This window comes from Cololabis saira, chromosome 22 (genome assembly GCF_033807715.1).
Source record: "Cololabis saira isolate AMF1-May2022 chromosome 22, fColSai1.1, whole genome shotgun sequence".
In the NCBI taxonomy this organism is placed as follows: domain Eukaryota; kingdom Metazoa; phylum Chordata; class Actinopteri; order Beloniformes; family Belonidae; genus Cololabis; species Cololabis saira.
This window is the reverse complement of record NC_084608.1, coordinates 2,972,146-3,044,234: the sequence shown is the minus strand read 5'-3', so window position 1 is coordinate 3,044,234 and position 72,089 is coordinate 2,972,146. Positions and strand designations below refer to the sequence as shown.

General features: G+C 44.1%; 2 protein-coding genes across 3 annotated transcripts in view; both read right to left on the bottom strand.

Moving 5' to 3' along the window:
* acvr2ba (activin A receptor type 2Ba) overlaps positions 1-10,981 on the bottom strand; it is a 38,586-nt gene extending 27,605 nt beyond the window's left edge. For both annotated transcript variants that reach the window (XM_061713690.1, XM_061713691.1), the window contains exon 1: positions 10,793-10,981. In XM_061713690.1, coding sequence (XP_061569674.1) covers positions 10,793-10,865 — 73 coding nt within the window. In that variant the 5' untranslated portion in view covers positions 10,866-10,981. The remainder of the gene's footprint in view (positions 1-10,792) is intronic.
* Positions 10,982-42,959: 31,978 nt separating this feature from the next.
* On the bottom strand, positions 42,960-69,892 carry xylb (xylulokinase homolog (H. influenzae)). Its single transcript, XM_061713210.1, has 19 exons — positions 69,802-69,892; positions 68,592-68,674; positions 68,439-68,508; positions 68,270-68,350; positions 68,014-68,100; positions 63,899-64,027; positions 63,755-63,820; positions 62,397-62,469; positions 62,199-62,317; positions 59,720-59,801; positions 57,897-57,937; positions 57,073-57,188; positions 51,204-51,319; positions 51,048-51,121; positions 50,579-50,675; positions 49,936-49,994; positions 47,881-47,968; positions 45,034-45,128; positions 42,960-43,537 (listed from the first exon to the last, which is right to left on the bottom strand). The coding sequence occupies exons 1-19, from the start codon at positions 69,856-69,858 to the stop codon at positions 43,469-43,471; spliced, it is 1,602 nt and encodes a 533-aa protein (XP_061569194.1). The 5' UTR covers positions 69,859-69,892; the 3' UTR covers positions 42,960-43,468.
* Positions 69,893-72,089: the final 2,197 nt, after the last annotated feature.

Here is a 72,089-nt window from a genome sequence, read left to right as displayed (position 1 = left end):
GCACGGACACGACGAGCCAGTACACGACGAGCCAGTACACGACGAGCCAGTACACGACGAGCGCAGGACACGACGAGCACGGACACGACGAGCGCGGACACGACGAGCCAGTACACGACGAGCCAGGACAAGACGAGCACGGACGCGACGAGCACTGACACGCCGAGCGTGGACGCGACGAGCGCGGACACGACGAGCACTGACACGCCGAGCGTGGACGCGACGAGCGCGGACACGACGAGCACTGACACGCCGAGCGCGGACACGACGAGCCAGTACACGACGAGCCAGTACACGACGAGCACGGACACGACGAGCACGGACGCGACGAGCGCGGACACGACGAGCGTGGACGCGACGAGCACTGACACGACGAGCGCGGACACGACGAGCACTGACACGACGAGCGTGGACGCGACGAGCGTGGACACGACGAGCACTGACACGACGAGCGTGGACACGACGAGCACTGACGCGCCGAGCGCGGACACGACGAGCACTGACACGACGAGCCAGGACACAACGAGCGCGGACATAACGAGCACAGGGACCTGGACCACTGACCATTATTTTGGTTTGTTGGGAAAGGGGGGTGGGCGGACGGATGGGATGGACTATGTTTTCGCGGTTAAGCACTTTGTGCTGCATTTTATTGTATGAAAAGTGCTATATAAATAAAGTTAGATTAGATTTAATTTGATTTGAGCTGGACACCTGTGATCTCTGATCCCTGAGAAGACACCCCATTAAGAACCTCCATCATCAACAGGTGACAGAACCACACGGACAAGGGTTACCACGGAAACCCTTAGATCCACTAATGACACTTTAAACTTCACCGTACCAATAGAAACCTTATGTTAACCTTGTGCAGAGCGTCAACATCTCGGGATGCACCGTCATGCACTGGAAACATGTTTTATGGTTAGAAGAATCAGTATTCTAGAGATCTGTGGGAAGAAATGGACCACACGTCCTGCAGATCAAACCTTCAAATCCAACTGTTCAGGACAAGAGCAGACTGTTATCAACGACCAGTCCAGAATCCAGACTCTTGATGGTCTGAGGTTGCATCTCTCTGGATATACTACATACTGGATTTTCTTTGTAGAACAGTCCCACCTTTTCTGGTCTCGGGGCAAGTATGCTCTTGTCAAAGCTAATCTCCACTTCTGTGATGGCAGCACTAATGCGTAAAATAACTGAGATTTCCGAGCAACATCGGCTGCTTTCCACACCACATCTGTTCCAAGGATGCTGCATCCTTCAATAGGACAATAAAAAAAACTATCTGGACAAGTTACAAAGACACAGCTGAGGAAGAAAAAGGTTCTGGCACTGGAGTGGACACCTGCAGTCCTGACTGGTCCACTGCAGAGAAAACTGGAGAACAATGATGACCCTGCACCGTAACACACCTTAATACGTGTTTGCAGGAAGATCCTCAACACCTGGAGGGTTTTTCAGCATCGTGAGAAGGAACAACATCACAAGGTGGTAAAAACTCTACTCTACCAAAGTCTCTGTGTTGCTGATCTGGAATTCAAAAGTCATGTTGATGAGAAAACACAGAGAAATATGTTGGGTTCAGGGCTGGGGATCAATTTAAATGTCAAGAATCGATTCGATTCTGATTCTTAAGATTCAGATGAATCGATTTGATTCTGATATTGATTTGGGTTAGTGTTATTAAAACTGTTTTTTGAGCTGTTGCATGAATGATATGACTGTAGTTCTGCAACATATGAATACTAGTATTATATTGAGATTCAACAGCAAGTATTGGCAGCTAATGATGCTGTAAGGACCAATCACCTCCCAGAACGCTGATAGAACTGCTTTCAGAAACATCGTGGGTCAGAATTATCAAACAGAGCAGAACAGAGGTATGAAATCGGTTTTATTTTTCCCGCATTCCGAACCATATTTCGTTTTTTAATCCATCCATTATCTATACCCGCTTTATCCTTTGCAGGGTCACGGGGGTCTGCTGGAGTTTATCCCAGCTATTTTCAGGCGAGAGGCAGGGGTTACACCCTGGACAGGTCGCCAGTCCATCTCAGGGCCACATATACAGACAAACAACCAGACACACTCACACTCACACCTACGGGCAATTTAGAATCACCAATTAACCTAGCATGCATGTTTTTGGACTGGAGGAAACTGGAGTACCCGGAGGAAACCCACGCAAGCACGGGGAGAACATGCAAACTTTTCGGTTTTTAATTTTTAAGAATTTGGTTTTTAGCATTTTATGCAAATGTAACCCCAAGACAGTATATAAAGTAATGAAATATAGACAATTTATGCAATTATAACTGAAAACTTTAATGTTTTCATACCTTTGAACATATTTAAAGGCAAAAACATGGCACCAGTTATTCTTGTGTCCAACAAAATATCCTTTTTTGGGCATAAACACAAAGATACCAAAAGTTGTAATGTAATGATGAAAATGTTTTGTTTTTTTTAAATCGATCTTTAGACATACGAATCGATTTTTAGTAATTAATATGAGAATCGATTTAGAATTGGAAAATCGATTTTTTAACACAGGCCTAGTTGGGTCCATGCTGCCCCTGCAGACCAACACACTCCAGTGCACGAGCACCAGGGCACGTCAAAGTAGACGTGGTTGGGCCGCTGGGTGGCACAGGGGTTAGAGCAAGAGGCCCATGTATCGAGTAGGGATGGGCGGTATGGACTAAAAAATTTATCACGATCATAATTTCTGGCATTTATCCCGATAACGGCGTAGAGTACTCTACGTAGGCTCTACGTAGGCTCTGCGTCGATTTAGCGCAGAACCATAAATCAGCTTTACACAAAAACGTCATCAATGGGAATATATCGTTTTTACCGCCAGATGACAAATTCTTACCGTGGGGAATTTTTTTGACGGTACATCGTGAACGGTAAAATATCACCCATTCCTAGTACCGAGGCTACAGTCCTCCTGCAGCGGGTGCAGGTTTGAGTCCCGGCCTGCAGCCCTTTGCTGCATGTTGTTCCCACTCTCTCTCTCTCTACCTCCTTCCTGTCTACACTTCAAATAAAGGCTACTAGAGCCACAAAATCTTAAAAAAAAAACAACAAAAGAAAGTACACACATCCAGAGGAAGCAGGTACCACCACCAACACCAGCGTGTCGTGTTGTTGTTGTCCTGACAACACGTAGCACCCCTCCCCCCGTTTCCCACCCAGTCGTCTCTGAGAGCAGACGGAACACACTCTCTCACCCCCCACACACGCAGCACAGATTCATTCCTCCACTGCTTCAGGGTGAGAGGAAACAAATGACCAGGGGAGGCCTTGGGGCCTTCGGGCCCCTGGGACCCGTCACTTTGTCAATACAGGCCTGACCCCCCCAGCCCCATCTGTCACAGCGGGCTGCTAACTCCACTGCCACGCAGACACAATGAGCCCAACACTCGGCCTTTTACTGCCGCTCGTCTGCAGCTCCGGAGGGAGGCCTGCCATTGGACGAGCCGGAGGGAGCGGGACACACCCCCGCAGCTCGCATTTGTGAGCGGTGATAAAGCGTTGTGATAAAGTGCACTGTGTTGTGGTCCAAACGGCAGGAGACTGATAACATTATCAGTGCAGCAGCCTCACAAACATGAACTCTGCAGGCAGAGCTCGTCACGTGACGGCTCAGTCAGCTCTCAGCAGCACCACACCTGCCTCCACTCCACCAGAAACACAGTGACATCAGACTAGGGATGGGCGGTATGGACTAAAAAATGTATCACGATAATTTCTGGCATTTATCCCAATAATGATAAAAATGACGATAAAAAAAATACCAATTCAACTCCACCTTTTTAACTATAAATCTATCACCACATTCAGTCTTTGGAGCCCCCAAATCACTGCTCTAAAAGAATAGTAAATGCTACTAAACTACACCAATTAAATTGATTTAATAAAAACCAATTAAATTAGTACATCTGTACTGCAAAACTGTAATGACTCGAATGAAACAAGTTTGAAATGTAAGAACAGATTCAACATTTATTCTAACTGTATGGCTCAAACAGTGGGATAACAGTGAAACAGCAAAAGTACCTTGTCCTTCAAATTTTCTTAGCTTATAAAATCACAAAGTAGAAAAAAATACAACCTGATAAATAAAGAAACAGGACAAATAAATAAAAGTTCACTGAAAATAAAATCCAATCAGTGATGACCTCTTATAATATAAATAAAATGTGCAAATTAACCTGTGGTTGGAACATGCCATTTTTCGTAATAGTCAAACGTTATATCAAAATGTAACAACTATTTCCTCCTGTTGGGTAACAAAATAGTGCAAAAGACAACATGATGAAGAACAAAAATATAAAGCCACCCTGTGCACTCACTGTTTTTTTGCAGACTCTGCATATCTTTGCTCCTCGTCATTCTTTTTAAATCCAAAGCAGTTCCAGATAACGGAGCTGGAGTTTAACAACGAGCTCCTCACTCTAGGGGCTCTGCATCGATTTAACGCAGAACCATAAATCAGCTTTACACAAACACATCATCAACAGGAATTTATCGTTTTTACCGCGAGATGACAAATTCTTACCGTGGGGAATTTTTTTGACGGTATATCGTGAACGGTAAAATATCGCCCATTCCTACATCAGACTTAAAGGGAAAGTTCCGTTTTTTACAACCTGGACCTTCTTTCTGACATTTTTTATGGTCGTATACTCACCCAGAAAAGTTTGGTGTTATTTGGAGTCCTTCGGAAGATATTAGGAGTTTTGTGCGAGCCGCTTCTCCATATAACGGTAGTGAACGGGGCACAGCGGGACACAGACGATGCAGCGTCTAAATAACACATTATTGCCGCGAAACTCGTTCATTTCTTTTATGAATCACTAGATCTGCTTCCAGGACCTGTTGTCTACATCCGGGGCTGTGTGTGTAACAAATAAATCAGTTTGTAAACAAGACCTCTGAACTCATGACGTCATCTCTGTTCGCGCATCCCAGACACAGCTCTGTGTACAGCTGGAGTTCGCTACTGTTAGTTTACTGTTAGTTATTTGAAACATGTCTGAATATTTGTCAAATTCTGAGGTTGTGGACGACGACTTTGAATATGATGGACGTCCTTACCGTTTTGAGCCAGAGTATACGTTAGCAAAGTCTAGCTGTGCCCCCATTCGCTACCATTATATGGAGAAGCGGCTCGCAAAAAACCTCCTAGTATCTTCCGAGGGACTCCAAATGACACCAAACTTTTCTGGGTGAGTATACGACCATAAAAAATGCCAGAAATAAGGTCCAGGTTGTAAAAAACGGAACTTTCCCTTTAAACCTGATTTAAGGTTCTGCGTTAAACCAAACGCAGAGCATACGCCAATAGGGATGGGAATTGATAAGATTTTTCCAATTCCGATTACATTTTCGATTCTGTTTAACGATTCGATTCTTTATCGATTCTCATTTGTAAAAAAGGAGAACAAACAGGTTGATTAGCATCAACTTTGTTTTATATCTTTGAACAAAGAAATACAAGTGAGGTCAACAGTGAGGTCTCAAGACGCCCCCAGCCTTGGGCTCCTCGTTGTTGTGCCAGGGGCTCCCCAGAAAAGATTACTTGTTTTGAAAATAAATATAAAATAATAATAATTAAATAAATATTCTTCTCTAGAAGTTAACTAAATACAACAAATTATTCTGTGGCAATTACACAAGAATGTCCAGTAACATGTTCAAAATGTTTCTAATAGAAATTAAAATTCTCCTTTTTAAAAGGACCGATTTTGAAAAGGATATCTGAGCTGAGCACTCGAAAATAAAACTACGTCAGTCAGTGAGAAATACAATCAACTCAAGTCCAATGGAACTGTGCATTGTGCAATTCTGCAACTATCAACTATGAAGAGTTAACTTTTCTTTTGCAGAAAAATAAGCATATCTGCTTTTTCAGGAAGGATACGCGATCTTTCTGGACTTATGGAGTCTCCATCTGTGGAGAACCCCCTCTCAGATGGGGTGGAGGACGCCTGCACACACAGGAAGCTTTCAGCTAGTCCTGAGTCTTTCTCTTGCTCCACCACCATAGGGTGGCGAGTATTGCAAGTCACCCTGTTGTCATCCTTTTTGGTAAAATGTAACCAAACTTTCGAGCGTTTATGCCGCTTTGTTACGCAACGTGTTTGGTGACATCATTCGCGCCCACTGGAATCGATAAGGGAATCGTTTGCAAAAAAGGCAAATCGTTTGCAAAAAAGGCAAACAATTCCAAGGAATTGAAATACTGGGAATCGGTTCTCAACAAGAACCGGTTTTCGATTCCCATCCCTATACGCCGTCACCGTGACGCCGTCGTGAACCTTCAGACTTCTCCATCACTCCATTTCTCCGCGGTGCAGTACCCCCCCAGAGCACTAGTTAACTTTGTTTAACTTCCGGTTTTTCCAGTCACAGTGAATCAAAGAGATAAGGACAACTATTGTGCAAAAAAACAAAACAACCCCCCCAAAAAAAAGAAATCGCACACACGAAGAAAAAAGCGCTGAAAGTTCACGACTGCTTCACGAACCGGAACCGGAAATGTGTTGCTACCAAGCGAACCAATCACAGCCCTCTCGGTCTGCGTCGCCTCAACACGTAGTTCCATTTTTTGGGAGGTGCAGGTCAGGCTACGGCGTACGCTGCAGAGAGACTCCCGCGTACCCTACGGCGTAGGTGTAAGCCGGAACCATCATTCAGCCTTTAGTTGTCCACTATTTCGAGATACATGTGTAGGTTACATTTCAGAGATTTATTGATAGTAATTTTAGCCTAAATTTGCAAGGTTCCTCCTTTACCCAGCTATTCCACGGATGACACGGCCGTCATCTCCAGACACATCAAATGATGAAGACCCGGATGAGGAAGATGACTACATCCTGGGCTAGGACCCTGTAATTAAGGGTGCTTTCAGACCTGTGGCCCGTTTGTTCTGTTCTGATTCAGGGGCTAAATCGATACAGTTGTTTCGTTTTTCGTTTGTGTTCACAAGGCAACCGTCTGTAGCGGTTCAAAGCTGTTAACAAATGCTTGCGCAAACCAACTGTTCTCTCATTGGTCAGAAATGAACGCGGAAGGAGTTTCCTCTTCCCGGGAAAAACAACAATGGTTATGAGTGAGTCGTGTCGGTTGCTGTGTCGATTATGTTCTCACTGCAAACGATCCGCTCCAGGTCTGGAATGGAATCGGGCCGAGACCACCTCTCCTAGGAGGTCTCGGCTTGCTCCAAACGGGACAGGTGTGAAAGCCCCCCTTAGTCTCAGAGGGTCTGTCTGAATGATTTCTTTGTTACCGCAGTAATAAAACAACAAATTACGGCAGATTGGCAGTAATGCTGTAGTTTGTAGAAGCTGCAGCCTCATCACATGGGAGACATTTCTGCTTGGGAGGAGACATGTGTCCGCATTCTTTATGAAGGAGGAGTCCACTATTTAATGCATCATCCCGCCTCCAAATATCCAATCTTCACGTTTACCAGCAGGTTTTAAAGGTCCGGAGTCACTGAGAGGTCTTGGAGATATAGAGGACGGTCAGATGTTATTCTGCCCCTCAAACACCAGCCGGCTCTCACCACAAAACTGGAGAACTAGTCGTGGAGATAAGCGTTGTCGTCAACACCAGCAGCCAGCACTGCCACCATTTCCTCCTCATCCCCTTTTCCAGCCAGCTGTTGTTCCAGATGTGCTGCGCTCTTGTGGACTGGTTAGCTCGACGGGTCAGTGATGCATTCTGAATCAAAAATCTCAAGACAACAGAAGGCAGACGTGGTCCACCAGCAGAGGTCCTTCTGCGGTGAAGAATAAAGCAGGAACCGGCGGCACCGGGACCAGCTACGACTACACCAGGAAAACACCAGCACTAAATCCTCTTATGGTGCTTTTCCACCAGCACCTACCCGGCTCCACTCAACTCCACTTTGCGTTTTTCCAGTAGGGGTCTAACGTGCCGAGTAGATACTTTTCTGTAACTATTCTGCCGAGGTTCTAAGCTGCTGAGTCGGCTGTATCTGACATCATCACACTACAGGCCACCGATTGGTCGGGGGGTTGGAGTCAGACGTCTGAGTCAGGAGGAGGAAATCAGAGAAAGAGACTCTGACGGATTCTGGTTCATTTTATTCAACCAGCAACGACAGCAAAAGTCTGTTTCTGATCCAACTCTGAGGGTCAGATGTTCATAAACCTGGTGCTGAGGAGAGAATTAAAAAGGATCTAGACGGAGATAAAGAACGACCAGATCTACCAGGAGCTCTGTCACTTCATAGCTGCTCACGGCTCCAGCTGACTTTTCAGCAGCACAGAGACAAACTAAAAAAATTAAAAAGCGTCGCCGCTTGAAGCTTCTCTCACTCTCATTTTTTAACTTGGTATCAAACACAAGCCACAGATCCAGCAGCACATCTATCATCTCCTCCAGGTTCTACATCTTTAGTGTTGTTGTCTTCTTAGTTTAGATACACAATCAAATACGTCACAGCAGCTTCACTCCAACCTCCTACTTCTGATCTGGGTATCGAAAAGAAACGAGGGCGAGGTGAGTCACGTCGGGCTGAGTAGGTACTAGTGGAAAAGTGCCATTAGTTACACTTTTATTATTACTCATTTTTATCCAAAGCAATGTACATCTGAGAGAACTAGCAATTAGGGTTAAGGGCCTTGCTCAGACCCATGGTGGTTCATCTTTGTTGCCATTCTGGGGCTTGAACCTGGACTACCACTCCCCCATTGTATTGCTCAGACAGGAGAAAATAGTAAAAGAGCAGCAGTAAAAAGACTTCCCTTCAAATGTTTTCAGTGACAAGTTAAAGGTCATAAAAGTGATGAAGTACAAAGTGTTCTCCTCTTGCGCCTGCCGCCTCATCCCCCTCCTCCGTCTCTCCTCCGTCTCTCCTCCGTCTCTCCTCCGTCTCTCCCCTCTCTGCTCGTAAAGTCCTGGTGACCACCCTGATCCCAGAACCCTGATCCCAGAACCCTGATCCCAGAACCCTGATCCCAGAACCCTGATCCCAGAAGTACATATAAATATCAGGAAAGTGGAGTCCAACTGCCTTTAATTTAAGCCTATAATCGGCTGTTATCCCTTCATTTCCACATTTTCCCCTACTAGTTGCAGCCATTTTTGCCAGTTGGATGTTTTGCCACTGAGTGCGAGTAGTGGTCCAGTGGGGAAGTGACGTCAATGCAGACCCTCTAGTGTGGCCTCTACTAGACGCTGAGTCAGTTGTCCACATGGATGTTAAAATCTGGAACATCTGGAAGTATCAGAACAACATCTGGCTGCACATGAACATCTGGAAGCATCAGAACAACATCTGGCTGCACATGAACATCTGGAAGCATCAGAGCAACATCTGGCTGCACATGAACATCTGTAAGCATCAGAGCAACATCTGGCTGCACATGAACATCTGGAAGCATCAGAACAACATCTGGCTGCATATGAACATCTGGAAGCATCAGACCAACATCTGGCTGCATATGAACATCTGGAAGCATCGGATCAACATCTGGCTGCACATGAACATCTGGAAGCATCAGAGCAACATCTGGCTGCACATGAACATCTGTAAGCATCAGAGCAACATCTGGCTGCACATGAACATCTGGAAGCATCAGAACAACATCTGGCTGCATATGAACATCTGGAAGCATCAGACCAACATCTGGCTGCATATGAACATCTGGAAGCATCGGATCAACATCTGGCTGCACATGAACATCTGGAAGCATCAGAGCAACATCTGGCTGCACATGAACATCTGGAAGCATCGGATCAACATCTGGCTGCACATGAACATCTGGAAGCATCAGAGCAACATCTGGCTGCACATGAACATCTGGAAGCATCGGATCAACATCTGGCTGCACATGAACATCTGGAAGCATCGGATCAACATCATGGCTGCACATGAACATCTGGAAGCATCGGATCAACATCTGGCTGCACATGAACATCTGGAAGCATCAGAGCAACATCTGGCTGCACATGAACATCTGGAAGCATCAGAGCAACATCTGGCTGCACATGAACACCAGGGAGGATCACCGACAGCAGACGATGCTCATCATGCTCAGGTTGAACCTGAACATCAGTTCCTTGTGTTGTTATTCTGATGACAGGATGAGGAAGGTTTGTACCTGCCACTGTCTCTGTCATGTTCATGTAATAATTGTTCGGGGGTTCATGTTCTGGGTCTCTGGAAAGATCCTAGAGACAACTTTTGTTGTATTAGACGCTATATAAATAAAATGTAATTGAGAATTTGAACAAAACTTGTGTCGGGGGAAATCTCGGGCATGCGCAGCCCCTTAGTGACGTCACTGTGGTTAAACGTCTTCATAGCACGTGCATCATCTCTAGTGTTTCCCTGCACGCGCGTGGTGCTCCATCCATCACCAGCCTGAAGAACTAACGCGCGTGCACAAACATTGGACGTGATTGATTTCTGAGCTGTGGCTCTGCTGATCGATTACCGACGCGGCCGCGCGCCCGGCCAGACAATGGAGCAGCAGCCCTCCACGTGCACGCGCATCATCGCGCACGCGCCCCCTCGCGCACGGCTGCAGTCAAACAGGGTGGACTCGGGTGCCACGTGCACGCGCCGACCCCCGTGCACGGCGGGGACGCGCGGGACCGCGAGTCCACCTGGACTCTCTCCGTGACGTCACTCACACCTCCAGCCCCGGGAACTTTCTGGGGACTTAGACACGCAGGTAGGAGCCCCGCGTGATCCAGCCAGCCCCGGGACCCCCAGACACACACACACACACACCCTCACCTGTGCACGGAGCTCCCAGCACCAGCACCAGCACCAGCAGCAGCAGCGGCGGGGGCGCGCAGCGCGCCCACATCCTCGCGGCTCCACCAGCCAGCGTGACTCGTGGGTTCCCCCGGATCCTCCAGCATTTACCAGCCCGGGGCGCGCAGGAGCTCCGCTGCGGGGACCCTAACCCCGGGTCCGGGTCCGGGTCCGGGTCCGGGTCCGGGTCCGCGGGCTCTGTGTGCACTCCCGTGCAGCGTGCGTGAGAGACAGATAATCCAGCAGCTGCTTCCACCTGCCCTCCGACTCACACGCTCCCTCCGGCGGCTCAGTCCGGGCTCCGGGGTCCGGTCCTGCTCCTCTCTGCTCCTCTCTCTCCGCTAGTCTCTCCTCTCTCCCCGCTAGTCTCTCCTCTCTCCCCGCTAGTCTCTCCTCTCTCCCCGCTAGTCTCTCCTCTCTCCCCGTCTCCTCCCAGGGCTGCCGGGGACTAACAGGAGGGGGAGTCAAGCTGCTCCCAACCCCCCTCCGCATCAGCTGCTTCCTCTTTCAAAATAAAGTGTCTGTGCGCTGCAGCCATGCAGCACCAGTGGAGCCCTCAGTGGAAACAAACCAAACCAACACGAGCGTTGTTAGTGAGGGGCAGAGGTAGTGAAGACCCTGATCTATAGGTTATAGGTTATATAGGTTATAGATATAGGTCCTGGGATCCTTCAGGTTCCTGGGATCCACAATCTCCCGGGACCTGAAGTGGACCACCCACATTAACATTGTCAGAAAGAAGCTCAGTAGAGGTAGAGGTTGTACTTCCTGCGTCAGCTCAGGAAGTTTAACCTCCACAGCAGCTGCTGATCACCTTCTACACTGCCATCATCCAGTCTGTTCTCTGCACTTCCATCACTGTCTGGTTAGGATCAGCCACCAAACTGAACAGGCACAGACTGCAACGGACAATCAGGTCTGCAGAGAGGAGAACTGGGACTAACCTCCCATCTATCCAGGACCTGGACCGGTCCAGGACCAGGAAACGGGCAGGTAGCATCTCTGCAGACCCCTCACACCCAGGACCAGGACCAGGACCAGACCCCTCACACCCAGGACCAGGACCAGACCCCTCACACCCAGGACCAGGACCAGACCCCTCACACCCAGGACCAGACCCCTCACACCCAGGACCAGACCCCTCACACCCAGGACCAGGACCAGACCCCTCACACCCAGGACCAGGACCAGACCCCTCACACCCAGGACCAGGACCAGACCCCTCACACCCAGGACCAGACCCCTCACACCCAGGACCAGATCCCTCACACCCAGGACCAGGACCAGACCCCTCACACCCAGGACCAGGACCAGGACCAGGACCAGACCCCTCACACCCAGGACACAGTCTGTTTGAACTCCTCCTCTGGACGGATCTACAGAGCTCTGTACGCTAAAACCTCCTGACTCAGAGAGAGTTTCTTCCCCCGAGCTGTTGCTCTGATGAACTCTCATCACTCATAGAGTCTAAAGAGTAATCAATCACTGTGCAATAATAATAATAATTAAAGCTGCAAGCAACGATGAACAGGCCCTCGGGTGTGCAATTTTCCCCAATAAAGGTCAAGGACTCGAAACCGAGTGACTCTTTATGTCAAACCATTGAAAAGTTATGGCAGAAAGTAGGAACTATCGACCAATCAGATGAAGGGGCGGGGCTAATTTGCACCAATTATGGTCAAGGACTCAAAACCATGTCCGATGACACCACCCACGAATCTTTATGTCAAACCATTCAAAAGTTATGGCAGAAAATAGGTACTATCAAATATGGACCAATCAGATGAAGGGGGGGTGCACTTTTTGGCGTCTATCGTCATAATGCGCGTCGTTGCAGGATCGAGACGCACATTTTGATGTATAACACAACTGGGTGCACGTTATGGTTCAGGCGAAGAAACGGCCGAAGAAATGGCATAAATTGCGCCAAAATGACACAATTAATTCAAAATGGCCGACTTCCTGTTCGTTTCGGCCATGGCACCAAGAAACTTTTCTTTAAGTTGCGACATGATACAGGTGTGTACCGATTTTCGTGCATGTAAGTCAAACCGTATTGTGGGGCTTGAGGCACGAAGTTTTCTAGTGGGCGCTGTTGAGCCATTAGGCCACGCCCATTAATGCAAACCATTAAATATCAAATTTATCGCTAGGCCTGGTTTGCGTGCAAAATTTGGTGACTTTTGGGGCACGTTTATGGGGGAAAAAAGGCTCTCATTTCATCGGAAAAATAAAAAAAAGAAAAACGACGAGAACATCTCCTACAGATACAATATGGCCTTCGCACTGTAAGTGCTCGGGCCCTAATAATAACACAATCATATGCTGTAACAATGCACCTTTAAATAACCATGTCTACCTCATACTGCTGCACCTTTCACCTTTTACTTAAATTTTTTTTAATATATGTTTATAAGAGCTGTCATTTGTCTATTAACTATTTACTGTATAGTGAGCGAAAATAACCGAGTCAAATTCCATGTCCTGTCTGACCTGACTCTGATTCTGATTCTGATCTACGTTAAAGCACAGAAATGAAATATTTTACAGAACATGTCCCGTGTTGAGAAAACAAAGAAGAACTGAAATACTGCTTGGCCACTAAAACTGCTCGTTTGAGTACATGTACGAAGGAAGTAGGAGTGACAGGTGGGCTTCAAGTAGAAGAGGGGCTGCATCATGGATCGGCCCTGGGTGGCCACGGTGATGTTTGGGTTGATGGCTAAACTACAATGTTCGCAGATGACACTGTGGTCTGACTTCTTTTTATCAGCACAACTCTCCTATAATCTCATCCCGCCACACTTCTCTTCAAAACTAAGAAGAAGATGACCCTGACTGAGGAAGTTGGACAGTAAGATCTTTAGTTTTGGGCAAATGATTGCAACTGCTGCTACAGATGTCATGTGCTGAAGATTTGTGTTTCCATAACACATTTGCTCTAAACTGAACCATTGAAACGTCTGAAAAACCATTTCATGACAGCATAAAAACGTTTGGGATGTTTGACGGTTTTTCTATTACAGGTTTAAAATTTGTGCAATTCTAGTGGTAATGGACGCTCACTGCGAGATGGTGTCGACATCGACAGCTTGTGAATACACTGGTGCTGGAGACGGAGCTGCTAGACGGGAGAACAAGGAGAAGACCAAAGAGGAGATTTATGGATGTGGTCAAAGAAGATGCAGCGAGGTGAGATGTGACAACCCCAGAAGGGAAAAGCTGAAAGAAGACATGGAAGTCACAGAAGAATTAGATAACATATGTTACATGAAGTATATTTCCATTGTCCCTAAATTCACTTAAATTCAATTCAATTCAATTTTATTTATATAGCGTCTAATACAACAAAAGTTGTCTCCAGACGCTTTCCAGAGACCCAGAACATGAACCCCGAGCAATTATTACATAAACAATGGCAGATAAAAACTCCCATAGTGGGAGAAAAGCCTTAAGCCAAACAGTGGCAAGAAAAACTCCCTTTTAGGAGGGAAGAAACCTTGAGCAGGACCAGGATCATAAGAGGGGGACCCTCCTGCCGAGAGCCAGACTGGGGGGTCGGGGACGTCAGCAGCACAGCAGGCAGGTGGAAAGAGCAACGGGATGACCGGGGTTGGGGACTGCAGGCAGGTGGAAGCAGCAGCGGGATGACCGGGGGTGGGGACCACAGGCCAGCACGCAGCTCCCGAAGCTCCGGCCCAATCAGTAAGCCCCAGGTTAGGTTCAGGGTCGGGGAAAGGTTGAGAAGGGGCAGGGCCAGGGAGAGGATTCTTGACGGACAAAACTCTCCCCCGCCTGACCGGGCCATTACCCTGCCCCTCTCACTCCCACGCTGCAGGTTCCGGTGTTGTGCATTCAGAGATGCTCTTCGCCACCAGCAGAGGATGCTGCACCATGTTCAAAAGAGAAAAAAGGGGGCCAGCACAAGAAACTACAGGAGCGATGGACAAAAATGATAGCTATGAGATACTTTTAATAAAGTATTTTATTAATCCCTGAGGTGAAAATGATTGGTGCAGTAGTCATCATTTAAGCCTAACATGATGACAAAAATTTGAGGCTAGCTGCGGTTTTTGAAGACTTTGGAGAAATTGGAGGCTCGGCTTGGCGGGAATTGACCACAAATTCGTCTGTTTGGAGTCGCCATTGATGAACCAGAGACTTAAGGCAGGAAAATTACTGGAGTCTGCCTGACCCAAAATGCAATTGTTGATTCTACAATCTCACCTTGACAGGGCGGCTTGGCAGGCCGCTCTAGTCACAATCTCCCTGGAGGAATAAAAACAAGACGCTCTGCTCCCACCAGCCCTGCCCTTCTCCTCATGACACCTGTGGACCTGGATCAGAACTATACCGAGCTGATAACATCAAGGACAATGGCTGAGGCAGGGCCGGCCCAAGCCTCCATGGAGCCCTAAGATAAATGTGATTTTGGGGCGCTCTATTACTGCCAATAATACTGTTTATTGATCATTCACACACCCACTATAAAATAATTTCACGTTCTTCCCTGTCATTACAAATACACTTGTAAAACTAATGTAAGAACTTTTTGTTGTAGTTAGATTGTAATCCACAGGGATTAAGACCATGGAAGCAGACAACAGATTAACAAATTTGCAGAAAAATATTTCAATTAATAATGGTCAAAGTCAGCAACTGCCCCTACTGGCCACACAGAGAAGCAACAGATATAAGGTCAAAGGTCACAGTTGCAGCAGTGTTGTTTCCATCATCCTATTGTCAGCCTGCAGGTTTTTACCCATCTATGGTTTTTAATCTGAAATGGAGCAAATTCAGCTACAAGAGTGGCCTGGAGTTGATTTACACTTAATATTTAAAATGATAAAGTACTAAGTGTGATACTGAGTGTCATCTACAGTGTAAGCCTACTAAAAGAAACAAAATAATCAAATAGATCATTTATAAACCATTTACTGTAAACACGTTATCTACTTTATTTTTGGTTTTAAATAAACTGCAACAGCAATGAGCAACAACAATTTGAAGTGAAACAACAAAGTACTACAAAAACTAGAGTTATATTTAAAATCACTCAACTTAGATAAACAGTACCTCGTCAATATGTGTATTTATGTAAAAATAATTTTATTTTTTATTTTTTTAACTCTTGGGGGCCCCCTAGTGGTTACGGGGCCCTAAGCAGCCGCTTTATTCACAGATTTACCGCTCATGCACACACACACAATGATAAATACTTCTCTGCTGCTTCCCGAGGACCAACACCTGTCAATAAAACTGTAGGATTGCATTATGCAATTAGCGACTCTAAAACTGTAGGATTACATGATATTGGCGACTCTAACCAGGTGCCTAGCAAAATAGAAGTGGTTGCAGTTCCCCGCCCTCCAAAAGTTCACCAGGTGCGGCGTTATAGAGGCGTTAACCAAAATAATCTTGTAAAAATGAAAACCAATGTACATTTGGTACCAATTACAGACCGAAAAATTAGATGCAGATTACTAAATATACGATCGTTAAGCTCTAAGTCTCTGTTAGTAAATGATCTAATTACAGAGAGCAGGAGTGATGTTTTCTGCTTAACAGAAACATGGTTACAGGAGGAAGATGTTAGGGAGGAAGGTATGTTAGTTTGAATGAATCGACTCCGCCCGGCTACTTTAATCATCACATTCCTAGAAGCACGGGCCGAGGCGGAGGAGTCGCAGCAATTTATAACTCCAGTCTCCAAACAAAAATTGAACCTAAGTGCAATTATAATACATTTGAAAGCCTCACGCTTAGTCTGAAATTTCCGAGCTGGAAATCAGAGAAGCCAGTTGTGTTAGTGGTAGTGTACCGGCCCCCTGCTGGTGCTTATCTAGAGTTTCTGTCTGAATTTTCAGATTTCCTTTCTGGATTATTGATCAGTACAGATAAATTCATCATAGTGGGTGATTTTAATATTCATATGGATGTTGAAAGCGATAATCTTAAATTAGCTTTCGATTCTCTTCTAGAATCAATGGGTATCTCACAAAAAGTGGATAAACCGACGCACTGTTTTAATCATACTCTCGATCTCGTTCTCACCTACGGTGTTGAAACTGATGATCTGTTGGTGTCACCTGTAAACTCCCTTTTATCCCACCATTACTTAATAACGTTTGAATTTAATTTTGTTGATGTTGAAGTGCAAAATAGGAGGTATTATTTTAGCAGATGTTTGTCTGATGAAGTTATTGTTAAATTTAGGGAGGCCATTGCTCATCTTACGACAGTGGAGAATAGTGATGTAGTCGAGGCCAGTGACCTGGGTTCTACCTCTGATGTTGATTTCCTTGCTAGTAACACTGCTGATTTGTTGCATTCAGCTTTAGATGAAGTTGCTCCTTTGAAAAGGAGGATTTCTAGCCATAGGAACTTAACTCCCTGGTATAATTCAGATATCTGCATGTTGGAACAAAACATGCGTAAAATGGAAAGGAAGTGGTACTCTTGTAAGTCTGTAGACTCTTATCGTGAATGGAAAGATATTCTAATAGTGTATAAAAAAGCCATTCGCAAAGCCAGAACAGCTTATTATTCAACGTTGATAGAGGATAACAAAAGTAACCCACGTTTTCTGTTCAGCACTGTAGCCAGGCTGACAAAGAGTCACAACTCTGTTGAGCCGTGCATTCCTGCAGCTCTCAGTAGTGAAGACTTTATGAGCTTCTTTAACAGTAAAATCACGAAAATTAGAGAAGAAATCAACCAGCCGGTTGTGGGTGTTTCTTCAGCTTTAGCGACTTCCCTGGGCTCTGACTTGACTCTAGACTGTTTTGACCCTATAGACCTCCCTGAGCTGACTTCACTCGTTAATAGAGCTAAGTCAACCACATGTATGTTAGACCCCATCCCGACTCCACTATTCAAACATATTTTTTCTCTTATTGGTACGACAATACTGAACCAAATCAACCTATCCCTAAGTTTAGGATATGTACCACAGGTTTTCAAAGTCGCAGTAATTAAACCTTTACTTAAAAAACCTTCTCTTGACCCAGACACCTTAGCTAATTATAGACCAATTTCCAACCTTCCATTTGTATCTAAAATTCTGGAAAAGGCAGTTTCAAGCCAGTTATGTGACTATTTGTATAGAAATGATCTGTTTGAAGTCTTTCAGTCAGGGTTCAGAATGCATCATAGCACAGAGACAGCACTGGTTCGAGTCACGAATGACCTTCTTATGGCCTCAGATAAGGGATTAGTGTCCATACTGGTTCTACTGGACCTCAGATATGGGATTAGTGTCTATACTGGTTCTACTGGACCTCAGATAAGGAATTAGTGTCCATACTGGTTCTACTGGACCTCAGATAAGGGATTAGTGTCCATACTGGTTCTACTGGACCTCAGATAAGGGATTAGTGTCCATACTGGTTCTACTGGACCTCGGTGCTGCTTTTGACACTGTACATCAGCATCTTACTGCACAGGTTAGAGCATGTTGTTTGGATTAAAGGGACAGCTCTATGTTGGTTTAAATTATATCTATCTGACAGATTACAGTTTGTTCATGTACATGAAGTTTCTTCAGAACAGTCAAGGGTCTGTTATGGTGTTCCGCAGGGTTCAGTGCTAGGGCCAATCTTGTTCAGTTTATACATGCAGCCATTGGGAAGTATAATCCAGAATCACGGCATACACTTTCATTGCTATGCTAATGATACGCAGCTCTATTTGTCTATGAAGCCGGATGAAACAGAACCCTTAGTTAAACCTGAGGCATGTCTTAGGGACATCAAGGACTGGATGTCCAGAAATTTCTTGCTTCTAAATTCAGATAAAACAGAGGTTATCATTCTTGGTCCAGAGCATCTTAGGAAGGGATTAGATGGTGTTGCGATGGCTTCCTGTGCAACTGTGAGAAACCTTGGTGTTGTTTTCGATCAGGATTTGTTGTTTAAACCATATGTTAACCAGATTTGTAAAATAGCATTTTTCCATCTCTGTAATATTGCAAAGATTAGGAAAATCTTCTCGCAGAGTGATGCAGAAAAACTAGTTCATGCGTTTGTATCTTCTAGACTAGATTACTGTAATGTGTTATTAGCAGGATGTCCAAGTAATTTGCTGAATAGGCTCCAGCTGATCCAGAATGCAGCAGCGCGAGTGCTGACAGGAATCAGCAGGAGAGACCACGTCTCTCCAGTGTTAGCGTCGCTCCATTGGTTACCCGTAAAATTCAGAATCCAATTAAAAATTTTATTACTTGCGTATAAAGCCCCAAAATGGCTTAGCTCCGCATTATTTGCAAGACCTGATAGTTCCTTATGTTCCTGTCAGAGCTCTCCGCTCTAAGAGTGCAGGTTTACTTGTAGTTCCTAGAGTATCCAAATGTAGATTTGGAGGGCGGGCGTTCTGCTATCAGGCACCATTACTTTGGAACCAACTTCCAATCTGGGTTAAGGAGGCTGAAACCACCTCGACCTTTAAAACTAAACTTAAAACCTTTCTGTTTAGTAAAGCCTATAGTTAGTGTTTAGTAAACCTCTAGTTAGTGTTTAGTAAACTTGTAGCTGGTGTTGGTAAATCTCTAGGTAGTGTAAACTCTAGTGTGCCAGAGTCGTTCCTGTAGTTTCTTGTGCTGGCCCCCCCTTCTCCTCCCTTTTTTCTCTTTTGTCCATGTTGCAGCATCCTCTGCCGGACACCGGAACCTGCAGCATGGGAGTGAGAGGGGCAGGGTAACGGCCCGGGCAGGCGGGGGAGAGATTTGTCCATCAAGACTCCTCTCCCTGGCCCTGCCCCTTCTCAACCTTTCCCCGACCCTGAACCTAACCTGGGACTTGATGATTGGGCCGGAGCTTCGGGAGCTGCGTGCTGGCCTGCGGTCCCCACCCCCGGTCATTCCGCTGCTGCTTCCACCTGCCTGCGGTCCCCACCACTGGTCATCCCGTTGCTGCTTCCACCTGCCTTCTGTGCTGTTGACGTCCCTGACCCCCAATCTGGCCTTCGGCAGGAGGGTCCCCCCTTATGATTCAGGTCCTGGTCCAGGTTTCTTCCCTCCTAAAGGGGAGTTTTTCCTTGCCACTGTTTGGCTTAAGGTTTTTCTCCCACTAGGGGAGTTTTTACCTGCCATTGTTTATGTAATAATTGCTCGGGGGTCATGTTCTGGGTATGGGTCTCTGGAAAGCGTCTAGAGACAACTTTTGTTGTATTAGACGCTACTGTATATAAATAAATAAAATTGAAATTGAATACTCCTCCCTCATTTTCAATGGCTTCCCCGTCTCCAGCTCCCCTCTTATCACCTCCCCTAACACAGACTACGTTTACATGCAGTCAAAATTCGGGTTATTGCTAATATTCCGGTTACTGAAACATTGGGAATATTCAGTTTACATGGTAATTAATCATTTGGGATATCTGGATCAAACCAGCGACGCACGGAGAACATCATGACACAATTCCCGTCATTTCCGCTTCTTCTTCCTGTTTCCAAATTCAAAACAAATGCTGCTTCGCGCAACTTTTCGCTCACCTTCTTTTAAATCTTCTATCCCGGTACTTTCTACCGTCTACAAATGCAGAAATGTTCATATCCTTCATTACATTTATGAAGTGATTAGTCTCCTCCTGGTCTTGGTTTCTCTGTGTTTAGAAGAACTTCCTGGACTCAAAAGACCAGGATTCCTTGTGAACAGAGCATGTGCAGAAAACAAATTCCTGTTCCGTTTGATGGGGATATTCCGTTTGGTGTTTACATGACCCAATATTCAGGTTTTAAAAGGACTAACCCAGGGCTCATATTGGGGTTTTTAAAAACGGAATATGAGCAAATTCTGGTTATTCAAAGGGGTTATTGGTGTTTACATGGCCGTGCAAATTCGGGTTATTGCCAATATTCGGGTTTTAAAAGGGTTATTGATGCATGGAAACGCAGTCACAGTCTCCAGGTTGGAACGCCACGAAGGCCGTGGTTGATATGTTCAAACTTTGTCATTAAAGCTGATTCTGATTCTGATACGTTGCAAATACTTCCACACTGTCATTCTGTGGGGTTCTGGTGATACGACAAAGGCATATTTTACTAAACTGCAATGATGAACCAAAACAGCTTCATTCGTAGGAAGTGGCTCCTCTGGGCACGATGCAGCAGGTAAAACAGAAGGATTACCGCCTCAAAAGCAGCAGTTATCAAAAAGTTTGAAGTTCTCTGCTCTTCCATGAGATGTGGTGGTAGAAATTACCCTGTCAAAAATGAAAGATGGACCCCATCACCATTGTTTTTGGGAAGATTTATTCCAGAGGAGAGAGCATGCCTCTGTCACATGGTCAATGTTTCAAAATACAGGTACTTTTATTTTGAAAGTTCCGCCCAGAAGCTGTGACTTTCCTTGTTTGAGATTTTACACATTCTCAGCTGAACTCTGTCCAAAATGGCTCCTGAGGAGAGAAAGAGAGAGAGGGAGAGAGGGAGGGAGCGAGCCCGGATGTTTAAACACAAAGGCAGGAATGTGATGAAAGAGGAAGAAGAGTGAGTCTCCTGCTGCAGAATCTCAGTGGAGGTGGACTCATGAGGGTACCACGGTGCATAATCAGGCATCACGTTAACCTGCCACACTCCACCACTTCACCTCTAAGTTGTTTAGATGAACTGAGAGTAAGTAAATCTACAATTAGCTAATTTGTGTTGAAGAACTCCACGGTGGCCGACAAGGGCCAAACGCACTGCAACGGTCTAATGCGTCTCAGTTAAGGAAAACGGCTTCAAGTACAGAAACGATTCAAATTCACAAACTCAAAACGAGGTACATAAAGAGGAACGTGATGCAAATGAAAAAACGTGCTGCAAAAAAGAGAAACGATGCAGAGCACAAAACGATATAAAACAAGAAACCCTCTTCAAAAGAAAAAGGCTTCATAACCGGTTGTAGTGACCGGTTATGAAGCATTGCACTCTTTGTACAGTGAAAAACAAGCTCCTTTTACACACTTACAGAGAATATGAGCAGATATTTTATTAGAATACTCTGAAAAGTGCCTGACGCCATTTCCTGCTAAGGGGCAGGACAGACCCTAAAACCTTTAATGTTTAATCAGTGTAGTATTTGACCCACTCCAAAGGGGAACAATTTGAAAAAAAGAGGCGTATCTGGTGTAAAAGTTGGCTTTATTACAATATCCTCTAGCAATATCCTCTGTGCACATCAACCAAACCTTTCAGAGACAGAAAGAAGAAGAGTGAGAAAAAGTAATCTAGCATCCGAGAAAATTCTGCCCAAAACATTGTTCGTGTTAGTTGTGTTAGTGGAGCAGGAAAATAAATGATATTTCTATTTGTAGATCAAGGATGAGATGGAGCAGGATCCTCGTCTTCCCAAGGAATATCTGCGGAAACTGACATTTAAATAATCTGTTGATTTTTGTGTTCAAATAAATTGAATTGAATTGAAATGACTAGAAATCTTGGGCTGGAGAACCTGGACCTGTGAGGGAGAAACACACATTAAAATACATCCACTGTACTCTGATAAAAGAAAAGCAAGACAAGCAGATGATGAGGATGATGCTTTTAAATCAAAAAGTGACTCATCAAAGGGTCACTATTTTACCATTCCTGGAGGTGGAGAAGGCATCGCTTTAGGAACAGCAAACCCTGCAAGAAGAAAACATGACTCGCATACACAACTAAGAAAAGGAACAGCCACAAAACTATTTTGCTGCTCATGTAATTCCTAGCTAACCCACTTGTGGAGTCTATTGACCGCAGAAACTTCACAAGGCTCTTTCAGGATTACCTTTAAAATAATTAAACTCAACATCCCATATAAACATGTCATTTTGTTTTTTAAATCAGAGGTAATTAATTCAGTGGTAACAGGTGAACTACTCCTGCAGTGTTTAAACCGCTGTGCAATGTTTTGGTTTATTAAATAATAATAATAATACATTTAATAATACATTTTATTTGTATAGCGCTTTTCTAGGCACTCAAAGACGCTTGTGTGAATGTGTGAATAGAAACATAAGGGCCTCTGGTTTCAGTTCTTTTAATCCTGGTTTCAGTTCTTTTTGTTCTGGTTTCTGTTTTGTTGGTTCTGATTTCTGTTTTTTTGGTTCTGATTTCTGTTTTTTTGGTCCTGGTTTGAGTTACTATAGTCCTGGTTTCAGTTTTGTTGGTTCTGGTTTCAGTTCTTTTTGACGTTTGATGACCTGGTCCTGGTTTCAGTCCTGTTTTCAGTCGTCTTGGTTCTGGTTTCAGTTCTATTGGTCCTGGTTTCAGTTTTGTTGGTCCTGGTTTGAGTTACTTTCATCCTGGTTTCAGTTCTGATAGTTCTGATGGTTCTGATTTTGTTGGTTCTGGTTTCACACATAATGACTTAAAATTGGTCGCCTTTCCTCAGGAGTTTCTCGACTTCACCTTCACCAATATGTACCTTCACCTCCATGACTGTACATATTCACTGTATTTGTGCTTAGTTCACTGATTAATTTTATAGTATTTTTAGTGCTTTCTTCACTATTATAGTCATCTACTGTGTAGATCTGTTCACTGTACATCTGAATAATTATAGCAAATCTGTATATTTGTCCATATTAAATCTGTATATTTGCACCCTGGTATATATAGCACATGATATTGTCTTTACTTCATCTTTTTATATTAATGCTAATTCATTCCACTTCACACACCGACCTTGGCCCGGTTTCCCAGATCAGTTAAGTAGCTCTTAACAGCGAAAGACTTCTTTCAAACCTTCTTAAGGAGCCTGTGAAAGAAAATCGCGTTTCCCAGAGTTGCTCTTAGCTTAAGTATCTCTTTCATTAAGAAGGAAATGAAAGATGCTGCTGACCCAGTCTTTACAACCATCTTAGTGAACAAAGACTCACAGATCCAGCCGCGTCAGGCAAATCAATATCACACCAAGTAATGAGATATTAAAACAATGCACACCGCACAAATTTTGATCTATTTTATACTTTAGATTTATATTGTTTAGCATTTATTGGTGACAGCAAAGGGGGAAAAAAAAGAAACATAAGGAATAACAAGTGTGTTCCTGTATATGCTTTATGCATTACGCACAAATTAAACAATCATCATGACTATCATGTATTTGATAATTTGGCTGCTATACAGCATATTCTCGCTGCAAATCAACCGCGTCGCCGTGCCCTTTTTGCTCAGAAGAAAAAAGAGCGAAGACAACGACCCATAACTATTTTCTTTTCTTGAAAAAACACACCTGCACCGTGGGGTTTAGGAGAAAAAGACGCTACAGAGTCGGGATGCAGCGTCTCAGAAGAGCAGTGGAATACGTGCGAGGCGGGGATGATCTCTGCAATTTGAAGCCCTCTATAATTGTAAAAATAATTTCACTTATCACGGGTTCTTTTTGGAACATAACTCCTGCGAAAAACCAGGGATTGCTGTAATTCCACGTTGCGAAACTCGCCTTCTCTTGGCTCATGACCGTCATGTTTTTGAATAAACACACACTACGTTTCCTCTGGTCTCTGCGTGTGGGGAGAAAAAGCTTCACTGTAGCCAGAAATAACGGAGTAATGCACCGTTTGGTAACGGTAACTGCGTTACTGAATTTAAAAAGTAATGCGTTAGAGTATTAGTTACCGCAAAACTAACGGCGTTACTGTAACCCGTTACTAAATAACACCCGCTGTGTCTCCAAACATCCGCAAATACAACGTTGATAAATGCAATAGTGAAAACGGTCAAGCAGCTAAATAAACTTCAGAATATTTTTTTGAGGTGAAGGATTCTGTTTTACTAGTCAGGAGGATACAATGTGGTCCTATATCAGGGGTAGGCAATTCCGGTCCTCGAGGGCCGGTGTCCTACATGTCTTAGATGTTACCCTGCTCACACCGTGATAAAAGTACCTGTGCCATTAACAGAATTGATGCAGCCCTGGATGACAAGCTGATGACGATGATTAATTAGAATCAGGTGTGTTAAAGCAGGGAAACATATAAAACATGCAGGACACCGGCCCTCGAGGACCAGGATTGCCTACCCCTGTCCTATATGCTGATCGTTAAGTTAATTTGTCCTTTCGTCCATCTTTCACATTTAATAAAAACAATACATTTCCTCATTATTCTCTTACCAAGACTACTTCTTATTTAGTTCCAGTCTTGTTTTCATCATGAAAAAGGGTCATTGAATTATATTTATCATCTTAATTTTTTATTATAACGCGCAGGCAGCAGGGAATTAGTGCGTTAGGTAGCAGTGCTGCGTGTGAAAATGCGCTGATAGTGATCGGTGATCGATTTGCCTGGCATCGATTGATGTGGGTTCAGAACCGGACAGCTCCTCCAAAGAGCTTCTGAAAGAGCAAAACTAAAGAGCGGTGTTAAGAAGTCATCTGGGAAACACCCGTATCTTAGGGTCCCTTCTTGGTTGAAACCTTCTTTGAACCTCTCTTAAATCCTTAAGAGAGGTCGGATCTGGGAAACCCGGCCCTTATCTGTACATGACTACTTGGGCCCAGTCCCAATCCCCCCCCTAGTCCTACTTTTCAGTCCTACCCCTAAATTTTGCGCGTTCCCGTGAGGGTAGTGGTGTCCCAATTCCTCTTTTCATGTAGGGGGAGTGCTGAAAACGAGGGCTAGTGGTTATGAATTTGGCCCTACAGAGCGAGGGTTTTCAGGTGTCAGGCTCAGTGTTTCCCAACCCTGGTCCTCAAGGCATAATGTTCTGCATGTTTTAGATGTTTCCCTTCATCAACACACCTGATTCTAATTAATGGTCCTAATTAGCTTGTCATCAAGGCCTGCACAATTCTGTTGATGACACAGCCACTTGTATCACGGTGTGCTGAAGCAGGAAACATCTAAAACATGCAGGACAGTGGGCCTCGAGGACCAGGGTTGGGAAACACTGCACTAGCTGACCGAGGGCCAGAAACATTTCCCAGAATGCGTCATTTGCGGACTGAATAAAAAAAAAAACATGGATTTCTTATTTTTTAGTGAATAAAATCAATATTTTGAGTTAGTTTCTGCATAAAAATGCGTTTTGATTACATTTCTAGTGAGAAATTTCTTTACTTTCATAATATTCACTCAGTGAATGTACATAATCACTCGTTTGCCCGTTGTTGCAAAGTCTTTTTCAAACCTCGCCAGAATAAAGGCTGATTTATGGTTCCGCGTTACACCAACTCAGAGCCTACGGCGTAGGTTACACGGCGACGCGCGCCGTACGCCATACCCTACGCCGTACCCTACGCCGTACCCTACGCCGTACCCTACGCCGTACCCTACGCCATTCCCTACGCCGTACCCTACGCCGTACCCTACGCCGTACCCTACGCCGTACCCTACGCCGTACCCTACGCCGTACCCTACGCCGTAGGCTCTGCGTCGATTTAACCTGGAACCATAAATCAGCTCCGGAGTTCTCATCTCGAAATTTTCGGAGCAAATTTTTTTTTTTTTTTTTTAATATATAATATATTTTTTTTAAATATATATACATATATATACGCATACATATGCATACACATACATAAATATACACATACAAACCCAGTTATTTTTTTAATTTTTTTGGGGGGGGGGGTATGTGTATGTGTATGTATATGTTTGTGTGGCTGTGTATGTTTGTGTATATGTATGTGACTAAGTGGCTATATGTGTGTGTGTGTGTGTGTGTGTGTGTGTGTGTGTGTGTGTGTGTGTGTGTGTGTAATAAACCAAACAAAGCTCTACCTGAAGTATATCTATAGTGGGGGAGGGGGGGGAGCAACCCCGCCACCCGCGAGACCAGAGGCCGACACGGAAGAGCCCGGAACCCAGGCCACCAGCAACCCCACAGAGGGGAGAAGCAGGAGGGAGGCAACCCACCGCCTGCGAGGCCCCCCCCCCCCCCCCCCGGTAGCGGCCGAGGGGGCCCGCGGGAGGGGCCCCCACGGCGCGGGAAGAAGCAGCCAGGGATCCCGCGGCGGCGGACCGCGACCCAGGCAATCCCCGGCCACCCGGTCCGGGCCGGACACGCGGCCAGGAGGCCCTCACCCTTCAGGCCAACGACCCCCACCCGGCAGGGGGCCAGTCTGCCCGGAGAGACAGAGCCGCCCCGGCCGCCGATGCGGGCAGGTGCACCCGCCCCCACGAAAGTGGCCCTCCAAGACCAGAGGGGCGCCCCGCCGCAGAGGCAGCGGGGGGGACCGGAGACGGGCCCGGAGAGAGGGAACCCCCCAACAAGGCGACACCCGTGCAGGCCCGACAACGGAGGGCCCCAGACCTAGGGATCCCATTCATTCATCCATTCAACTATCCGATATCTATACTAATAATAATATGATACACTATACATAATACTAATAATACTAATAATACTACTACTAATAATAATAATAATAATAATAATAATAATAATAATAATAATAACCATCTTTGCATAATATAATATTGATAAATTATTAAATCGGAGCAAATTTCTTAACAGGCGTGGCTACAACTGTTAGATTTCATCTATTAAACCAACATTTATTTTCCTAAATGATTTATTTCAGCCAGCGGTAATTCTCCACAGAGCTGCAGGTTTCTCCCCGGGACAACGGCGCAGGTTGACCCGGCCGTGAGCTGCTGCTGCTCCGAGCCGGCGGCTCTTCTCATCCCCCAAAACATCGGATAAAATTTCTTAACAGGCGCTATTTGGATAAACTGAGCCTAGGTTGGGGATTTTAAACGGTTACTTTTACGCCTGAAAAAATATTAAAACTTAATAAAGTGGCATATTAACAGCACTACAGCTGAAATTAAAACAGCTTTTATCTCTGGGCTTCCTGATATGGTGTGACGTATGTGCAAACGTAACTACACAGTCCCCGAACGTAAACCACGCAGTGACGTAGCACGCAAAATTTAGGGGTGGTGCTGAAAAGTAGGGGTAGTGGGGCCCTGGGAAGATTTCAAGGGCCTAAAATTTGTGGCTTGAATTTTAGGGGTAGTGGTAGAAAGTAGGGGGTGTATTGGATTGGCCCTTACATAACTTACCCGTACAAAGCTGTAAACGGTACATACTGTATATATTGTACTTACTGCTCTTGTACAATCACTTCTGATTAGATGCCAAACTGTATTTCGTTAGCTTGTACTCACAGTATACATGTGTGTTGACAATGAAGCTAAATCTAATCTATTCTGTGCAGTGAAGCAGAAGAAGCACACAAAACGTACTAGAAAAGAATCCGTGTTAAAAAGCGACTCTGAATCAAGAGTTTCTGTGGATTCAGTCGAGTCGGATGACTTTTGGACCAGCAGTTACAGTTCTTTTAGTTCTGGTTTCAGTTCAGTTGGTTCTGGTTTCTGTTCTGTTTGTCCAGGTTTGAGTTACGATAGTCCTGTTTTCAGTTCAGTTGGTTCTGGTTTCTGTTCTGTTAGTCCTGTTTTCAGTTCAGTTGGTTCTGGTTTCTGTTCTGTTAGTCCTGTTTTCAGTTCAGTTGGTTCTGGTTTCTGTTCTGTTTGTCCAGGTTTGAGTTACGATAGTCCTGTTTTCAGTTCAGTTGGTTCTGGTTTCTGTTCTGTTAGTCCTGTTTTCAGTTCAGTTGGTTCTGGTTTCTGTTCTGTTAGTCCTGTTTTCAGTTCAGTTGGTTCTGGTTTCATTTCTTTTAGTTCTGGTTTCAGTTCAGTTGGTTCTGGTTTCAGTTCTGTTGGTTCTGGTTTCAGTTCTTTTAGTTCAGATTTCAGTTCTTCTATTTCTCGTTTTAGGTTTTGTTGGTTCTGGTTTCAGTTCGTTTAGTTCTTGTTTCTGTTCTGTTGGTCCTGGTTTGAGTTCTATTTGTTCTGGTTTCAGTTCTTTTAATCCTGATTTTAGTCCTGGTTTCAGTTCTGTCCGTTCTGGTTTCAGTTCTGTCAGTCCTCACTCAGCACTCATATACTTGTCATATACAAATAAAACACCCCAAAAACCAAACATCCATATAAAGATAAAATATAAAAAGATAAAAAGATAAAAATAGAAATAAAAAGTGTAGTGCCATAAATACAATTATATGAATAGAAAGGAAATAAGTGTTTTCAGTTCTATTATTTCTGGTTTCAGTTCTTTGGTTCTGGTTTTAGTTCTTATAGTCCTGGGTCTCCATGTTAACTTTTCTTTCTTTTCAAAAAAGAAATTGTTTTTTTTGACCGAGGTATTCTTTACCTAATATTCAGAATGACATCAATCAGATTATCATTTTTCTTGTGTCGTTTAAAACATTTTTTAATCTGAAAAAGAGGTGAAGTAACATCATGGCTGTAGTTTAATGATCAGACAAGTGAGGAAACTGCAGGAAAAGCAGGAAGCCTTCACACAGTGAAAATAGGATTATTGATATTAAAAATGATAGCAAAAAAGTATAGAAAACACTGAATGAACTAATGGGCAAAGATTCTCATCAAACACCATCATTTTTAGAGGTGGATGGCAGTTTCCTCACTCGACCATCAGACATTGCTTGTTATCTTAATAAATATTTCATAAATAAAGTTAATAAATTAAATGATATGACCCCTACTGACATTATCAATATATCTAACCTATTAATAAAAAATGAAATTATGAAAGATAAACAATGTTCATTTCAATTTGATAAAGTAAGTATAAAGACAGTAGAAAATATATTAAAAACTTGTAAAAATAAACCGTCAGGCATTGACAACCTTGATGGCAAGCTACTATAAATGGTCACAGAGGAAATTGCACCTCCTATCTGTCACATTATAAATATGAGCTTTTCCAACTGTGTCCACTACAATGGAAGCGTGCCAAGATAATTCCACTACCGAAAAACAAGAAATTGCCATTTTCAGGAGCAAACAGTCGTCCAATTAGCTTCTTACCTGTACTAAGTAAAATTATGGAATGTATAATATTTGAACAAATTACAAACTACTTGTCTCTGAATAATTTAATAACAGATTTTCAACACGCATATTGCAAGAGTCGCTCCACAACACACCTAACTCAAATGACGGATGACTGGCTAAGGGAAATCGATAAAAAGAAATTAGTTGGTGCTGTTATGTTGGATTTCTCAGCAGCATTTGATTTAATTGACCATAATGTATTGTTGAAAAAACTTGAATGTTATTGGGTTATAGGAGTTATCTGACTGATAGAACACAGACAGTCTTCTTTAATGGTTGTTTTTCCGATGAGAGTGCTGTGTCTTGTGGAGTACCACAGGGGACGTGTCTGGGACCATTATTGTATACTATTTTTATGAATGACTTACCACTTGTTTTAAAAAACACAAACATAGGAATGTATGCTGATGACTTAACCTTATATACCTCTGCACTCACTACAGATGAGTTAAATTCAGTTTTAAAAGAAGATTTAAAAGCAATTGTGGACTGGGTAAACAACAACAACAAACTTGTTTTAAATGTATCTAAAACCAATGTATGGTATATGGTATGGTATATATCAACCAAGTGCAAGATACCAAATTGCTGGGAGTTGTCATAGATGAGAAACTTTCATGGAAAACACATATAAATAAAATCGTTAATAAAATGGGAAGTGGCATCTCTGTCATTAGAAGATGCAGGGCATATTTGTCACCGAAATCAACTTAATTAATAATACAAGCCTTAATCTTGTCAAATCTACTACTGCCCAGTGGTCTGGTCCAACGCCACAGCAGACATGATCAATAAACTTCAAATAGTACAAAATAGAGCAGCTCGAATTGTCCTTGGTTGTGATTTCAGAACAAGTTTATTTAAAGGCATAGAAATCTCAGCGGGTTAATGGTAAGGGAAAGATTAAGATTGTTATTAATATTTATAAAAAATGTATCCATATCCAAAACCCTGCAAGTTCTACACAGAAAACTATGTTACAGTTCAGAAAATCACAGCTACAGCACGAGACAAGCTGCCAAAAACAAAGACAAACTATAGTAAGAGAACGGTGATGTACAGAGCTATGTATGAATGGAACTTACTTCCCAAACACTTTGAGCAAACTACTAGCATAAAAAGAATTCAAATTATTAGTAAAGAGACGTCTCTTAAATAAATACATATAAAACTTATTTAATCATTATTAAATGGCTATTGGTTTACTAAAAATGGTCATGGGTTCAAGTTACGATAAGTGATCATAACTGAAACGCATTGTCGATGATTATACATTGTTTGAATTGGTTGATGTTATTTAAAGAAGGTATGATTTTGTATTGTAATGCATTATATCTAAATGTTTAACAGAATGACTGTAACCTTAATGTGAGTCAAAAGGAGCACTGGTCTTATTTGACAGAAATCTAGAATATATTTTGTAGTAGAATTTCCTTTTTTTTCCTTTTTTTCTTTTCTATGTTTCTTTTCTTTTTCTTCTACTACCTCTTTAGGTTTGCTTTTAATTTTTGTTTCGTATTGTATATTATGTGTCGGAAGAATAGCTGCAGTTTTGCTGCAGCTAATGGGGATCCAAATAAAACTATAAACAGTCTTCGTTATAGCTCTGTGGCTCTGGCTGGAGGAGGATGAGGAGGATGAGGAGGATGAAGAGGGTGAGGAGGATGAGGAGGATGAAGAGGATGAGGAGGATGAGGAGGATGAAGAGGATGAGGAGGATGAGGAGAATGAGGAAGATGAAGAGGGTGAGGAGGATGAAGAGGATAAGGAGAATGAGGAGGGTGAGGAGGATGAGGAGGATGAGGAGGATGAAGAGGATAAGGAGAATGAGGAGGATGAGGAGGATGAAGAGGGTGATCGGTGCTTCTCGTTGAGCTGCAGACAGTCAGCTCTTATTGTGAAATGTGTGGGCGCTCGTCTCCGTGTGCAGTACGATGGATCGATGATGGGATCACGCCGTGGACGAGGACACGAGGAGTCCCCACGAGTGTGTGTGTGTGTGTGTGTGTGTGTGCGTGTACTCGCTGAAGTGGAGGAGTGTGTGTTGCTCTTGTGTTTGACTTTCTGGATGTGTGTTTGATGCCAAGCCAGGAATAAGACAGCTGTCTGGTTCATGTCTGCATTTATGTAACACACACACACACACACACACACACACACACACACACACACACACACACACACACACACACACACACACACACACACACACACACACACACACACACACACACACACACACACACACACACACACACACACAGAGGCTACCACGATCTTCTCTTATCTCTCCACCACAATCACCCCATTGGAGTGATGTCTCTCCCTGAGGTGCCGGATGGGACTCACCCACAAACTCTGGTCAACCAGACAGCGTGAGAGTAGATCAGGGGTCTCCAACCCTGGTCCTCGGACCCCCTGTCCTGCATGTTCTAGATCAGGGGTGGGCCATCCTGGTCCTCGGGGGCCGGTGTCCTGCATGTTTTAGATGTTTCCTTGCTTTAACACCCCTGATCATCTCTGAATGCACAACACCAGAACCTGCAGCGTGGGAGTGAGAGGGGCAGGGTAACGGCCCGGTCAGGTGGGGGAGAGATTTGTCCGTCAAGACCCTGGCCCTGCCCCTTCTCAACCTTTCCCCGACCCTGCACCTAACCTGGGGCTTGCTGATTGGGCCGGAGCTTCGGGAGCTGCGTGCTGGCCTGCGGTCCCCACCCCCGGACATCCCGCTGCTGCTTCTTCCACCTGCCTGCTGTGCTGTTGACGTCCCCGACCCCCAGTCTGGCCCTCGGCAGGAGGGTCCCCCCTTATGATCCTGGTCCTGGTCCAGGTTTCTTCCCTCCTAAAGGGGTTAGGGTTATGGTTTTCTTGCCACTGTTTGGCTTAAGGTTTTTCTCCCACTAGGGGAGTTTTTACCTGCCATTGTTTGTGTAATAATTGCTCGGGGGTTTATGTTCATGTTCTGGGTCTCTGGAAAGCGTCTAGAGACAACTTTTGTTGTATTAGACGCTATATAAATAAAATTGAATTGAATTGAAACTGATACTAGTCAATCATCATCATTAACTTGCCAAGGTCTGCACAATTGTGTTAACGACAGTCACTTGTATCATGGTGCAATGAAGCAGGGAAACATCTAAAACCTGTAGGACACCAGCCCTTGAGGACCAGGATTGCCCACCCATGTTTTAGATCAGGGGTCACCAATCCTGGTCTTCGAGGGCTGGTGTCCTGCATGTTTTTCTCAAGAAAAAGGAGATGTCCCTTTTTTTATCAAACCGTGATACAAGGAGCTTGGTCAACAACAGAACTATCCAGACTTTGATGACAAGGTGGTGACAACTGTTAATTTGAATAAGGTGTGTTGATGCAAGGAGACATCTAAAACATGCAGGACACCGGCCCTCGAGGACCGACTTTGGACACTCCTGCTGTAGGGGTTTGAACATGCAGACGAGTGTGGATGAGGGATCAGAGCTGGACGGTAACATGACCACCAGTGCTGAGGTGGAAGGACAACAGCTGCAGGAGACCAAGAGGACGTCTCCTGTCAGCCGGGAGCAGAAGTCAGAGGCTGCCGTCTGCTTGTTCCCCAGAGCAACATGAACTGGGTCTCATCCGAGCGGAGCCTGCAGACGCCAGGACCAGCAGCATGAGTTACACACACCTCCCACCTCCCACTGCTGCTGCTGAGCCATCCGTCTCCCTATGTCCATCACACACCCCTGGGGTCAGGTTAGAAACCACCTGAGGTCTTTTTAAGCTGTTTAGGATGCCCAGATCTGACGTTGGGGGAGTCAAACAGCTGCTCTAGGTTCTGCTGGGAACACAGTTTCCATGTCACGGTGACAAACGGTGGAAAAGCAGTAGCTTCCTGAGAGACATCTGCAAGAAGCTGCATCAGAGCCAGCAGCCAGGAGTGGTGATTCACAACATCTCTGCCCTCTCAGCGAGTTACTGTTGTGTAGAACAGGAACCAAACAGGAACCAAACAGCAGCTACATCCAAGAAGGACGTCTGAATGTCTCTGTTTGGAAAATAAGCAAAATAAACCAAGAAAAGAAATGAAACTGACATGAAATATCTGCTTTGGCATGCAGGTCCTGCTGTCAACTACAGCTGCCCACACACACACACACACACACACACACACACACACACACACACACACACACACACACACACACACACACACACACGAGGGTTGAACGGGGATTTGTGGAGTTTCAGAGGGCATTTGAGGACAACTGGTGGCCACGCCCACTGGTGGCCACGCCCACACACATTCCTGCACCCCCCGTCGCTGCGGAGCCTGTATCCTCATGTGAACCCTGCTGCTGTGGCACACACACACGCACACACACACACACACACACACACACACACACACACACACACACACACACACACACACACACACACACACACACACACACACACACACACACACACACACACACACCCCATCCATCCATCCATCCATCCATCCATCCATCCATCCATCCATCCATCCATCCATCCATCCATCCATCCATCCATCCATCCATCCATCCATCCATCCAATTCAATTCAATTTTATTTATATAGCGTCTAATACAACAAAAGTTGTCTCCAGACGCTTTCCAGGGAGCCAGAACATGAACATAAACCCCTGAGCAATTATTACATAAATAATGGCAGGTAAAAACTCCCATAGTGGGAGAAAAACCTTAAGCCAAACAGTGGCAAGAAAAACTCCCCTTTAGGAGGGAAGAAACCTTGAGCAAGACCAGGCTCATAAGGGGGGACCCTCCTGCCGAGGGCCAGACTGGGGGGTCAGGGACGTCAGCAGCACACAGCAGGCAGGTGGAAGCAGCAACGGGTTGACCGGGAGTGGGGACTGCAGGCAGGTGGAAGCAACAACGGGATGACCGGGGGTGGGGACCCCAGGCAGGTGGAAGCAGCAACGGGATGACCGGGGGTGGGGACCGCAGGCAGGTGGAAGCAGCAACAGGATGACCGGGGGTGGGGACCGCAGGCAGGTGGAAGAAGCAGCGGGATGACCAGGGGTGGGGACCGCAGGCCAGCACGCAGCTCCCGAAGCTCCGGTCCAATCAGCAAGCCCCAGGTTAGGTTCAGGGTCGGGGAAAGGTTGAGAAGGGGCAGGGCCAGGGAGAGGAGTCTTGACAGACAAATCTCTCCCCCGCCTGACCGGGCCGTTACCCTGCCCCTCTCACTCTCACGCTGCAGGTTCCGGTGTTGTGCATTCAGAAATGCTCTTCGCCACCAGCAGAGGATGCTGCACCATGTACAAAAGAGAAAAAAGAAAAGGGGGGCCATCACAAGAAACTACAGGAGCGATGGACAAAATTGATAGTTATGACATACTTATAATATATAAAAATGGAAATGGAGAAGAGAGGAAGGGAAGAGGAGAGGAGAAGAAAGGTGAGCGGCACCGCCCAGCGGATCATGTCGGTGCCCCCCTGCAGCATAAGCCTATAGCAGCATATCTACCACCAAGATATAGTTGAGACTAACTATTATAGTCTTGTTCTATAGCTGCAACTATGACTACTGACTCTAACAGACTAGAGTTTACACTACCTAGAGATTTACCAACACCAGCTAGAGGTTTACTAAACACTAACTATAGGTTTACTAAAAAGAAAGGTTTTAAGTTCAGTTTTAAAGGTGGAGGTGGTGTCAGCCTCCTTAACCCAGATTGGAAGTTGGTTCCATAGTAATGGTGCCTGATAGCAGAACGCCCGCCCTCCAAATCTACATTTAGATACTCTAGGAACTACGAGTAAACCTGCACTCTGAGAACGGAGAGCTCTGCCAGGAACATAAGGCACTATCAGGTCTTGCAAATAATGCGGAGCTAAGCCGTCTTGGGCTTTATACGCAAGTAATACAATTTTAAATTGGATTCTGAATTTTACGGGTAGCCAATGGAGCTAATGCCAACGGAGCCGTCCATCCATCCATCCATTCATCCATCCATCCATTACCCAACCAGCTACAGCAGCCTTGGTGGTTAAACAAATGAACCTGACAAGACAAAGCGTGGATGACAACCAGGCGTGGTCATGTGATAACTCCTATGGTATGTACTGGATCTGAACCCTGGCCCGTCCAGCAGAGGTTCTGGGACTGGGAGGAAGACAGAGGTGACATTTATGCTGCACAGAAAGCTCCCCATGAAGCTGGTCCATTTTCAAACAGCTGTTAGAAATCTCTCCGCAGGCTTCCGGATCATTCTGGCAAACTCAGCAGCTGCTGGACTCCAGCTCTGGACCTGATCCAGACTTTCACTTTGTTCTGCTGCGTATGCACGTGTGTGTGTGTGTGTGTGTGTGTGGGGGGGGGGGGGGGGGGGGGGGGGGGGTGAGTGTAGCTTGCTCCACAGACACTAAACTGATCCACTTCAGGACAAATTCAGGGAAATTACACATAAACATGTGGATACACCTGTTGGTAGTGAGGAACCCTCAATGATCACTGAAGCAACTAGAAAGTGAGAAAACTAGTGATAAACACATTTACTGAAAACTAGGGATGCCCTGATACCATTTTTTTCATACGGAGTACGAGTATTTTAATTTGTGTACTCGCCGATACCGAGTACCGATCCGATACTTCTACCACAAAAATAACTAGGCTAAAAATGCAATGAATTGGAAGACAGGTTTTATTTGCAACAAAAATTCAATTTTAAACAAAACTCAGCCAGCCGGGCTTTCCTCCAGTCCTCCAGCTGGGAGCGCGCACGCAGTATCGGCCCCGATACCAATACCAGTATCGGTATCGGGGCATCCCTACTGAAAACAAATGAAAACCAGAAGCTGCTTGAGGACTTTGCTGCAACAGAATAACCAAGCTAATAAAACTGTTCGTATTCGCTCCAACCATGCTTTTAAATCTTCCATATTCGATAATACTTTCACCTTTTACGATCTTTACTCAGATTACGTTTTTTCATCTTTTGAACAACTCTGCTCTAAATTCAGTCTGCCCCAAAAAAATTTCTTTCGTTTTTTTTTGTTTGAGACTTTCTACGTAAAACACTTCCGCAGTTTCCTTCTTTGCCTCCATGCAACCTATTGCCCTATTAGAGCGCCCACCGACTCTTAGAGGTCTCACATCCTCTCTATACAGTAGGCTTTCTCAGGTGCAGCGCTTCTCCTATTTCTCTTTAAAAGGAGACTGGGAATCTGACATTGGTGAGGTTTTTACAGAGGAGCTCTGGCAGTCCATACGTCATCTATCTGCACCAGGCAAGGCTTAATGCAGTGCAAGATCATACATCGGACCCATTAGACTAGACTAAAGATGTCAAAATTCTTTCTAGATGTGAGTTCAACTTGCAATCGCTGCAAGTTAATGCTGCCACTCATGCGCACCTGTTCTGGTCATGTGTTGAACTTGAAGAATTTTGATCTCTTATTTTTAGAACAATTTCTGATTGCCTTAATAAATTTATTTCTCCGTGCCCATCTATAGACATCTATAGCCGTCTTCGGCATTCCCCCAGACACAATTGTACTTTCAAAGGGAGAGGTTGACTGCGTTGCATTCGCCACTCTGCTCGCCAGGCGATTAATTTTATTTAAATGGAAGGAGCCACACCCCCCCACCTTTACTCACTGGATAAGGGATTTACTCTATTTTTTGAAACTAGAGAAAATAAAGCATTCCATGAGAGACTCTGCTAAAACCTTTTCTAAATTGTGGAACCCTTTCCTGAAACACATTAAAGATAATATCCAATTGTCTGCAGTCCCATAATCATTGAATCCTGCCTACCAATTTAAAAAACCACAATGCTTCATTTCTTCTGATCTCCATGCGTCATGTGTGACAGTGCCTACTTGTTATTAGTATTGTCTTTTCTTTTTTTCTTGTTTGTTTTGTTGCTGTTATCATACTCTGTGCCCTGACTTTACATTTTGCTGAGGGCATCACTTCCTTTATTGTACATACCATGTTTTATATTGTAGTTCCCACTATGGGAGTTTTTACCTGCCATTGTTTATGTAATAATTGCTCGGGGGTTTATGTTCATGTTCATGTTCTGGATCTCTGCAAAGCGTCTAGAGACAACATCTGTTGTATTAGACGCTATATAAATAAAATTGAATTGAAAAACACCAAAAACAAATATGTCTGGAGCTGCAAAAAATGAAGTCTTGTATCAGCCTTAGAATGAAGACAACACATGCTGCATGTTTCTATATTAGTTAGAACTGGGAGAAGATTTTTTTTTTCATTATGCACTTCACAAAAAAAGTCGAAATATCGAGATTAATGTTGAAGTACAATCTTGAGACAAAAGTGGAAATGTTGAGAAAAAAGTCAAAATTTCGAGAAAAAAGACGAAATGTTGAGAAAAAAGTCGAAATATCGAGATTAAAAAGGAAAGGAAAAATTAAGAAAAAGAGAAAAAAGAAAAAAAAAGAAAAAAAGAAAAAAAAGGAAAAAAAAAAAAAAAAGGTCAAACATTTTTGAAAAAGCTCCAGGGAGCCACTAGGGCGGCGCTAAAGGGCCGCATGCGGCTCTGGAGCTGCAGGTTGCCGACCCCTGACCTAGATGATGACCATAATCTTGTTTTTTGTCTTTGTTTCTTGTACCTGTCTAAAATTGAAAATCTTAATAAACACATTTATATATATATGTATATATATATATATATATATATATATATATATATATATATATATATATATATATATATATATATATATATATATATATGTATATATATATATATATATATATATATATATATATATATATAAAAATATAAAAATTATAAATTCCCTGCAACTATTTCAAAAAAGCAAAACTTCAGAAAGACAGTCAAGCTCCTTAGAGGAATTATAGATATAAAGTTATACCTGATACATCACCCACTCAAAAATGAACCCAAATGATTTATCCTGCAGCTTATAACTAACGAGGAAGACAAACTAGGTTACCCATACAGCGACAGAGTGACTAGTCATCCTATCCATCCTACCCAACTTAATGAAGCTCATTTCAGTGCACCGCATGCCTTACCTTCTAATTTTCACTTACTGTAAACGGCCTTTAAAGCTTTAAAAGTGCGGCTAACAATGAGCATCCTCAAATAAGTTTGAAAAAAAAGTGCAACAAAGTGGGTCAGTGGAATTTTTTGACCCCGCGTTGCTGCACGGCTGCATGTCTGTCTGTATGTATATATATATATATATATATATATATATATATATATATATATATATAAAAATAATGTGTTTATTAAGATTTTCAATTTCAGCATCACAGGTGTCTCCAGTTGTAAAATCCAGTCAGACCAGATGCTTCCGTCATCCTGGAAGGTCGGGTACAAAATATGACCAAAACAGTCTTCTTATTACATCACTTTATTGAAATTATACAAAATTATCAAAACTATGTCCATTCGAGATAGCGTCATGTTTTTGAAAGGAAACTGGTCGTGTGTGAGACGATTAGATTTTAGCTTCTGTCCACGTAGTCCTCATGTCACCAAGACATTTCCACCTCACTGACACATGAACACGGAGACGAGCCTGAAGCTTCTGAGTTAATACTTTACTAAGAAAGATTAAACATCATTTTTATAATGCTGCAGGTGTTTTTGTCTGAATATTTTGATAGTTTTTGGAGTCAGCATACAGTGCCCAGACCCTGGCGGGCAGTGAAACAGGTTTATCGGTATTCTACTTAGTTCAGATGCTCAGAACCTTCTGGATGAATGAGTTCATTACAAGTATTCAGTTCAATTGGTTGAATTCACCGTACAAATTGTTACAGATTACTTTTGTAATACTGTATTTGACCCGGTCTTTGTACGTTTTGACCGTATAGAAACGTAATTCTTGCCATTGTAAGAATGAGATGAACCTGCTGTACTCTACTGCCCTTACTGACTAACAACTTGTGCTTTTTATTATTTTACCTCTTTTCTTTTCTTATCATTTTATTTCATTTTATTTGTTATTTACTGTTTAATTGTGTCTTGCCGCTTTTAATGTTGATGTAAAGCACTTTGAATTGTGCTATACAAATAAACTTGCCTGGTTATGGTAGAATATTTTGACCCGGCCTTTATTTTGGATGGGCGTTTAATATAAAAAATATTTGGCTACACCCGGCGGAGAAATGGGAGTGAAGTGTAATGATTGGAACTTTGATCCAACAGACGTCAGTAATGGCGTTGGTCCACGCCCACAGTTGCACCCGACCCTCTGAACTTTGAACTCGTCACTTTCCCACCAGCCAATCATCGGGGCAGAAACTGGTCACCATGGTAACCGAGAAAAGCTGCATCTGTGTTTTGTTCTCAATTCATGGGAGTTGGAGGACTTTTCTGAGAAAGAAACACCACGTGGACGTGATGGTGTTCTGTGCTGGTGTTCTGTGCTGGTGGACTGTGACTACGTTTACATGCAGTCAAAATTGGGGTTATTGCTAATATTCCGGTTACTGAAACATTCAGAATATTCCGTTTACATGGTAATTAATCATCCAGGATATCTGGATCAAACTGCTTTTTCTTCCTGTATCCAAATTTAAAACAAATGCTGCTTCACGCAACTTTTCTCTCACCTTCTTGTAAATCTTCTATCCCGGTACTTTCTACCGTCTACAAATGCAGAAATGTTCATATCCTTCATTACATTTATTTTTCAATTCAATTCAATTTTATTTATATAGCGTCTAATACAACAGAGTTGTCTCTAGACGCTTTACAGAGACCCATACCCAGAACATGACCCCCGAGCGGTTATTACATAAACAATGGCAGGTAAAAACTCCCCTAGTGGGAGAAAAACCTTAAGCCAAACAGTGGCAAGGAAAAACTCCCCTTTAGGAGGGAAGAAACCTTGAGCAGGACCAGGCTCATAAGGGGGGACCCTCCTGCCGAGGGCCAGACTGGTGGGTCAGGGACGGCAACAGCACAGCAGGCAGGTGGAAGCAGCAACGGGATGACCAGGGGTGGGGACCGCAGGCCAGCACGCAGCTCCCGAAGCTCCGGCCCAATCAGCAAGTCCCAGGTTGGGGTGCAGGGTCAGGGAAAGACTTGTGCTCCGTAATGCAAGCTACAATTTTCAATTTATGAAGTGATTAGTCTCCTCCTGGTCTTGTGTTTCTCCGTGTTTATAAGAACTTCCTGGACTCAAAAGACCAGGGGCCTTATGTACTAAGAGTGCGGCGCACAAAAAACGTGCGTACGCCACTTTCAACGCTCACGGTCGGATGTACAAAGAATGACGTGAACGTAGAAAGCTGCGGTCCGGCACTCACACATTAAGGCTTTTGTACGCACTTTTCTGAGGTTTTGTCCGTTGGCGACACTCACTGGTGATGCAGTGAAGTGCAGAATATGAGGGAAACGTAACGTCAACAATAAGTTCACGACCACGTGAAGGACATGACAGTCCCCACATCACCAGATAAATTACACAAGAGTGGAGCTGCAACAATCTCACAATCAACCACATGATCTGAACAAACAACTAGAGGAGCTCAACGATGGAACCAGCAAATCCCGATGGAGCTTTGGCTCCGTTAGAGGAACCTGCTGATGCAGGATCAGGAGCGAGTCTTCAGGGACCAAACTGATCTGCTGGTCCAGGAGTAAGACTGAACCATCAGCTGGTTCAGGTACCAAGAGGATCCTCCTGGATCTCTGCCCTGAACTGGACCAGCTGCTCTGGTTCAGACCAACATGATGCTTTCAGCTGGAGCTGCAGGTCGGACATCTCTGTCACCATGACGACCGTATGGGACGAGTACTGGAGATAAAAGCCAGATCCTAAAACATCCCATAACTGTGTCTGGACAGAAAAACATTAAAATACATTTTGCAGCAAAAACCGGTTCTGTAAAGATGTCTTAAATAAAAAAAAAGGTGTCACGGAAAGGTTGGTTGCGAACTGATTCAGCATGAAATACGTTTTTATTGAATGTTTAGGCAACTTTCAGAGTCTGATATGGGGTCGGCTGCAGGTGCTGCAGGATCCAGAAAGTGTTTCTCCGGTGATGGACAGGTGCCAAAAAAGGGATTGTCTGCCAGAATCTGATTTCTTCTGATTTCTGGCCGCGGGAGCGCGCACAGCAGCCCGTTGAGCGACAGCGCTACAACGTCAGAGTTTATGAAACTCAAGAATGAGATCAAGTCAGATTTAGGCAGAAAAAACCTTTCATTAACTGTATTTGGCCTTCAATCAATATTTGGCAGGTAAAAAGACCCATTTTCAGGGGAGAAATCAGATTATGGGAGGCAATCACTCTTTGGCACGACACATGGATCTAGACCGGTCTCTCCTCCTGCGGATGAAACACTCGAGTTACAGCAACTTTGCTCTTTATTTCTCACGTTTGCACCTCGATAATCCCGTCGGCACAAATTGTCTTTATTTCTGCAGCGGAGGAATCAGATCGTAATGCTTCATGTTTTAAATATAAATTGTATATTGTTCACATTGTTATACTTATTATGAGAGAGGTGATCGCGGACATCCATAATGTGTAAGACTCAATGTGCATTGGTCTTAATCCTATATAATATGCATGACAATAAAGCAGAACGAGGAGCCGTTTTTCATCCACCAAAAATTCTGGTGTCGGTTCTTAAAATACAAACAAGAAAAGCAGAGTGTAATGATGCACTAAAGCTGCCCATGACATTCACAAACCCGTACGATCATAAAAAAACCACAACTCTTCACGGAACGCAACGCAAAGCAAAGAACACCATAATGTAGGTGTCAAACTGAATCCCAGAAGGGCCGGTGTCCTGCATGTTTTAGATGTTTCTCTGCTTTAACACACCTGATTCTAATTAATCATCGTCACCAGCTTGTCATCAAAGTCTGGATAGTCCTGTTGATGACACAGTCACTTGTATCATGGTGCAATGAAGCAGGGAAACATCTAAAACCTGCAGGGACACCGGCTCTCGAGGACTGGAGTCCGACACCCAGCTCAGAGCCGATGTTTTCTTTTTTTATTTGTTTTAGCTGTTTTTGCACATTTCTTGTTAGGATGAGCGGTTTTTAATGGATAATTATCTTCATTATCATATTCAAACATATATTTGAGGGAGGAGACGGGGTAGAGTGTTGTGCTCCTGCATGCGCGCTCAAATCCACGCTGATTGGGATGTACAGAGAAACCTGCGTGGATTTGGGCGAACGCACAGCTTTGTACATATGAATTTTTGCGTTCTTGTTAATTCCACGCACGGATTCAAGTTGAAATCCACGCACTCTTAGTACATGAGGCCCCAGGATTCCTTGTGAACAGAACATGAGCAGAAAACAAATTCCTGTTCCGTTTGATGGGGATATTCCGTTTGGCGTTTACATGACCCAATATTCTGGTTTTAAAAGGAGTAACCTAGGGGTCAAATTAGGGTTTTTAAAAACCCGAATATGAGCAAATTCAGGTTATTCAAAGGGGTTATTGGTGTTTACATGGCGTGCAAATTCGGGTTATATTCGGGTTTTAAAAGGGTTATTGACTGCATGGAAACACAGTCTCTGATTGGTCGGCGGCTGCTCAGGTGGACTGTGATTGGTCGACGGCTGCTCAGGTGGACTGTGATTGGTCGACGGCTGCTCAGGTGGACTGTGATTGGTTGGCTGCTGCTCAGGTGGACTGTGATTGGTTGGCGGCTGCTCAGGTGGACTGTGATTGGTTGGCGGCTGCTCAGGTGGACTGTGATTGGTCGGCGGCTGCTCAGGTGGACTGTGATTGGTCGGCGGCTGCTCAGGTGGACTGTGATTGGTCGACGGCTGCTCAGGTGGACTGTGATTGGTCGGCGGCTGCTCAGGTGCAGGTCTTCTGCAGGACCATCTCCTCCAGCTGGGCGAAGCGCTTCAGCATCCCTTCATACACCTGCAGAGGGAGAAGAGGTCTGATCATGTTTTCTGGAGTCTGAAATAAAAGAAACGCATTGCAAATAAAAGAAACGCTGCAAATAAAAACAAACGCCGCTGCAAATAAAAGAAACGCTGCAAATATAAAGAAACCCTGCTGCAAATAAAATAAACTCTGCAAATATAAAGAAACCCCGCTGCAAATAAAATAAATGCCGCTGCAAATAAAAACAAACGCTGCTGCAAATAAAATAAAAGCCGCTGCAAATAAAAAAAAACCACGCAAATAAAAAAGCCACAACGGAAGTGAATTACCGGGGACTATTTTTGCTGATGCACCAGTGTTTTTTACGTGAGAGGAGAAGAAGAAGACGAGGAGGACGTAAGTGAAAAAGAAGAAATAAGAAGAGCGAGGAATAAGAAGAACAACGAACGAGAAAATAAGTGAAAAGGTTAGTGTTCAACGTCGCTACGTGTCATTTTTAATGTGCAACACTGGTGCATCGGCAAAAATAGTCCCCGGTAATTCACTGCCGTTGTGGCTTTTTTATTTGCGTCGTTTTTTTATTTTATTTGCAGCGGGTTTCTTTATATTTTCAGCGTGTATTTTATTTGCAAAGCGTTTATTTTATTTGCAGCGGCGTTTGTTTCTGTTTGCAGCGTTTATTTTATTTTCAGCAATGGCGGGTCTCGGCCACCATACTGAAGCACACAGAAGCCACGCCCTCTTTCTTCTCCTGATACGACCATTTATCTTTTATCTCCACCTACAACGTTGCATCATTTACTGCACAAAATAATGACATATATACATGATAACCAAATTATCTATGACAGAAACTTTTGGCAACGCAGGAAAGCCGTCCAACTTCTTCTGTCATGTTCAAACCATGGCACGTGTGTGTGTGTGTGCAGGTGTGTGTGTGTGTGTGAGAGTGTGTGTGCAGGTGTGCGTGTGTGTGTGTGAGAGTGTGCATGTGTGTGTGTGCGTGCGTGCTTGCGTGCGTGCACACGCGCGCGCGAGTGTGTGTGTGTGTGTGTGTGAGAGAGTGTGTATGTGTGTGTGTGCGTGCGTGCGTGTGAGAGTGTGTATGTGTGCGTGCGTGTGTGCAGGTGTGTGTGTGTGAGAGTGTGTATGTGTGTGTGTGTGTCCGTGCGTGTGAGAGTTTGTATGTGTGTGTGTGTGCGTGCGTGTGTGCAGGTGTGTGTGTGAGAGTGTGTATGTGTGTGTGTGTGCGTGCGTGCGCGTGCGTGCGTGCGCGAGTGTGTGTGTGTGTTTGTGTGTGCGTGTGTGTGCGTGCGTGCGTGCGTGCGTGTGTGAGTGTGTATGTGTGTGTGTATGTGTGTATGTGTGTGTGCGTGCGTGTGTGTGTATGTGTGTGTATGTGTGTGTGTGTGTGTGTGTGTGTATGTGTGTGTATGTGTGTGTGCGTGCGTGTGTGTGTGCGTGTGAGAGTGTGTGTGTGCGTGCGTGTGTGTGTGAGGGTGTGCGTGAGGAGAAGGCCAGGAACGTACCTGCTGGGCCGTGGGGTGGGGCGTGGCCACCAGCTGGGGTTCTGGAGCGTTTTTCACCACGTCAGAGAAAGACAGTCCAGATTCTGCCAGTACACCTGAAAACACATCAACCAATCACCTCTCTGCACCACTAACTAGTGACTAGTTACTAGTCCCACAGTTCTCACAGAGAAGGAGAACCTAGAACCTAGAGAACCTCTAGTTAGTGTTTAGTAAACCTCTAGTTAGTGATAGTAAACCTCTAGTTAGTGTTAGTAAACCTCTAGTTAGTGATAGTAAACCTCTAGTTAGTGATAGTAAACCTCTAGTTAGTGATAGTAAACCTCTAGTTGGTGTTAGTAAACCTCTAGTTGGTGTTAGTAAACCTCTAGTTAGTGTTAGTAAACCTCTAGTTAGTGTTAGTAAACCTCTAGTTAGTGTTAGTAAACCTCTAGTTAGTGTTTAGTAAACCTCTAGTTAGTGTTAATAAACCTCTAGTTAGTGTTAGTAAACCTCTAGTTAGTGTTAGTAAACCTCTAGTTAGTGTTAGTAAACCTCTAGTTAGTGTTAATAAACCTCTAGTTAGTGATAGTAAACCTCTAGTTAGTGATAGTAAACCTCTAGTTAGTGTTAGTAAACCTCTAGTTAGTGATAGTAAACCTCTAGTTAGTGTTTAGTAAACCTCTAGTTAGTGTTAGTAAACCTCTAGTTAGTGTTAGTAAACCTCTAGTTAGTGATAGTAAACCTCTAGTTAGTGTTTAGTAAACCTCTAGTTAGTGTTTAGTAAACCTCTAGTTAGTGTTAGTAAACCTCTAGTTAGTGTTTAGTAAACCTCTAGTTAGTGATAGTAAACCTCTAGTTAGTGTTAGTAAACCTCTAGTTAGTGTTAGTAAACCTCTAGTTAGTGTTAGTAAACCTGTAGTTAGTGTTTAGTAAACCTCTAGTTAGTGTTTAGTAAACCTCTAGTTAGTGTTTAGTAAACCTCTAGTTAGTGTTTAGTAAACCTCTAGTTAGTGTTAGTAAACCTCTAGTTAGTGTTAGTAAACCCCAAGTTAGTGTCAGTTAACCTCTAGTTAGTGTTTAGTAAACCTCTAGTTAGTGTTTAGTAAACCTCTAGTTAGTGTTAGTAAACATCTAGTTAGTGTTAGTAAACCTCTAGTTAGTGATAGTAAACCTCTAGTTAGTGTTAGTAAACCTCTAGTTAGTGTTAGTCAACCTCTAGTTAGTGTTAGTAAACCTCTAATTAGTGTTAGTAAACCTCTAGTTAGTGTAAGTAAACCTCTAGTTAGTGTTAGTAAACCTCTAGTTAGTGTTTATAACCTCTAGTTAGTGTTAGTAAACTCTAGTTAGTGTTTAGTAAACCTCTAGTTAGTGTTAGTAAACTCTAGTTAGTGTTAGTAAACCTCTAGTTAGTGTAAACTATAGTGTGTTAGAGTCAGTAGTCAGAGGTGCAGCTATAGAACAAGACTCCATTCTCCTCTTCCCTTCTTCACTTCTCCTCTTCCATTTTTTTATTTATAATAAATATCTCATAGCCATCTTTTTTTGTCCATCGTACTTGTAGTTTCTTGTGCTGGCCCCTTTTTTCTCTTTTGTGTATGTTTGCAGGCCGGAGCTTCAGGAGCTGCATGCTGACCTGCAGCCCCCCCCCCCCCCCCCTCTGATCATCCCACTGCTGCTTCCACCTGCCTGTGTCTGCTGTGTGCTTGCTGACATCCTGACCTGCCCCCCCTCCTTTCTCTGTTCTTCATTCTCTCTGTCTGTTCTCTCTTTTCCTGCTCTGCCCAGCTGGTCTTCAGCAGGAGGGTCCCCCCTTATGACCCAGGTCCTGGTCCAGGTCCCCCCTTATGACCCAGGTCCTGGTCCAGGTTTCTACCCCCTTATGATCCAGGTCCTGGTCCAGGTTTCTACCCCCTTATGATCCAGGTCCTGGTCCAGGTTTCTACCCCCCTTATGATCCTGGTCCTGGTCCAGGTTTCTACCCCCCTTATGATCCAGGTCCTGGTCCAGGTTTCTACCCCCCTTATGATCCAGGTCCAGGTCCAGGTTTCCACCCCCTTATGATCCTGGTCCTGGTCCAGGTTTCTACCCCCCTTATGATCCAGGTCCTGGTCCAGGTTTCTACCCCCCTTATGATCCTGGTCCTGGTCCAGGTTTCTTCCTCCTAAAGGGGAGTTTTTCTTGCCACTGTTTGGTTTAAGGTTTTTCTCCCACTATGGGAGTTTTTACCTGCCATTGTTTATGTAATAATTGCTCAGGGGTTGTTCTGGTCTCTGGAAAGATCCTAGAGACAACTTCTGTTGTAATAGATGCTATATCCTCGGCAGTGTCTGCATCACTAACCAGTGAGTAAGGATGTGGTTAACTAGTCTGTCCCTCGATCTTCGTACCCCGGGTTAGTGTCCAAACACACTTCTGGTTTCTGTCCCGCTAACACACTCCAGACAGGTCTGTGGTTGGGGCAGATGGCACTGGCACTGCCCCCCTCTGAAACGTTGGGGGAGCAAAATCGCAAACTGGACATGATTCTAAATAGAATCGCAGGCTAGCTGCGGTTTTGGAACTCATTGGCAGGATGGAAAAGACCTTCGGCTGTTTGGAGTCGCCATGGAGACGAACCAGAGAGACTTAAGGCTGACGGAAAATACTAGAGTCGGCGTGAGCCAAATACAATTGTTGATATTCCAATCGGACCTTGGCAGATGTGGCCCTGGCAGGCTGGTCTTATGGTCTTATGGTGTTTGTTCTCCTTGGACAGGAATGAAATGTGGTTGTGTCAGGATGCTGGCTCAGTGACGGATAAACGGTCTCAGGTAGTATTCTGCAGTAGAGTTGGTAGGTCTGGTACTGGGTACTGGGGGGGGTTACCGTGCAGAGCTCTGTAGGCACAGCCCAGGCAGGCGGAGTCGGCCAAGTCCAGGGTGTAAACCGGAGCGTTGAACACGTCCGACAGGACCTGGCGGCAGGGAGGACGACCATTAATAGGATCATGACTTTAAAGACACATCTTCTCATTCAACACATGTGCATACAAGCACACGCACGCACGCACGCACGCACGCACGCACGCACGCACGCACACACACACACACACACACACACACACACACACACACACACACACACACACACACACACACACACACACACACACACACACACACACACACACACACACACACACACACACACACACACACACACACACACACACACACACACACACACACACACACACACACACACACACACACACACACACACACACACACACACACACACACACACAGTAAAGTGATGTTATGTGTTCAACTTTGGGGTAACTACAGAAGACTATACCACGGTCTGTGTGAATACTCCATTCTGATTGGCTGGCAGGTGGAGGTTAAAAGTGATAATCTACACCTAGAAAACAAGTTCGGTCAAATTGCCTGATAACTTTAATATCATTACCCTGGATCCACTGCCAGGTGGTAACCACGGCAACGGAGATTCAGAGAAGAAGAGCCGGCTACCGCAGGACGGAGACATGAGTGATTTTGTCATTTCTTTTCATTTATTTGGTGAATTTAACAATTTTGATGACTGGGATGCAGAAGAGGAGAGAAAAGAAAATAGTAGAGCGGAGCTGAGTGGACTAGAATATCTCCCGTTGCTAAGTCGTATCTCTGGTTCATCGTAGTTACTGGAGAATCAACACTGTGTCCATTAAGGACCTTATGGGAGGGTAGTGATTGTTCCAGGTATTAGTCAGACCCTCAGGTGTTACTGTTAGAATCTACCAGGTTCCAACGGCTGCAGACGAGAGATTAAATAGCCGCTCAGCCGCTCAGCTGTGGCTTGTTATAAAACTAATGATTTACACTGAAAACACATTAAAGCATGAAAAACTGATTTAATATTTATGTTTTTTGGTAAGTGACCGTGGTATAAGCGTGATAATGACGAGGTGTACATTAACAGAAATATATGGACTTTGCGGATGCAAACCGTCCTCCGCTTCGCGTCGGTTCACGCCCCCGCGTCGTCCATATATTTCTGATAATGTACACCTCGTCTGGCATTATCCCTTACGTACAGTATCAGGGCCATGCAGGAGAAAAAATATTTGAGAGGGGAAGATTTTTTTTATTGTGCACTTCGAGAAAAAAGTCGAAATGTCGAGAAAAAGTCGGAATGTCGAGATTAATGTTGAAATACAATTTCAAGAATAAAGTCGAAATTTCGCCTTTTTTCTCGACATTTCGACTTTTTTCTTGAAATTGTACTTCAACATTAATCTCGACATGTCGACTTTTTTCTTCAGACTGACGTTTTTCTCAGCATTAAGTGCATAATGAAAAAAAAAAATCTTCCTCCTATAAAATATTATTTTTATTTTTCTCCTGCCTGGTCCTAATACTCTTCCGTAGGGTGACAGCACTTTTATTCACTTTTAAATTTCATGCGTTTATTTTTTCTGCCTGTTTTTATCTTTTATTTCTTACATTTTTCCCACATCAGACATGTATTTATTTGTCTAAACTACATCATTTCTGTCTTCACTTCGCACATTCCTGTAGAGCTAACATGTCTGAAGGACAGTTTGACAGAGCCCAGGAACAACTTCACATCACATCTGTGTCAGCACTTTCTCCACACAAACCCCATGTTTATGATCAATTCTTTCATTTTTAGCTCCAACCGTCCAGCAGACCTCACAGATATCTAATGATCTTGTGACCTGATCTGGCATCTTTGCCTCTGATTTATTTAAAAATGTTTTTCTTTGTGTCGTGTGAAGTCCAGACAGATGAAACAGCAAACTCAAATGAAAATAGTTCCAACCACACCTTCAAAGTACTTCACTAATCATGAAAACCACCAATCAGAGTGTGAAGTCTGATGAAAAACCACCACGAATGCTGAAGATGGAGGACTGACCTGCAGGATCTCTTTATTGGACGAAGCTCCTCCAGTCGCTAAAACCCTGGTTCCTGGAACTAAAGACAGACTCGGTGACTGAGTTTCCTGAATCTTCATAAAACGTCTGCAACATGTTTGGTGAAAAAAGCACAGAGCTGCAGCACAACAGCTCCCTGGACAACATTTCAGTTCTGTTGAAAGCAGCAGGTTTTAGGAGAGGAGTCAGACGTTAACCCGACCCCCTCTCAGCAGGGTGGGGCTTATCGGTGCCTTGTAGCTTTCTGTTTCCAGGGTAAGTGTGAAGGAAAGTTCCCTCGGTCTTAGAGCAGAGACGTTAAGCAGAGTTGTAAATCAGAATCATGGAACAAAGTCATGGGACCCAGAACATGGGTCTCTTTCCAGAGACAAAGGTCTGTGCTCAGACTCCTTCCTTCACTGTTACTCTGTAATGTCTGGCAACAGGCTGGCACGCATGGATAACAGTTAGTTATTATGTTCCTGATAAGTCAGGTGGTGCCTCGTTTTGATTCATTCATTTTGATCATCCATTTTGATAAGTAATCTTCTTTATTAATTATTAATAACAATCGTAAGACGATTATTAAGTGTTAGAACAAAGTTGTAGACCAGAGTAGTAGTACAGGCTGCAGCATCCTCTTACTGATGGAATATCCGAGCCGCTCGGCATGAAGCCTCCTGGACAGGAACTGACCCTCCACCACAGCCCGGACCTCCACCTGAGGGCTCCACGAGGACACCTGGGGGACACAGGTGAGCCAGGTGAGCCAGGTGAGCCAGGCATATATGCCAGGCAGTAACAAGTACACAGGTGAGGCAGGAGTGACAGGTATACAGGTGAGGCAGGAGTGTGAGGTGAGACAGGTGTAACATGTACACAGGTGAGGCAGGAGTGACAGGTATACAGGTGAGGCAGGAGTGTGAGGTGAGACAGGTGTAACATGTACACAGGTGAGGCAGGAGTGTGAGGTGAGACAGGTGTAACATGTACACAGGTGAGGCAGGAGTGACAGGTAGGCAGGTATACATGTCAGGCAGGAACACAGGTGAAGCAGACTCAGGACAAAATCATCTTGAAATGGTTCATTTGGAGTGAAAAAACAAGAACAGACCTTATTGTTGTGGCAGTCGAAGCGGTGAACGCCAACCGCAGGAGGAGTTATCTCTATGGTGTCAAAATAAAATCCTGGAAACACAGATCACAGCAGTCAGTCAGAAAAGGGAAGGAGGTAGGAGAGGATCCAAGGAAAGAAGGAAGGCGGTTTCACCGATGTTTCCACCATTCCCGAGCGCCGTGTCTCTGAGAGCAGCAGAAAAAACGTCCCATGATCGTCCAGCACACTCGTCCCTGATCCGTTTCCTGGTCAGAGATCCGTTCTTGAAGCTGCGGAGGACATGATGTATGAAGGTTGACAGGACTGCAACAAATCAGTCTGAAATCAGTTGATTTTATCACGCACTTTACTTTGAAAGGTGCTGGAATAATGACATTTGTAGCTTTGTGAATTAAGGTAATCGGTCATTTTAGGGTTGAGTTTCTCTTTAACAATATAACCAGCTGTTGACCCTCTCTTTGGTAAAAGAGCGCAAAAACATCTCCGCAACCCCTTCTCTTCCTGTTTAGACGTCATGCCAACAGGTTTCTTCAAAAAATGTCTCAAAGATTTTGGAGTCAGACCTTTTACTGATCATAAGCTTGTCTTTAATGTCAGGTGCGTTTTCAGAGCCACTAAAAACAGCTGTAATTAAACCTCTGCTGAAAAACAATCTTGACAAGACACAAATGAACATCTACAGGATCTCAAATCTCCCATTTTTAAGTAAGATCATTGAAAAAGCGGTCTTTCATCAGCTAAATAACGTTTTAACCTGAAACAGCTGCTATGCTGCCTTCCAGTCAGGTTTTAGACAGCACCACAGCACTGAGACACAACGACCAATGTGTTTAATGACTGATGTCCGAATACAGACGGGGGAAACATGTCTGTCTTAGTTTCACTGGATCTCAGAGCTGCATGTTATACAGTTGACCACAATATTTGACTAAAGCCACCGGAGAACTGGGCGGGTCTTACATACATACTTGGAGAACAGGAAGTACTTTGTGTCAATAGGTAACTTTACATCTGAGCAGACAAGAATCACACGTGGTTCCATCACAACATCACAAGGTTCCATCCTGGGACCTCTTCTGTTTAACATCTACATGCTCCCACTGGCACAGATTATGAAGAACAACAACATAAACTACCATAGCTATGCAGATGACACGCAGATATATATTACAATGTCACCAGGAGACCAAAGCCCTGTACAGGCTCTTGGTTAATGCATTGAGGAGATTCATGACTGGATGTGCCACAACTTTCTCCAGCTAAACAACAACAGAACTGAGGTAAATGTCTTTGGATCCAAAGAGAAGCGATTACAGGTCACCACAGAGCTTCAATCACCTAAAAACCACCAACCAGCCAGAAATGTGGGTGTAGTGAGGGATTTTTCATCACTTCCCAGAATCAGAACCAGACATGGAGAAGCTGCATTCAGTTTCTATGATCCACATGTCTGGAACAAACTCCCAGAAACCGTCAGATCAGCTGAAACAAACACTCAGTTCATTTTAAATAATTTTCAATTAAATTCAATTTTATTTATATAGCGTCTATTACAACAGAAGTTGGCAATCTAGGCACTTTCCAGACCCAGAACATGAAACATGCATGACGGGGGTCCTGAGGACCAGGGTTGAAGACCCCTGCTCTAGAGCAGTGGACTTCAACCCTGGTCCTCCAGATCTACTGCCCTGCATGTTCTAGATGTTTCCCTGCTTTCAGCACACCGTGGTTCAAGGAGCTGTGCCAACAACAGAACTGTCCAGACCTTGATAACAAGCTAATGAGCACCGTTAGTTAGAATCAGGTGCTGATGCCGGGAAACATCCAAAACATGGGGGACAGCAGATCTTGAGGACCAGGGTTGGTGACCACTGCTCTAGAATATCCATATGTAGATTTGGAGGGCGGGCGTTCTGCTATCAGGAACCGTTACTATGGAACCAACTTCCAATCTGGGTTAAGGAGGCTGACACCACCTCCACCTTTAAAACTAAACTAAAAACCTTTCTGTTTAGTAAAGCCTATAGTTAGTGTTTAGTAAACCTCTAGCTGGTGTTGGTAAATCTATAGTTAGTGTTAGTAAACCTCTAGTTAGTGTTAGTAAACCTCTAGTTAGTGTTAGTAAACCTCTAGTTAGTGTTTAGTAAACCTCTAGTTAGTGTTAGTAAACCTCTAGTTAGTGTTTAGTTAACCTCTAGTTAGTGTTTAGTTAACCTCTAGTTAGTGTTAGTAAACCTCTAGTTAGTGTTTAGTTAACCTCTAGTTAGTGTTAGTTAACCTCTAGTTAGTGTTAGTAAACCTCTAGTTAGTGTTTAGTAAACCTCTACTTAGTGTTAGTAAACCTCTAGTTAGTGTTTAGTAAACCTCTAGTTAGTGTTAGTAAACCTCTAGTTAGTGTTAGTAAACCTCTAGTTAGTGTTAGTAAACCTCTAGTTAGTGTTTAGTAAACCTCTAGTTAGTGTTAGTAAACCTCTAGTTAGTGTTTAGTAAACCTCTAGTTAGTGTTAGTAAACCTCTAGTTAGTGTTAGTAAACCTCTAGTTAGTGTTTAGTAAACCTCTAGTTAGTGTTAGTAAACCTCTAGTTAGTGTTAGTAAACCTCTAGTTAGTGTTAGTAAACCTCTAGTTAGTGTTTAGTAAAGCTCTAGTTAGTGTTAGTAAACCTCTAGTTAGTGTTTAGTAAACCTCTAGTTAGTGTTAGTAAACCTCTAGTTAGTGTTAGTAAACCTCTAGTTAGTGTTTAGTAAACCTCTAGTTAGTGTTAGTAAACCTCTAGTTAGTGTTTAGTAAACCTCTAGTTAGTGTTTAGTAAACCTCTAGTTAGTGTTAGTAAACCTCTAGTTAGTGTTTAGTAAACCTCTAGTTAGTGTTAGTAAACCTCTAGTTAGTGTTAGTAAACCTCTAGTTAGTGTTTAGTAAACCTCTAGTTAGTGTTAGTAAACCTCTAGTTAGTGTTAGTAAACCTCTAGTTAGTGTTAGTAAACCTCTAGTTAGTGTTAGTAAACCTCTAGTTAGTGTTAGTAAACCTCTAGTTAGTGTTTAGTAAACCTCTAGTTAGTGTTTAGTAAACCTCTAGTTAGTGTTAGTAAACCTCTAGTTAGTGTTAGTAAACCTCTAGTTAGTGTTAGTAAACCTCTAGTTAGTGTTAGTAAACCTCTAGTTAGTGTTTAGTAAACCTCTAGTTAGTGTTAGTAAACCTCTAGTTAGTGTTTAGTAAATCTCTAGTTCAGGGGTCACCAATCCTGGTCCTCGAGGGCCGGTGTCCTGCATGTTTTAGATGTTTCCCTGCTTTAACACACCTGATTCTAATTAATCATGGTCATCAGCTTGTCATCCAGGGCTGCACAATTCTGTTAATGACACAGTCACTTGTATCATGGTGCAATGAAGCAGAGAAACATCTAAAACCTGCAGGGACACCGGCCCTCGAGGACCAGGATTGGTGACCCCTGCTCTAGTTAGTGTTTAGTAAACCTCTAGTTAGTGTTAGTAAACCTCTAGTTAGTGTTTAGTAAACCTCTAGTTAGTGTTAGCAAACCTCTAGTTAGTGTTAGTAAACCTCTAGTTAGTGTTAGTAAACCTCTAGTTAGTGTTAGTAAACCTCTAGTTAGTGTTAGTAAACCTCTAGTTAGTGTTTAGTAAACCTCTAGTTAGTGTTAGTAAACCTCTAGTTAGTGTTTAGTAAACCTCTAGTTAGTGTTAGTAAACCTCTAGTTAGTGTTAGTAAACCTCTAGTTAGTGTTAGTAAACCTCTAGTTAGTGTTAGTAAACCTCTAGTTAGTGTTTAGTAAACCTCTAGTTAGTGTTAGTAAACCTCTAGTTAGTGTTAGTAAACCTCTAGTTAGTGTTTAGTAAACCTCTAGTTAGTGTTAGTAAACCTCTAGTTAGTGTTTAGTAAATCTCTAGTTCAGGGGTCACCAATCCTGGTCCTCGAGGGCCGGTGTCCTGCATGTTTTAGATGTTTCCCTGCTTTAACACACCTGATTCTAATTAATCATGGTCATCAGCTTGTCATCCAGGGCTGCACAATTCTGTTAATGACACAGTCACTTGTATCATGGTGCAATGAAGCAGGGAAACATCTAAAACCTGCAGGGACACCGGCCCTCGAGGACCAGGATTGGTGACCCCTGCTCTAGTTAGTGTTTAGTAAACCTCTAGTTAGTGTTTAGTAAACCTCTAGTTAGTGTTTAGTAAACCTCTAGTTAGTGTTTAGTAAACCTCTAGTTAGTGTTTAGTAAACCTCTAGTTAGTGTTAGTAAACCTCTAGTTAGTGTTAGTAAACCTCTAGTTAGTGTTAGTAAACCTCTAGTTAGTGTTAGTAAACCTCTAGTTAGTGTTAGTAAACCTCTAGTTAGTGTTTAGTAAACCTCTAGTTGGTGTTTAGTAAACCTCTAGTTAGTGTTAGTAAACCTCTAGTTAGTGTTTAGTAAACCTCTAGTTAGTGTTAATAAACCTCTAGTTAGTGTTTAGTAAACCTCTAGTTAGTGTTAGTAAACCTCTAGTTAGTGTTTAGTAAACCTCTAGTTAGTGTTAATAAACCTCTAGTTAGTGTTTAGTAAACCTCTAGTTAGTGTTAGTAAACCTCTAGTTAGTGTTAGTAAACCTCTAGTTAGTGTTAGTAAACCTCTAGTTAGTGTTAGTAAACCTCTAGTTAGTGTTAGTAAACCTCTAGTTAGTGTTAGTAAACCTCTAGTTAGTGTTTAGTAAACCTCTAGTTGGTGTTTAGTAAATCTCTAGTTAGTGTTAGTAAACCTCTAGTTAGTGTTTAGTAAACCTCTAGTTAGTGTAACTAGTGTGTTTAGGGTCAGTAGTCGTAGCTGCAGCTGCAGGACCAGACTAGAGCAGCTGGTCTGAAACAGAGCTTCATCCTAGATATGCTGCTATAGAGCTACGCTGCTAAAGAGCTACGCTGCTATAGAGCTACGCTGCTATAGAGCTACGCTGCTATAGAACTACTATGCAGGGGGACACCACCATGACCCCCCCCCCCCCCACCACCACCTCAGTGTCTGCTGTTTACACCTGTTTCTATAGTGGTCTCTGTAGTCCACCAACTAACCAGGTATCAGAGTCATATGTACATAGAACCCTCAGTTCTCCAGGTAACAGATGCTTAATACTAATAAATCTGCTCTTTTGGACCTTTGAGAACATCGTCTCTCCTCCCTCTGTTCTTCATCCTCTCTTTCCTATCTCTCTTTTCCTGCTCTACCCGGCTGGTCTTCAGCAGGAGGGTCCCCCCTTATGATCCGTTGTTTATGTAATAACTGGTGGGGGTCATGTTCTGGTGTCTGGAGACCACCTAGAGACAAGCTGTGTTGTAATAGATGCTACATGGCCAATGGAAACTAGCTCTGGAGCTAAAATTGGGTGCATTTGCATTTTTAATTCTAAATGTATATGAATGTACACTGTCCCTTCCCAAATAAACAAATAAAACTGAATTGAATTGATAGAATGGTGGATGGATGGATGGATGGATGGATGGATGGATGGATGGATGGATGGATGGATGGATGGATGGATGGATGGATGGATGGATGGATGGATGGATGGAAGAATGATGGATGGATGGTGGATGGGTGATGGATGGATGAATGATGGATGGATGGATGATGGATGGATGGATGAATGGATGGATGGATGGTGGATGGACAGAAGAATGATGGATGGATGGATGGATGGAAGAATGATGGATGGATGGATGGAGGATGGATGGATGGATGGAGATGGATGGATGGATGATGGATGGATGATGTGGTGTAACCAGGATAACATGTTACAGCTCTAGTTGTTAGCTGTGCTGCTAATTAAAGACCAATGTTACCTGGACCGGATCACAGCACTCCCTCCCTGTTGGACTGAGGGGTAATAGTGCCTGTGTGTGTGTGTGTGTGTGAGTGTGAGTGTGTGTGTGTGTGAGTGTGTCTGCCTGTGTGCCTGTGTGTGTGTCTGCCTGTGTGCCTGTGTGTGTGTCTGTGTGTGTGTGTGTGTGTGTGTGTGCCTGTGCGTGTGTGTACCACAGTAGAGCCATGTACGCCTGCAGGTCCACTGGGTTGCAGAAGATGTGGCCCTCTAGAGCCGGCCGAGGCTCCTGGATCCACACAAACACCGTATCACTGGTGCCCAGACTCACCTGCAAACCACACACACACACACACACACACACACACACACACACACACACACACACACACACACACACACACACACACACACACACACACAGTGTCATCAGTGTGTTCCACACAGTGGAACACACTGATGACGGCAACAGACACTGATGCCCCTTTTACACTAGTATCACCTCAGCTCGGTTCTACCCGTTTTGCCCTTTTGCACTATGGGCTGAGACGGGTAGAGCCGCTCCAAGCCGATACTTTTTCTGTAACCATTCTGGCGAGGTTATTTGCGGGCTGAGCAGGGACTATTTCTGAGGTCATCACCCTCCACGCCACTGATTGGTCGGAGGGCGGGGCCGTCAGACGTTTGAATCAGGAAGCGGGAGTCAGCGCGAGGCGACTCGCGGCTCGCTGCAATTTCATTATAAAGCGCAAAACGTCTGTTTGGTGATCCAACTCTGAGGTGCAGATGTTCATAAACCTGGTGACTGACGAGAGAATTAAAAAAGCGATGTAGACGGGCTGTTTTACTCTCAGCCGCTCCATCTGATTTCTGATCAGCGCCGACATGAACAAAGCGGTTGCGCAATCGAGTACGTCACAGCAGCTTCACCACAACCTGCCCACTTCTCCCCTGGGGGGGGGGAAACAAACGGGTAGAGACGTGACGAGCCGAGTAAGTCCTAGTGCAAAAGTGCCATGAGAGTGAAGGACAGACTTACAGCCACGTCTCCCTGCTGGAGCCTCATTCCTGCCAGAGATGCTGTGGAACACACACACACACACACACACACACACACACACACACACACACACACACACACACACACACACACACACACACACACACACACACACACACACACACACACACACACACACACACACACACACACACACACACACACACACACACACACACACACACACACACACACACACACACAGAATCATATCAAAACTCCAGCTGACTGTGAAACACGTGTGTTGACCACGCCCGCTGTCACTGATGCAGGTCCTGGTCCAGACCAGAGCAGGTCCTGGTCCAGACCAGAGCAGGTCCTGGTCCTGGTCCAGACCAGAGCAGGTCCTGGTCCTGGTCCAGACCAGAGCAGGTCCTGGTCCAGACCAGAGCAGGTCCTGGTCCTGGTCCAGACCAGAGCAGGTCCTGGTCCAGCTTTTATAGCAGACACACAGTCGGGCTGTTATTATTACTTTACTTTACTACTTTAAGATAGTTACGGCCTTCGTTTGCTTCCAGGGGCCCAAACAAAAGTGGTAACAAGTGGCAGGTGTTTGTTTCATCAAAAACAAAGACACATCCGAGGAGCTGAGAGGGGGAAAAATCAATCATTCTCTCAGAGCCTGGCAGTTGTTTCACAAGGTTTGTGTTTTCAGCAGAGTCAGGAACCTTCAGGCTGCTAATGGAGCAGCTGTTCTAGTGATGTAGCAGGAGAGGTAGGTAGTGTAAACTCTAGTGTGTTAGAGTCAGTAGTCATAGTTGCAGCTACAGAACAAGACTATAATAGTTAGTCTCAAATATAGCTTGGTGGTAGATATGCTGCTATAGGCTTATGCTGCAGGGGGCACCGACATGATCCACTGGGCGGTGCCTCTCACCCTTCTTCTCCTCTCCTTTTCCCTTCCTCTCTTCTCCATTTTCATTTTTATTTATTATAAATATCTCATAGCTATCGCTTTGTCCATCGCTCCTGTAGTTTCTTGTGCCGGCCCCCCTTTTTTCTCCTTTCTGCATGTTTGCAGGCCAGAGCCTCGGGAGCTGCGTTCTGGCCTGCGGTCCTGGCCCCCCCCCCCACCTCTGGTCATCGCGCTGCTGCTTCCACCTGCCTGCTGTGCTGCTGACGACCCCGACCCTGCAATCTTGCCTTCGGCAGGAGGGTCCCCCCTTATGATCCTGGTCCTGGTCCAGGTTTCTTCCCTCCTAAAGGGGAGTTTTTCTTGCCACTGTTTGGCTTAAGGCTTTTCTCCCACTAAGGGAGTTTTTACCTGCCATTGTTTATATAATAATTGCTCGGGGGTTTATGTTTATATTTAGAATTATATTTATGTTTATGTTCATGTTCTGGATCTCTGGAAAGCGTCTAGAGATAACATCTGTTGTATTAGACGCTATATAAATAACATTGAATTGAATTGAAAAAAAAAATGGAATTGAGACATGAAGAACAGCTGCATGAATCCTGCTGGGAGGAAGTGAAGATGGAACATGCAGCATGCAGTGGAACAACAGCACCATCTAGTGTTCAGGCATATCACAGAATTTATATATATATATATATATATATATATATATATATATATATATATATATATATATATATATATATATATATATATATATATATATATATATATATATATATTATTAAATCAATTAGACCAGTTTGTGATAATTTGCGAATGAGGATCTCACTCCTGGTAGCTTCTAGATAATTCATGATAAAAAGAAACTTGTGATGATTACCGGTGAATCTGAAATGAACATTTGATTCATGAAACAACTCATTAAATCAACGTGTCCTACCTGGGTTGTCTCCAGTGAAAGCCACAACCATGCAGCTCTCAGAGAAACCGTATCGATGTACAAAGTAGGAGGACACAGGGCCCTGCAACAGGAGAAGACCAGTAAAAACCAGAACAGGCCAGTATGGACCAGCAGAGACGACCACAGACAACTGTCCACCAGTATGGACCAGCAGAGATGACCACAGACAACTGTCCACCAGTATGGACCAGCAGAGACGACCACAGACAACTGTCCACCAGTATGGACCAGCAGAGACGACCACAGACAACTGTGCACCAGTATGGACCAGCAGAGACGACCACAGACAACTGTCCACCAGTATGGACCAGCAGAGACGACCACAGACAGCTGTCCACCAGTATGGACCAGCAGAGACGACCACAGACAACTGTCCACCAGTATGGACCAGCAGAGACGACCACAGACAACTGTGCACCAGTATGGACCAGCAGAGACGACCACAGGCAACTGTCCACCAGTATGGACCAGCAGAGAAGACTGCATTCTGGATCAGCTGGAGCCTATTCAGCAAATTACTTGGACATCCTGCTAACAACACATTACAGTAATCTAGTCTAGAAGATACAAACACATGAACTAGCTTTTCTGCATCACTCTGTGAGAGGATTTTCCTAATCTTTGCAATATTATGGAGATGGAAAAACGCTATTTTACAAACCTGATTAACATATGGTTTAAACAACAAATCCTGATCGAAAACAACACCAAGGTTTCTCACAGTTGCACTGGAAGCCATCGCCACACCATCTAATCCCTTCCTAAAGCTACTTTCACATAGAACGCGGCACACCGCCAGGGTGGCGCAGACTCGGCGCAGAGCAGCGCGCATATTCTTTGCAAGTTGCTTGGCGACCGAAAAAAAGTTTTTCCGGTCTGGCGCCGTTTTCCCATTCATTGTGTATGTGCTGCCGCTGCGCAAGGGCGCAGGGCTTTGCACCGAGGTCGGCGGCGCGCAACAGGGCGCACGCCGCCGGGTTGCCAGCTTGGGCCATCTTGCAGCAAGAGCGCAAGACGGCCCAAGCTGCCGCTGCGAATTGAACATTTTTTAATTTCACCATGCGCCCTGTGACGGCATCTCGGCGGTGTCCAATAGGAGAGAAGGTGCTGGAGGGAGAAAAGAAAAGTTGCAGGTTGTAGATCAGAGACGATCAACATGGAAGAAAGAATGGTCTTGGCTGTGAGTCTGTGTGAGGAGCTGGTTCCTGGTTCCAGGTCTTCTCTGTGAGTCTATGAGGAGCTGTGGGATGAGACTGCAGCCTATCGGGACATCAAAAAGGGACAAAAGTGGAGAGAAATCTCCCAGAATTTGGACATACCTGGTGTGTTTAAAAGTGGTAGAAATGTGATATTCTTTTCTATACTATACTTTCTATACTTTTAACAATAAAATGTTAATTTAAAATCAAATACAGCATTTCCATGCCTCATATCAGGATCAATTGAATCATTTATCAATATATGGTTATGAAACTTTTTTTCGGTCGCCAAGCAACTTGCAACAAATGTACGCGATGCGCGCAGGCACGCCCTGTTCTGCTCCCTGCTCTGCGCTGAGTCTGCGCCCACCCTGGCGGTGTGCGCGGCGCAAACTGCGTTCTAGGTGAAAACCGCTTTGCGCCGTCATGCGCCCTTGCTAATGGACACTAATCCCTTATCTGAGGTCCAGTAGAACCAGTATGGACACTAATCCTGAACCCTGACTGAAAGACTTCAAACAGATAATTTCTATACAAATAGTTACATAACTGGCAACTCTGGACCAGTATAGACCATATCCATGTCTCCTCCTCCTCCCATGGAGCTGCTGTGATACGTCAACGTATCACAGCACTTATTTTCATAAAGCGCCTTTCTACAAAGAAATGTACGTTTTACGTCTCATTTATTCATTCACACACGCACTAATATACTTGGGAAACGGTTAGGCACCAAATATAATATATTTAATTTTCTCAGATGGCAAAAATAAGAACTTTATTGATCCCACATAGGAGTAATTCATGTTATATCAGCTATAGAGAACAAGGTAGTGCCGAAAAACAATATATATCCCCCCTCACAAAAATAAGAAAAATAGAGAAACATATTTTCTCACCAACAAAACATATTTAAAATTTTTCAAGTAACAAAATAACATATTTGAACCATTTTTCAGACAACAAATAACATTCTTATTTTTATTAAATATATTATATTTGGTGCCTAACTGTTTCCGAAGTATATTAGTGCGTGTGTGAATGAATAAATGAGACGTAAAACGTACATTTCTTTGTAGAAAGGTGCTTTATGAAAATAAGTCCATTTACTTGTATTAGTTTACAGTGCAGTCTTGAACATCCAATATGGCGGCGACGTTGACGTATCGCAGCAGCTCCATGGGGCGGATACGTATATATGTCTATGCTATAGACCACCACATGGAACCTGCCGGACCAGTATAGAGCAGTATTCTCACCAGTACGGACGTGGAGGGCTGTGGAGCTCCCAGGAGTCGGTTCAGATGAGGAGCGGTGGCTTCCAGACACAGGTCAGACCAGTTTCTGCTCTTGATGTCCAGCAGATTCATCCCAGAACCTGAACAACCAGTCAGCCGGGGAGTTAATTAAAGCGGTGTTTTATCTGAGCAGAGAGCCAATCAGAGAACAGACGGTACCATCACTGTAGTCGATGGCTGCGTAAGAGCCCAGGAAGAGAGTGGCTGCAAAACTGCTGACCAAGGAGATCCTCTGAAAGCAAACACACATAAGTTCTGAGTGAAGGCCTTTACATGGGAAGTTTAATTCCTCTTTACTTCAGAATTAAAATTAAATCTGATTTAAAATGAGTAAAAATGACCATGTAAACACCTAATTCTGAATGAAAATGGCCATTCTGAATTAGACTTAATTCTGAAGTAAGTGTCTGGTTTATTCTGATTTTAAATCTGAATAGAATAATTCCAGATCATGTTTACACTCATTCCTCTTTAAATTAATTCCGGTCTTTCTTTCTGCTCGTTCCCTCGCCCGTCTGTCTCCATGATCTTATATTCCACTGGGCTGGTTTTCCAAACAAAGTTTCAAGATGCAGCAGCAGTAAACGCTGGTCAAGAGCAGAGACCATTTATTTAATAAATAGAAATCATTAAAAGAACAGATGGAAACAGGAAACATAAACATTGTGATCTTTTCAAAGTTGTAGCGGCTAAGTTAGTTTTTCTTCCGGTAGTTTAACTTCCGGTCCCCCCCCTATCCAATCAGAACCTTCCCAACCCCCAGACCTGGAGAGGAATTGGAGAAAGACCATCAAACGTGTTTTCCATGTAAACCTCAATTCAGAATTACTATTTCCATGTGAAGTCTAAGGAAAATAGTTTAATTCTGAATTATTTAATTCGGAATAATTAATTCTGAATTAAAAAACATCATGTACTGTATTTTCCGCACTATAAGGCTAAACCTAAAAGCCTTTAATTTTCTCAAAAACCGGCAGTGCGCCTTATAATGCAGTGCGCCTTATATATGATCATTACGGTAATTTCTGTTACTGTAGTCAGGGGGATTGTGGGTAATGTAGTCAGGGGGATTGTGGGTAATGTAGTTGGTGTCGCTGAAGTAACGGCACTAAAAACATCAGGAATCGTCACAGACGTTCAAAACAACAGCAGCGACGCTGACTCACATGATGGAGACTTTGACGAGACGGAGCAAAGTTGGTTTTTATTTTGTTAATAAAGTTTGACATACGGTACTTTTCTTCTTTTTTTTTTTTTGCATTTGCTGTAGGATTTTGTAGCATTTCCTGTAGCAGCTCCATCAGGTAGATACGTAACTCAACCCCAGCCACTATAGGACGGTATTTTACCAGATATTTAATGCGCCTTATAATGCGGTGCGCCTTATATGTGAATGGTGTTTTAAAAGAGGCCATTTATTGAAGGTGTGCCTTATAGTGCGGAAAATACGGTAACCGTGGCCAGTGACTGGACAAGACCCGTGTGGCTGCAGCCGACAGCGGGAACGTTGAGCTCACCTCCGTGTCCTGGAACTCGTCTGCTCGGCTCGCACGCAGTTTAGCTATCTGGTTTCCTGTGAAACGCTGCACACAAACACACACCAGACTTCTTTAGAGGTTCCGGGGAACAGTGCGTAGTCTTGAACAGGTGGATGGACGGACCTCGTAGGCTCTGGAGCCGGTGATCTCAGCCAGCCGCAGGGCGCCCCCCACCGCTGCCTGCAGGTCCTGGCACTGCCGCCCGCTGCTGGAATCCATCCACACGGGACTGTCCTGCACAGAGAAGCTGTCCTGGGGACACACGGTCCAGTAAGGATCTCCCACTTCTCCTAGGGCCCAGTCCTGTCTCCTCTCTACAACCTCCTACCAGTTTAGTTCACACGTCTGTGCTGAAGAGGACCAACTCTACTGGCTAGACTGGAAACAAGCTCATTGAAATGGTTTATTGTAGGCAGTACTCGAGTTGTAAAAAACAATCAGGGGGATGGTGGATTTTATCATATGGGGACAGATAATTTGTGCTGATTACAAATAATATAATATATTATAAATAATAGCAGTGACCAAAACACCTGCAGAAATACTGCAGGAATGACATAGCAGCAGTTAAATGCAGCCTTCTGTAAGCTTTAAATATCCACTGGGCTTACATCAAATACATCAAAACACAACAATAAAAAACACTTTTCTGAACTTATCAATATGACTCTGTCCTTCACAGGATAAGTAAAATGGATCACTGCAAAAACTCACAATCCTAACAAGAATATTTGTCTTATTTCTAGTTAAATGACCTCCTGTTGGCATCTGACTCTGGACATTTATCCATCCTCATACTCCTTGACATGACCGCAGCATTCGACACCATCTCACACTCCATCCTCCTCGACCGCCTAGCATCCATTGGCATATCTGACACACCCCTACACTGGTTCCACTCCTACTTCACCAACCGCACCCAGTTTATACAGTTAAAATCATTCTCATCCCATTCCTCTCCCCTCTCCTCTGGTGTTCCCCAGGGCTCTGTTCTCGGCCCCATTCTATTCATCATCTACCTCCTCCCACTTGGCTCAATATTCCGTAAATATAACATCAACTTTCATTGCTACGATGACGACACCCAGCTCTATATCTCCTCCAAACCCACCCCCACCCTCCCACCTCCCTCCCTCTGTGATTGTCTCCATGACATCAAAGACTGGTTCACCTCATCCCTCCTCAAATTAAACGGCAATAAAACAGAGTTAGCCCTCATTGGCACCAAAACCACACTCACCAAACAGCCCAGCTTCACACTCACCATCGACAACTCCTCAGTTTCCCCCTCCCCTCAGGTCAAGAGCCTGGGTGTCGTCCTCGACAGTACCCTCTCATTCCACACACAAATCAATAACACCATCCGGTCCGCCTACTTCCACCTCCGCAACATAAACCGCCTCCGCCCCTCACTCACCCCCAACAGCACTGCCATCCTGGTTCACTCTCTGGTCACCTCCCGTCTCCATTATTGCAACTCCCTTCTATTTGGTCTCCCCCACAAACTCCTCCATAAAATCCAGCTGGTCCAGAATGCTTCAGCCCGCATCATTACCAAAACCCCTGCCATCTCCCACATCACCCCCGTTCTCCACCAACTCCACTGGCTTCCCATCAAATACTGCATAGACTACAAAATCCTCATCAACACTTTCAATGCCATCCATAATCTTGCCCCCCCTTACCTGTCAGACCTCAACCATATCAACACTCCCACCCGGTCAATCAGGTCTGCCTCCTCCACCAACCTCACTGTTCCCCCAGCCCGCCTGTCTACCATGGGGGGTAGAGCTTTCAGCCGCTCTGCCCCTCGCCTCTGGAACAGCCTCCCCCCCGACATCAGGAACATGGACACTCTTCCCACCTTTAAATCACACCTCAAAACCCATCTATTTAGGCAGGCTAATGATTTATGATTTGGATTAGACTCTGCTGTCGATAATGTGTTAAATTTTTTATACTTGTTTTTTACTGTTGTAATTTGTATTTTATTGTTGTATGTCTTGCTCTGTCAGGCGACCTTGAGTGTCTTGAAAGGCGCCATACAAATAAAATGTATTATTATTATTATTATTAAAATGTCTCATTTTAGTAAAAAAAAATCTCATTACACTTAAAACAAGACTCATCACTGGAAAAAACAACAATTTTCACCTGTTTCAAGTAGATTTTCACTTGAAATAAGTAGAAAAATCTGCCAGTGGAACAAGATTTTTTTGCTTGTAATAAGAAGATAAATCTTGTCCCACTGGCAGATTTTTCTACTTATTTCAAGTGAAAATTTACTTGAAACAGCTTAAAATTATCAAATAAGTTATTTTTCTGGTGTTATTTATCTGGTGATGACTCTAAATGTTGAAATAGCAGTAAAACCACATTCATTGATGAAATGACATAAGGGATGGAAAGGGGGATGGCAGTTTTACAGGGGGATGATTTGGACCGTTTTTATTTCAGGGGGGGATGATTTGGACCGTTTTTATTTCAGGGGGGATGCCACCCCCCCTCATCTCCAGTACTGATTGTAGGGTGTGTGTGTGTACATAAAGGGCCAATCCCAATGTTCACCCTACTCACTACCAATTCACCCTCTAAATGAAGCCACAAGGGGTAGGGCCCTTGTCATCTTCCCTAGGGATTGGGACACCACTCGATGATTGAAAGTTACAGCGTAGGCGACGCACGCTGTACGGCGCGCGTCGCCGTGTACCCTTCACCGTAGGCTCTGCGTTGGTGTAACGTGGAACCATAAATCAGCCTTAATTCTGGCGAGATCTGAAAAAACTTCGCAACAACGAGCAAACGAGTGATTATGTACATTCACTGAGTGAATATTATGAAAGTAAAATATATATTTCTTGCTAGAAATGTAATCAAAACGCATTTTTATGCAGAAACTAACTCAAAATATTGATTTTATTCACTAAAAAATTAGAGATGTCCGCCATGTTTTTTGGTGTCATGGCCAGAATCGCGAAAGTCACGTGACTTGGACGCAAAACGAATAGGCAGAAAAATGTAACAGTCATACAATTCAAGCGCTATTATTGTAACCCCTCTACGTTTTTGCACTTTGGACCAACGTAGGCAGGTACGTTTTTATGTGAGACTGGGTTGGAAATTATACGTACATTTGTGAGTTTTCTTCTCCGTATCCTCTCGCTCTCTGGGGGTCGCCATTGTTGTTTGATTCATTCTGCAAATGATGACGTAAAGCATTCTGGGAAATTTTCTCTAGCCCTAGGTCAGCTAGTGAGCATCTGAAAACTCGCTGTGAAGGGTTAGATTCATAACCACTAGCCCTCGTTATGTCTACTACCCCTAGATGCAAAGAGGGATTGGGACACCACTACCCTCACGGGGACGCGCAAAATTTAGGGGTAGGGATGAAAAATAAGGAGAGGGGGGGATTGGGACTGGCCCATATAATCAGTACTGGAGTTGAGGGGGGATGAGGGGGGATGAGGGGGGGTGGCATCCCCCCTGAAATAAAAACGGTCCAAATCATCCCCCCTGTAAAACTGCCATCCTTCCTTTCCATCCCTTATATCATTTCATCAATGAATGTGGTTTTACTGCTATTTCAACATTTACAGTCATCACCAGAAAAATAACACCAGAAAAATAACTTATTTGACAATTTTCACCTGTTTCAAGTAGATTTTCACTTGAAATAAGTAGGAAAATCTGCCAGTGGAACAAGATTTATCTTCTTATTACAAGCAAAAAAATCTTGTTCCACTGGCAGATTTTTCTACTTATTTCAAGTGAAAATCTACTTGAAACAGGTGAAAATTGTTGTTTTTTCCAGTGATGAGTCTTGTTTTAAGTGTAATGAGATTTCTTTTTACTAAAATGAGACATTTTAAATAGAAATAAGACAAATATTCTTGTTAAGATTGTGAGTTTTTGCAGTGATCCATGTTACTTATCCTGTGAAGGACAGAGTCATATTGATAAGTTCAGAAAAGTGTTTTTTATTGTTGTGTTTTGATGTATTTGATGTAAGCCCAGTGGATATTTAAAGCTTACAGAAGGCTGCATTTAACTGCTGCTATGTCATTCCTGCAGTATTTCTGCAGGTGTTTTGGTCACTGCTATTATTTGTAATATATTATATTATTTGTAATCAGCACAAATTATCTGTCCCCATATGATCAAATCCACCATCCCCCTGATTGTTTTTTACAACTGGAGTACTGCACATCCTACCAGGAGAGGCTCCCTCACACACTCACCTGCAGCAGCTGGTGCAGACGGAGCTCCGGGTCCAGCTGGTCCAGCGTCTGGGATGCTCCTGTCCTCCAGAACACGCTGCCATGTTGCTGCGGGGACAAACCCAGGATTGGTATTAGTTTATACTTCAGAGTCTACCTTCAGATCTACTATACTCATAGATTTAGCAAGAAATCTGAGTTATCGTTTTACAGACTGACAAAAAATAAGCTTAAGAGACAAATGGATCGCTGCAATTCGCAGTTCTGGTTCCCTCACCTGGCCGCTGCCGGACACCGCTCTGATGCGAGAGAAGTCCAGTCCCGCCCCCTTCAGTTTGTCCAGCAGCAGGTCCAGAGCCTGAGGACAGACGGCAGCCAATCAGCAGCCAGAAACAGGGAGGAGGTCACATGAGTGTGCAGGTGCGTGTGCGGCGTGCGTGTCCCACCTTGACCCACATGAGCACAGGTGAGGTGACCGTCAGCCCGTCGGGGTGAATGTGAACCCCTCCCTGAGTCCTGCACACAAACGTAACAGCAAGTTACTTTCACAATAAGAGCCAGAGTTGGAGGCTTTCAAAATAAAAGCAGCAGAGCAATACCTGAAGTCGGGCAGCTCGGAGTCGAACTGCACGCTGTTCCGCTGCACCACGGCGAGGCCGGCATCGATGGCCACGGCCTTCAGCTTCAGCACCACACGCCCAGAGGAAAGATGGACACATGAACAACAGCAGGTTCACCAGCAGCACTCACAACCGGGGGGAACGCCATGAGAGGGGTTCTGTTTCAGTCCTGGTTCGTCTAAAAGAACTAATGGCACTTTTCTCAACTCATCTGAACTTGGACAAGTTTCTTTTCCATAACAATTCATCTGGAGCAGAAGTAGGAGGTTGTAGAAGCTGCTGTGACGTATTTGATTGTGTCTAAACGAAGAAGACAACACTAAAGATGTAGAACCTGTGATAATTGTGATAAAGCTCTTTATTTTCTGTAATGCAATTAAAAAAACAAAAATGTCCTACATTCTGGATTCATTACAAATCAACTGAAATATTTCAAGCCTTTTATTATTTTAATATTGCTGATTATGGCTTACAGTTTAAGATTAAGATTCCCAGAATATTCTAATTTTTTGAGATAGGATATTTGAGTTTTCTTAAGCTGTAAGCCATGATCAGCAATATTAAAATAATAAAAGGCTTGTAATATTTCAGTTGATTTGTAATGAATCCAGAATGTATGACATTTTTGTTTTTGTAATTGCATTACAGAAAATCACAATATTCAAATTTTCTGAGAGTCCTGTATATATATATTAATAAAATAAATATATATGATATATTAAAATATATATGATCTATATTATATATTAAAAATGCATGCATATACATATATATATATATATATATATATACATATATATATATATGCCTTAGGTTTTTACCAACATGGTATTAACCATTAATATATATTCAGACAAGTTAGAAAGTAAAGAAAGTTTTGGTGTCCACCCCCAGGGTTTAAGTGCCCCCCCGGCCCCCCCTGCAGTGACGGACCCGTGTGCGGGTCAGAGTCCGGGTGAGGGTTCGGACACAAACCCGCAACTCTCGGGCTCACACAAACGCAGAAAAACACGCACACACGCCTCCAGAGAGCAGGAAATAAACGGAAATAAACTGCAGCGATGCTGCCTGCGCGCCCGCCTCTGCGCCTGCGCAGTAAGGTCCGCGTTCCTTTCCGGGGGCACGCGCGCCGGGGGACAGCTGAGGGGGGGGACAGGTGAGGGGGAGGACAGGTGAGCAGCGGGGTTACCTGCTGCGTGCTGAAGTCCAGGCCCAGGTACAGAGGAGAGTCCGCAGCGGCGGCCATGGCGAGGACACTATACACAATCACACACACACACACACACCGTGGGGGGCGGGGCTCCGCGGTGTCACGTTCAGGAGGCCGCTGAACCCGCGCATGCGCGTAGAACAGGCTGCTCTGCTTTTTTTTATTTTTTTTATTTAACGTTTGGAAAAAGTACAATGATTACAAATCTTCACATTATGCTATTTCAAGTTGAATTATAACATATAAAGAGTATAACTCAAATAAAAAACAAAACAAAAAGCACAACACATTATAACCAGCTGGGGGGATGAAATTATAACAGAAAGCCAAAACATTTACATACATTTATGGTTTTGATTGCTTTTGAATTAGTAGAAAACTTAATAGAGTCCAGATACTGATTGAGTTCACAATGAAAAGTAAAAAAAGAGGGTTTTTTTGTGTAAGAATTTGGATTTGTGGATGTGGAATTTTGCAAGGATAATCAACAAATTTATAATAAATGTTTCTTTTGGCTTTGTTCTAATCGTAACATGGTCAAAAACACCAAACACATCCTTCCAAAATAATTTGAAATCAGTTTCAATTCTTTCAGACACAAAATTACACATATCACTCCAAAAAGTTTGAACAATGGGGCAAAGCCAGAATAAGTGAGTCATGGTTTCCGAATTTTCAGAACAAAATGTACATTTTGAATCGATATTTCTTTTGAATCTTTTTACAATGTGATCATTTGTAGGATAGAATTTATGAATGAACTTAAATGAAATGTCTTTAACTTTGTTTGTCACCAGGTATTGGTTGGGTGAGAGCCAGACCTTCTTCCAGTTGGCTGCTGTGTTTAAAGGTTAAAGGGGACATATTATGGCATTTAATTTATATTTTAAACAGGCCTTGAATGTCTTAAAAACAATCTAAAGCTTGTTTTTTCTACATAAATCATAAATCCAGCCTGTGGGCCCTGTCACTAGTTTTACCGCTTCTAACCTCCTTTTCTGTGCTCCATTCTAAGGGAAGGGGGGGGTATGATAATGAGGCTCTGTGCTGATTGGCTCCCTGAATGACGTGTAGCAGGGGAGGAGAATAAACCTCGCTCCGCCAGAGCAGCCCGAGCCTGTAAACACTGAATTTTCACAAATGGCTTTATTGTTAAAAAAATAAAATATGAGTTGTATATAAATAACATGTATGCACTATTTCAGCCGGATCTGCCCGGCGGATGCTGAACGCTGGCCCCGGAGCCACGCCGGGCGCCCGGCTGGAGCAGCGCTGCTGGAGCAGCGTGCATCACTGCGGCTTTAACCGGGGAATCTGACCGGTTCCGACCGGCCGGGACCGCAGGAACCGGCCTGGACTGGTAGCAGGGACTCCCGGGGACCGACCAGCGGAATTTCAGCCGGATCTGCCCGGCGGATTCTGCGCGACGGGCGCCGCAAACCCACGGCGGGCGCACAGATCGGCTCCGGGGCGCATCCGCGGCGCATCGCCCGTTACCGGTGATCAAACCGACAGATTTGGCTGAAAATCTCGGAGGGTGAAGCTGGTCCAGCCTGGGACGGACCCCCGAGGACCCAGCTCCCAAACCACCCGGGAACCTGGATGATTTAACCTGGATCCGCTCCGCCGCGGCGCCGCGTCCGACTGGCTCAATGAAAGGACCGCTCCAGCCGGGGAGAGAGCTGGTTGTGGGCGTGGTTTCAGCAGCGGAGGCTGAACCTATGGAAATCTGCTCCCGTCGTTACGTAACGACGGGAGCAGATTCTAAACGGCTCAAAAAAAACCACGTGACACTGGGGGACTCTGCCCGGCGGGGGTCAGAGAGCTTGCAGAAATTCATGGTATTTTGTCTCCCCTGTGCTGGCAGGGTGAGGGGAGACCACTTTATATATGTTAAAACAAGAAAAAACATGTTTTTCATAATAGGTCCCCTTTAAAGGTTCTGGACAGCGACGGGGACCCGTTTCCATGGTAACCAGGTTACCCTCCCGTAGACGCCTCATTGAGCCGGTTGGCCCGTTGCTGTGACACTTCACTGCGTCCGCCATATTGGAAGTGGCACATTTACCAGTAAACTAATACATTGAAATGGACCTTCATGAAGTGCGTCAATGATCCACTCACACACAAAAACGAATATATTTGGAAATCAAACAAGCACCAAATACAACATTTCTATTAATTATTTCATGAAATATTATAATCGTTTTTGTTTTGCCCCTCCTCTTTTCTTCTCTTTGAGTCTTCTTTCTCCTTCCTTCTTCCTC

What these genes read in the sequence shown, in the direction of transcription:
- xylb (XM_061713210.1), bottom strand. Translation starts at nt 69,858, where the DNA reads ATGGCCGCCGCTGCGGACTCTCCTCTGTACCTGGGCCTGGACTTCAGC. An exon ending in TGGACTTCAGCACGCAGCAG is followed by an intron (nt 68,675 to 69,801) that starts GTAACCCCGCTG and finishes GTGGTGCTGAAG; the next exon opens with CTGAAGGCCGTGGCCATCGA. An exon ending in TCCAGCAGGGAGACGTGGCT is followed by an intron (nt 57,189 to 57,896) that starts GTAAGTCTGTCC and finishes TGTGGTTTGCAG; the next exon opens with GTGAGTCTGGGCACCAGTGA.